This window comes from Apium graveolens, chromosome 1 (assembly GCF_009905375.1).
Source record: "Apium graveolens cultivar Ventura chromosome 1, ASM990537v1, whole genome shotgun sequence".
Lineage (NCBI taxonomy): Eukaryota > Viridiplantae > Streptophyta > Magnoliopsida > Apiales > Apiaceae > Apium > Apium graveolens.
Genome location: NC_133647.1, coordinates 107,956,469 through 108,028,557, shown reverse-complemented (window position 1 = coordinate 108,028,557; position 72,089 = coordinate 107,956,469). Strand labels below are relative to the sequence as shown.

Below are 72,089 nucleotides of genomic sequence, written 5' to 3'. Positions count from 1 at the left end.
TTGGGTGATTGCAAAGCAAGATGAACTCAATCAGTCAGCAAGAAGATTGTAGGGAAGCTGGTATCCAAACCAAATGACAACTTTGTAACTGGTACAAGGATAACCAGAAGTCAAACTGGATGACAATGGCATTGTTACGAGGGACAAGGACAAACTGGATGCTAGGTTATTATCAGGAAGCAGTATCTAACATATAGCACCAGTGACGAGACTTGAGGATATTACGAGATATCAGGCACCTGATGCACATTACACTTGAAATTGGACTCTAATAGATGTGTATAAGTGCACTCCTGGTTGGTGAGTCAAAAGAGGAAGTCAATGCACCACAGTTCATGGACTTTGCAGTTGCAGATCTATTGGACTATGCATATCTCTTCTTCACAATCTCACTTTAGGTTGATATGAACTAGTATACTACTCAAGCAAACGTCAAGGACATGGTAGGGCACTCTAACTGAAGTTACAGTTTAATATGAACTAGTAGAGTCGTCATATTAACAACTCTCTTATCACTAGGCACAAACATAATTTTTTATATGTGCAGTGATATAATGATAATATTATATGTTGGTCTACTAACAAAGACTTTTGCAAGATTATTTGCTAAGTAATTACAGAGTAGGTATGGAGGAGCGTGTTGGAAAGGTTGCAATTCTTTTTGGGATTACTTTAAGAAAGCCATTAGAATAACTCTTTTAGGAGCTCAATCAAGCCAAAAGAATAAGGGGAGAAGCTGTTTTCCAAAAGGGGAGTACCATTGATTTTTATCTGCAGATCCAATTGTACGGTACAGGTGGTAAACAAAGGTGATATCCTTTAAGAAGTTGATTCTCATGGGGGGGAGAAGCAAGAAAGATATGTGCTTCTCAATAAGAAATATGGTTGTACAAAAGAAGCTGTTGATGATTACTTTAAGACTGAGAAGTGTTACCTGGCAGAGATTTGAATAACCAGTGAAATGAACATGCGACTACTTGAAGATTAGTTCAGTGTTAGAGGAACAATCATCTTTCATTTCAGTTACTCAAGAAATCTGGAAATGCATAATTTGATCCAGAAAACCAGTAGCATTATTTACAAGTCCTGGTACTTTAATTTTTCTAGTTGTTAGTTGAGTTATCCTCTCTATTTAATGTGTTTGTTAGGTTTAACAATCAAATAGGGAGAGATTATTAGTGAGACTACGTAGATGTATGAACAGTTACGTGATAACTCAACATGAGAGCAACACTAGAACAGGACGGGTTAATAATACTACGATTACACAAGAAATCAGAAGAAATGAAGACAAGCCAAATACAAAGAATCAAAATACTAGAAGAAAGATTGAAGTCGGTTTACTAGGTCACTGAAAGAACTTCATTAATATGTTCATGCCTCAGTGAAGAATAAAGGTTAAAGACTTTCAGGGTTTCAGAAATGTTGAAGATTCAGTGAATAAATGCTACCAGAAGATTTTAGTGTATCAGCATTGATTGAAGATAGACAGTGTTCAAAGCATAAGAATCTAAAGAATTGAAGACATGGTAAAAGATAGAGGTTAAAGAAGACAGCTGCAGTCTTGAAGTTATACTCACTGATAGGATTTCATTTATATGTTCAAGCGTCGGTGAAGAATAGTGAATGAAGTATTCAAGATTGTAGTAGCAATGAAGTCGTCGTCTAAAGTACCAGAATGGATTCTAGTGAAAGTACATTTGTTTATTGACAATGAGTGTTCGAAGCGATGAAGTTGTTGCAAGCTTAATGTTAGGGCAAAAACAAGCGCTAAAATTACTCGCAAGTATACGCGTTCGCAAGTAGTATAAGATATAAATCAAATTCGTACCCACAAAGACTCTTTTTGGTTAACTTAAGATTATGCACCTATGCTACAATGGTATGGCTATCGCTCAATGCTAAGATAATAACAAGTTGAAATATTTATAACTAAGATTAAACTAACATGCAATTAACTAAGAGTAAAAGTGATTGAATTAACTATATGAGACAAACATGGGATTCTAACTTCATTAAATACTTCATTCAAAGTCATTTTTCTTAACCTTAGCATGCAATGGTGATGACAACTAATCAGATAACACGAAACTAGTAAATGCCAACTTTCATTGTACGAATACCCTACTACCAGACATCCACAAAAGAGATAGATGCTGAATAGACAACAATTATGTTGAGACCCTATATGTCTATAGAATTTGACAACATAAAGGTTTAATGAACAAGTTATCTATCGTGATTACATAGGGCAAGTAAGATGGTTAAAATTACCTAGAAATCATGCATAATAAATACATGAACCTATGTTAGCATGGAAAGTTCTAAATCTCTATATTCATTGTCGCTTCAATAGAGATTACCACGCTATCTTAAATGTTAGCTACGTATATAAGACGAATAAGCACAACCAATACTAGGATATCAATCAATCACCACACACCAAGATATTTGAAACATATTAACTATAGAAATCCATAAGTAAATCTGTTAAAACCCCATGATAACTACTAGTTCATAATCGAACTCATTGTCACCATGGGTTCTAATGAAAACATGATAATAAACAATATAAGAGTACTAGGGTTCAAAGACAAATCGAAAAAAGCATCTAAAGTACAACTATAATAAAGAAAACAAAAGTCCTTTTCTCCGTAGTCGTCTCGTGCTCTTCTAGGTCTTCGTATGGCTCCCCTGATCTTTTTGTTGTTAAAAACGTCTTTTTATTGGTTTATATAAGCCCCTAGTGGACTTGGATGCTTCAATTCTTCGAATTAGAATAGAATCAGGATTCTGGGAAAATGACACGGCGCGGATGCCCCGCATACCAGCGCGGCTGCCGTTAATTTTTTTCAAATGGGCGCGGCCGCTCTGCATACCAGCGCGGCCGCCCTGACCTTCTGGAATTTCCTGATTTTTCTTGTTTCTTCTGTATCTTGAGTTTCATCTGTCAGAATTTGGCGATCCAATAGTCCACGCAAAGCTATCAAGATTCTCTTCAACATGAGAATGGCCTAAGCTTCTAATTCTTAGCTCTTTTCAGCATAGTTTCTTGAAAAACTTATTTCTACATTTAACTGATGCCTGAAATACAATAACACAAAAACATATAAAAAAATCCAACAAGTTGAGTCCTAAACACCAACTTAAGCTTGTAATGAAGCGTTCCAAGTAGATATCAAAATCCACTTATCACTTAAAAATGTAGTTAAGGATATAATACGATGACCTGAATCGAAGTTAATCGTCTGTTAACTAGACCAGTTGGACTAGGCGTCAACATTTCGTGAAAGGAATCTGAGTATTATCATTAGAAGAATTGTTAAGTGAGGATTCGTATATGAAGATGAAGGTTATATGGTTTATACGAAGACTCGGAGAGAAGACTTGAAGATATGACAGTTTAAGGGTTTAAGCGATCTACTAGAATAAAGTCAAAAGTGATCAATACTTTGTAGTAGGAGTCTCCATGATCAGTATATTGGATGTCAGAAGCAATATCCTGGTAATACAGCTCAATATTTAATTACAGGAACTTATCTTGACCTGGTACGAGTCTAGGGGAATAAACAGGAGCAAAAATAAAATTCTAAGTGCATGTTTATACACCTTGGTCATCAGTAATGCTTGTTGCTAATTTCTCTAAGAAAAATTGACTTCCCTAACTATACTGGGGAGTCTTGGTCGCAAGTAACTCTCCTCCTTTGTTAAAGAGGTCACAACTAACTCTCTACAAGGAGTAGAGGACGCAACTAACTCCCTACAAGGAAGCTATGATTGCTAGTAAGTAGAGTTGGTGAAGAAACTAACGCAACTAACTCCCTACAAGGAAGCTATGGTCGCTAGTAAGTAGAGTTGGTAAAGAAACTAAGGCAAATTCCCTCCCTATGCTATTATGGGTCGAAACTAACTCTTTACAAGGTGAGGAAGGTCGCAAGTAACTTGTTGGGTTGAAAATGGCTAAGGAAAATCTCTCCCTCTAGTCACAAGTAACTTGTTGGGTTGAAAATGGCTAAGGAAAACCTCCTCCTCTAGTCGCAAGTAACAAAGATGAAGTTCCTGGAACAAGTTTTCTCAGCCACAACATTATTGATTCATTCATTTAATTTGTGTGGTAAACAAATGACCACATATTTCTATTTTTGAATATAAAGTCTACATTACAGTAGCAGATCAAAGTAACAATGAAGTTTGTAATTGTTCAGTTCATCATCTTCTCTCCACGAGAGCTGGTAAAAACAAGCAGTAAAGAAAATATAGAGAAGCTCAGGCAAATCGTATATCCATTAATCTTCTCACCGGAGTAACGTTATAATGCCCAATTTAACTCTTGTATATTCATAGGGGCATTAAAATCGTTACCCAGTAATTAGATCTTTAGAGAAACAAAAAGATAGATCATTGTATATGATTTAATTTGTATATCTATGTAGAAACAAGAACATTGTTGTTCTTGGATTGTAGCCGGTAAATTTATTTACCGGACTGTAGCAACACCCCCGAGGATTTATATATGAATATATACTTCCCCAAATATCTTGTGTTCCTCGTTTTGATGTTTCAAACACTATTCACCTCAAGAACACGGAACCACTAACCGAACACTAAATTATTTATCCGCAAAAGATTCAAAAGAATTTTTTAATTTAGTGAGTATCCTATTCAACCCCCCTTCTATGATACTTCGGGACCTAACTAATCCTGATCCGACAATTACTGATTCTCAAACAGCCAAAATTGATGAAATTTCTATGGAAGTTGGTCTACAAAATTCTGTTAAGTGAAAAGCAAAGACTTCAACAGTTTATATCAGTAAAAAGACCAAGCTTCAATCACCACAGAAGGGGTACAGTCCATAAGAACCATATTCTCAAAGTGAAGATGCGCCTGTTAATGCCCCAGCTACACAAGAACCACCTGCTCAAAGTGTAGGTGCAAGCACTGAGATTCTTTTGACTATTCCTGACATTGCTCAAGGAAGTTATATTTCTGTGGCTGATGATACTCATAAGACAGTACAGGACATGAAACGTCGTCAGCATCATATTGTTATATTCGATGTTGTTATCAATGATCCTACTTTTGAGGGAATATTAGGGCGAAATCACGCACTAATATTCACGCAAGTATACGCGTTCGCAAGTAATATAGAATACTTTCTAGTTCGTTCCCACAGAGACTCAGACTAAATTATTGTCTAATTAAACTCACTCACCAATGTATGATTACTTCTCAATGTTAAGACACTAACACTTAAGATTGTTAACTAAATATTAACTACAATTAACTACTTAATTAATCACTTAACTAACACTTCAAATTATCAATAATAAAACACTCATGAGATCACAACTTCATTATTACTTCCTTCAATAGCCATTATTATTACCTTTAGCATGTGACAATGATGATATTAATCGAATTACACAAAACTGATAAAAGCCAACTTTCATTGTACTAATACCGTTCTACCAAACATCCACAATCAAGATAGAAGTTGAATAGTCATCAATTATGTTGAGTTCCTATATGTCTACAGAAATTGACAACACAACGATTTAAGCACAAGTTATTCCTTTTGATTACATAGGGCAAATAAAACTGTTAGAGTTACCCACTAATCATGCACAACGTTCATGAACCTATGTTAGCATGGCAAGTTCTAAATCTCAAGATCCACCGTCGCTTCACAAGAGATTAACACCCTATCTTATATGTTCGCGACGCACATAAGACGAATACGCACAACCAATACTAGATATCATACAATCATCACACACTAAAGTATTAAACAATTAACTAAAGAATTCCATAATAAATCTGTTGCAACCCCATGATCACGATTAGCCCATAATAGCACTTATCGTCATCATGGGTTCATATGAAATCATGATAAACAAACACAAGAAAATAATAACTAAACTAATTATATTAAAACAGAGTACGTCACAAGAGTAAATAAGTTCAAAGCAAGAAAACTAGCATCCAACGTTACAACGAAATAAGAATCACAAGAAAATATGCTTCCTTTTCGTTGCGGTGTGCTAAAACGGTCTTCTTCCTTATCTCCTTCGCTCCTTGCGTAAAAACACGATCTTCTTCAATCCACACTTGTGAAAACGTCTCAAATCTACTTATATAATAGTCCCATAAAACTCAGATTACATAGAAGTGGAAACCAAACAGAAGTAGAAGTCCTGAAATAATATATTTGTTTCCCCGACCCTGCGCGACCGCTCAGCATAGCTGAGCGGGCGCTCAGCTTGCTGCGCGGCCGCTCAGCACGCGCAGCTCAGCAATGCTGAGCGGGCGCTCAGACCTCTACTGGAAAAAATCTGATTTTGCTCCGTTTCTTCGCCGTAATCTGCCCGTTTTTTTCCTCTCGTAATGATGAACACATGCCAAGGCTTATTCTTGATGATTCCTCCCCCGAAATGCAACTAATACCCTGAAATGCATAAATACTAGAAAAACGCATCAAATACACAAAATACTTGATTTCAAGACACCAACTTAAGCCATTTTAAGACGTTCTAAGTGGTATAAAATGCCACTTATCACACCCCCAAACTTAAATCGATGCTTGTCCTCAAGCGTCACAGACCCAAAAACAAATAAAAACATGCATTCATGCAAATCTATATGAAAATGCAGCGATCCCCCTTACTACAAATAAACCAACCAAATTGCAACATCTCAACAAATGCAGTTAGACAACTAAAGATCAATAAACTCATGCAAATGGACATACAGCCAGAAACGTGGTGTGTGCAAATGCTTAACAGATATGCTTCGGAACTAGACCAATTATTATGACTCGACTACCCTCAAGGCAATCCCATGATTATACAAAGAATAAAAATTCTAGGCACAAAGTGATATACAACACTACAAGAATTCTGGAGCTTATTACGGAATCGTACTTTTTATTCACAACACAAATGCTTATTTGACCGTGCAATGAGTGAGGTCCACAAAAGACTTATACAATGGTATCCATGTAACGAGCGTTAGGTTAGCGGATCCCAGACTCTACAAGCCTTAGGTCACTAGGCACAAAGTCCCCTAAGAACTTAATAACTCGAATACCAAAGAGCCCACTGTTGATCAATTATGCATAAACTAAATTTTTTTTTTTAATAACTTCTGAGCAAGTGCGTTTCGCTCCATTTTGCTCAACCCTAGACTACTCGCACCATATGCGAGCCAGCTACTAGCCATTTGACGCGTAGCCATAACTAGCAACAAATTCCATTTTTTTTTCTCCAAATTTTTTTTCTTTTTCATGCCTTTATCACTAAGAACCTATTATCGAATTCTAAGCATAATAAATAGATTGACCTCGAAAACAACCAAATCATAACAACAATCTAGCCCTTACGCATTCTCTAAGACTTAGTGGAATTACAAGTATTTCTAGCATGCATATCAACTTACACGACTTAATATCACTTTAATGCTATCACTACACTCGCATCAATATCACAATTCAGTCGATAAATCATTGCAAAAGGGATCATGGTAAATGCATGAGCTACGTGACATGATAAACAATAAAAGCTATATATAAAAAAAAACTATATGGCCTAAATATACAACTATATGAACTAAGCTATCATGAATATGCAGCTATATGACACACACACAATATTCCTTAACTACCTCCCCCAAACTTAAAATCTTCACTGTCCTCAGTGAAGGTAGTAGAAAGGAACACAGGGTATACCTACTCGGAGTCATCATCATCATCACCCTTAGTGGGTGGAGTATCAGGCGGCGGGTATGCAGAGTCCTCACCAAAAACTGGCCACTGGATATCAGCTCCAAGGCCCCGAAAAGCAGACCCTAACGCAAGGGTAAGCTCCTGAGTAAATCTGCTCTTTGTCTCGTACATAGCATCCATCCGCCGTGTAAGCCTCCTATACTGGGCATCAACCATCCCAGCACCCTCCTGAGCTCTCGAAAAACCAGCCTCATCACGCCTTGGCCTAGCCATAGTAGCACCTCGTGCTGGACGCCCTCCTGGAAGACGATAACCCAGCCCATGCTCCTCAGGCTCACCACCGGTCCACTCCTGCATCCCATTCAGCATCCCAAAATCAATCGGAGCTGCCGGTAACTGCAACTGCTCATGAGCCGGCCAGTTCACTCCCACTGCTCGGCATAGCTTCGTAACCGTGGATGCATAAGGGATGTTCATATGCTTCGCTCCCCTCAAAAACTTCAGAATTCCTTGGTAGATAAACTCACCAAGGTCCACATAGTACTCCTCATTCAGAATTCCCCACAACAACTGTGCTCTCTCAACTGTGACCTCGTGTGCATGTGAAGAAGGCAAAATATTAGCACAAATAAATGCATTCCATGCATGGGCATACCTGTTCATGGGGATCGCCGGAAAGTGACGATACTCATTAGTGCCAGTCCTGAAGGTCCAAACTGTGCCCGGTAGACAGAGAGTCACATAAATCAAATCCAAGTCAAAATCCTCAGCAGTCTTTTCATTTCAGTTCTCCTCCTCGGGCTTCCTCTCTCGCTGTCCAATCACACGGCAAATCGCCGCAGGGTGATAATCAACTGTCAGCCCTCGGACCACAGAAAACCTATTCTTTTCGGCCTTCGCGTTCGCGTAGAACTCGCGAACAACGCTCATCGGTACCGCTTCGGGTGAGTCACAAAAAGCTATCCACCCCTTCTCTGCAATCATGAGCAGCAACTCACCATCCCTCCCCGATGGTAAAATCCCTCTCTCCTTCAGAATCGGCTTCCCCAACAGCCTAGTGTACTCCTCCTCCGCGGCTCTGTCAGTTAATCGAGGCCTTGCAGCAGTATCCCTCGATGAATCAGTAATAGGAACTGTGCTGCTGCTGTCAATAGTGCGTGCTCTCTTGGGTGCCATTGATTCGTGAATAAAAGTGTGTAAGAACTGAGTTGTGGTGCTTGGGAGAGAGTTTAAGTGTAGGAAGTTTGTGGGAGATATGTAGAATAGGTGTATGTATATATATAGGGTGTGGAGTAGGTTAAATTAGATTAGGAGTGGGGTTGAGGGATAAAATCATGGGGTAATGGGAAAAGAATTCGTGGGTTTATGGGCTGTGATGGGTTTTTGTGTTTTTGTTTTTTTTTTTCTGAACTGTAAAAAAAATTCTGGTACTTGACCCCTAAGCGGTCGCTCAGCAATGCTGAGCGGGCGCTCAGGGGGTCACTGGAAAAAAAAAATTTCAGCCCCTGTTTTCTGATTTTTTTTGTGTTTTTGGATAGGTTATTAACTTCTAAGGGTTCCTGTAACAACAATTCATGGGTTGCCTCCCACGCAGCGCTTCTTTTTCGTCATTAGCTTGACGTTTCGTACCCTTCTCAAGTAGTCAACAAAATGGCACTAACCACTTCTCGGTTTGCCATGTCCCCATAGTAATGCTTCAAACGCTGACCGTTAACCATGAATGCTTGGTCCGGATCATTCTCAAAATTTTCCACCGCTCCATGTGGAAACACAGTTTTGACAATAAAAGGCCCAGACCACCTCGATTTCAACTTCCCTGGAAAAAGTCGGAGCCGAGAGTTGAACAAGAGAACTTGTTGCCCCGGCACAAATAACTTAGGATGTAGCTTCCTATCGTGCCACCTCTTCACCTTTTCCTTATACATTTTGTTATTCTCGTACGCTTGAAGTAGAAATTCCTCAAGTTCATTAAGCTGAAGCATTCTTTTCTTACCAGCTGCATTTAAATCCAGGTTCAACTTTTTCAATGCCCAGTAGGCCTTATGCTCAAGCTCCGCAGGTAGATGACATCCCTTACCGTACACTAACTAAAACGGGGACATACCAAGTGGAGTTTTGTATGCTGTTCTGTAAGCCCAAACAGCTTCATCGAGCTTTAAAGACCAATCCTTCCTTGACGGACAAACAACCTTCTCTAGAATGCGCTTTATCTCTCTATTAGACACTTCCGCTTGACCATTTGTTTGCGGATGATAGGCAGTAGCTACTCGATGATTCACATTATAACGCTGCATCCTAGAAGTGAACTTACGGTTGTAGAAATGCGATCCTTCATCACTTATGATTACCCAAGGTGTTCCAAACCTTGTGAAAATTTGCTTATGAAGAAAATTTAGCACTGCCTTTGCATCATTTGTCGATAAAGCTTTAACTTTGACCCATTTTGAGACATAATCGACTGCCAGCAAGATGTACTGATTATTGCAAGACGAGATAAAAGGCCCCATGAAATCGATTCCCCAAACATCAAAGACCTCGACTTCAAGCATCACATTTAATGGCATCTCATCCTTTCTCGTCAAATTTCCCACTCTTTGGCAATGATCACACCTTAAAACAAACTGATGAGCATCATTGAACAAAGTAGGCCAAAAAAAACCTGTTTGCAGAATACGAGCTGCCGTCTTCTCACCACCATAGTGTCCACCATAAACCGTGGAATGGCAGTCTCGTAATATCCCCTCCGTCTCACAGAACGGGATACATCTCCTGATGATCTGGTCAGCTCCCTGTCTAAACAAATATGGTTCATCCCACATATACCACTTCACCTCATGCAGAAACTTCTTCTTTTGAGTGGATGTCAAATTAGGAGGCATTACATTGCTGACGAGATAGTTTACAATATCTGCAAACCATGGTTCTTCCTCCTGAACTGCAAACAACTGCTCATCCGAAAAAGATTCATTGATTAACGTCCTATCTTGTGAAGTAGAATCGGGATTCTCCAACCTAGAGAGATGGTCAGCTACTTGATTCTCAGTACCTTTTCTATCCTTGATCTCTAACTCAAATTCCTGAAGTAAAAGCTCCCAACGAATGAGTCTCGGCTTCGAATCCTTCTTGGAAACCGGATAGCGAATAGCCGCATGATCAGTGAATACTGTTACTTTCGTACCAAGTAAATAAGATCGAAATTTCTCGAAACCAAAGACTATAGCCAAAAGCTCCTTCTCAGTAGTGGTGTAGTTCAATTGGGCCCCATTTAAAGTCTTACTCGCATAGTAGACCACATGGAAGAGATTTTTCTTGCGTTGTCCCAGAACTGCACCTACCGCATAATCACTCGCATCACACATCATCTCAAACGGTTCTGTCCAATCTGGTACTGTAATAACTGGTGCAGTGATCAAACTCTTCTTGAGAGTCTCGAATGCCGCCAAACATTCATCATCAAATTTGAAAAGCACATCTTTCTCAAGCAAATTGCACAACGGCTTAGATATCTTTGAAAAGTCCTTGATGAATCGCCGATAAAAACCCGCATGACCAAGAAAACTACGGATTCCTTTCACAGAATTAGGTGGTGGAAGATTTTCAATGACTCCCACCTTGGCCTTGTCCACCTCCAGACCCTTGCTAGAAACCTTATGCCCAAGAATAATGCCTTCACGCACCATAAAATGACATTTCTCCCAATTGAGCACCAAATTAGTTTCCACACACCTTTTGAGTGCGGCGCGCAGATTATTCAAACATTCATCATAAGAATGTCCAAAGACGGAGAAGTCGTCCATGAACACTTCGACATTATTTCCAATCATGTCAGAGAATATAGCCATCATACATCTCTGAAAAGTGGTCGGGGCGCCACATAACCCAAACGAAACTCTGCGAAAAGCAAACATGCCAAATGGACAAGTGAAGGTAGTCTTTTCCTGATCCTCTAGTGCAATACAAATCTAATTATACCCTGAATAACCATCCAGAAGACAAAAATACTCATGACCCGCCAACCTGTCAAGCATCTGATCAATAAACGGAAGAGGGAAGTGATCCTTCCTTGTGGCTTTGTTCAATTTTCTATAATCCATGCATACTCTCCATCCTGTAACTGTTCGAGTGGGGATGAGCTCATTCTTTTCATTTGCTACCACAGTGATACCTCCTTTCTTAGGTACACACTGTACGGGGCTTACCCACGAGCTGTCAAAAATAGGATAAATGATGCCTGCATCCAGCCATTTCAGAATTTCTTTCTTCACCACCTCCTTCATGATGGGATTCAGTCTTCGCTGTTGTTCCACAATCGGCTTACTACCGTCCTCTAGCAGAATTTTATGCATACAATATGAAGGACTTATCCCCTTGATGTCTGTTATGGTCCATCCAATAGCCGATTTGAATTCTCTCAAAATCCTTAAGAGCTTGTCTTCCTCACTACCTGAAAGGTCAGATGAAATAATAACAGATAACGTAGATGCATCACCTAAAAAAGCATACCTCAAGTGTTCAGGTAATGGCTTGAGCTCCAAGGTAGGTGCTTCCTCTATTGATGGTTTGAGCTTTCCTTCAGCATTCTTGAGGTCAGCAGTACCAAGAGATTCAAACGGCATGTCCAGCTTTCGCTTCCAGGGAGAAGCATTTAGATATTGTAATTGCTTGTTGCCATCTTCATCATCGCTGTCAAAATCCCCCACTAAGGCCTTTTCCAATGCATCAGACATTAGCATGCGATCGAGTTCCGAAGTAACTGCAGAATCAATCACATCCACTTTTAAGCACTCCTCATCTTCTGTAGGGAATTTCATTGCCTTGAATACGTTGAAGGTCACATCCTGATCTTGTACCCGCATAGTAAGTTCACCTTTTTGCACATCTATCAAGGATTATAAACCTCAAGTCACACAAGAACCAACAGTTCAAAGATCTGTTGCAGACTTCTTTACAAATCCTGTTATATGGGGTCAATTCCTGATTCAAGGATAATTGTTGATAAAGCTGTTCCTGACACTACACATTCTGATGTACTGGTTAAAGAAAAAACTGAAGCCATTTTGGTACAACTACTTAAGGCCAAACCAATGGTTTCTACTGCTCAAGGTATAAATTCTTTACACTCTGATTTAGCTGATAGAATGATTATAAATAGATTTATTCATAGTGAACCTCTATTTACATGACTATAGACCACTCATCTTTGCCACCTCTTATTTCTTCTTTTTCTAGAGAGTTGAGCCTTTCTAGTGAGTTTGTGCGAAAAGATTTAGAGAAAAAAAAGAATTAAAGAGAGGTATGATCCTTACCTGGAAAAAGGAGAGGTAATTGAGTGTCTATATTTTGTTAATCCTTGTGAGGAAACTATGACTATTAAAAGTCATGAGATGAGTGGTGTGAGAAGTGATGAGATCACTTTAAAAGAACAGAGAGATTTAGGTACTTATGGTTCTTTTCTTTCAGGATCTTTACAGGTAACTAATCCTTCTAAGTCAAGTACTGATTTAAAGCTCAAAGACATAGTTCTTGATACTGATTATGATGATCCTGAAAAATCTTCTGGTGATGATAATGAGTCTGATGATTCTAATGATGATAATCTTGATGTTGCTGCTCTAAAAGCTGGAATGGAAGCATTTAAAATATCTAATTTTGGTTCATCATCTGGTTACGTTCCTACTCTTACTCCTCATATGACTCATGAACAGAATCACTCCTGGAGATTACCAACTGAAAAGATCTCTCTGGAATCTGCTCAGACTTTAGCTGATCATGCTGTTCAATTAGTTTCTAATTCTGATATGAAATTATCTATCAAGGACACAACAGTTTTAGTCAAAGGATTGCATTCTTCTGTCTCTGCACTTAAACAAGATAATGTTGATCTTAGAGAAGAAATTGTTGATCTTTTTGTGACTATTAGAGGAACAAACAAACATAATGGCTTGATAAAGAGGATGTTCAGCATGGAAGCTAAGAAAAATCACATGTCTGAGAATCTGACTGCTCTAGAAGCTAGTCAGATAGCAACAAATTCTAAGTTAACTGTTATTCTCTCTCTTATATAGACTCTAGATACCAAAAAGGGGGAGATAGTACCAAAGATAAAGTGTCAACCTGAATCAATTTTGAGGAGAAATACCAATTTTGATGATAATGGTGATAAGCAACCAAAGAATACCTCTGATGCTGTGATAGTTCAAACTGGAACTGGAATTCAAAAGTAAACTACACAGTCAACTCAAGTCTCTAAGGGTGGATCACATGGATCTAATCTAGAAGCTGCTCTTGTTACTCCAAGTTTAATTCTTGAAAACAAAGATACAAGTTCAGAATCTTTTCCTAACACTGACGGAGTGATAATAATTCTTGATTCTGTTAAAACTGAAGAAGAAATTCTATTTCGGGTGGATTTATAGATTCTTTCTGCTTATATTTAATTTTTTAATGCGAAATATTTCAAGGAAGAAGAAATGGCTTTGACAGAGAAGAAAGGGCACAAGGATAAATCAGAATTACTGTTGATAAAGCAAATCAAGCATACAAAAATATGCTTAGAAGATCTAAAAGAAATAGATGGAGGAGTATAGATATGAAGATGTTACATAAAAGAGCACAGAGGAAAGCTCAAGTATTTCCAAAGATCAAGAATAAGTACAAATGGAGAAATATTGTTGATCTTATTTGTAATGATAAACTCAGCTTTACTTCTGGAGGAATAAGGATGGATGGTTTACCTGGTTCTAATACTATGGGAGATAAGAAGTCTTGGTTAGTACAAGCCAAAAATCTCAAGTTGATCGAACCATTCACAAGAGGTGGAATAGGACATCATGAAACTAAATTATCAACTTAAAGTTGTTGAACTTTACTCTTACTGATAGTCCTGGTCAGGAAGTAACTGCCGATCATCTGGATAGACTTGAAGCTGTGAAGATTATTCTTGATAAGCATGATGTTTCTGAACCTAAACAGAAGATCTTACTCTTATTGCAAAATGATCAAGTTCAAGTTCTTTCACTGGATGAATTGTTGATCATGTCTATAAAGGAACTGAAATACATTCACTATTTGCTAAGAGTTGAAGATGAAATTTCAAGGTTATTGTCAAAAATGATTCTTGCCAATATCAGAATGAGGATACTGGATGATGGTCAATATTACTTTGGATCATACATTCTTACATACATAAATTTCAAAGGGTAAGAAGTCAACATGAAGAAATGAGAAGCTGTGATTGAAATTGTTCTTACACAGAGACACATAACTATGAACCCTGATGGTTCTAAAGCTTGTTACGTGACACTGGAGGAGTTGATGATTGAAAGAACTCATATAAGAAACTTAAGGGCTACTATCTATCAACTGTAAAATAAATCTGGATATGAGAAGACCTTGAAGATCAGATTAGAAGAGATATTGTTGAAGAAGATTGATGACATAGTTAAAGCTTTTGTTCAGAGATACTGCAGAGCTTATCAAGGAATATGAAGATTCAAGTCTGAAACAAGTATGCTTTGTACTCTGCAATTTGTCTCTTTGGTTTTTGGCACTAGACGTTAATGTAGAATTTATTCTTATTCTGCAAAGTATAAATTGGGGGAGATTGTTAGGAACTGTCTATGTCAGGAATCAGGATTTATCACGGCGTCAAGATCTGACAAAGGAATCATGATATGATCAACTATTAGGATATGATTATCCGTTAAAAGCTTCATTATCATCCGTTGATAATCTATTCAGTCATCTGTTGATATCTGCATATGAATACCCGTTGAAGCTATAACATATATCCGTTGATCAGGTTATTCATTGAAAATGACTTGGATGACAAGTCAGAACTGCGAGATAAATTAGAAGGTGCTGATTTATTAGATCATAGTTGATTTAAATATGTATAGAAAATGGTAGAATAATACTGTAACATATCTTGTGATTGATAGTGACTAATTGTAGTTGTGTAGTATATAAACACATAATAGGTTAACACTTTAAGGAGTGGTGCTTAACTCAAGTATTCGCATAACCCTAGCAGCTCTTAAGAATATTGTTCTTGACAGGGTTTTGTAACAGTTTATTAAAGATCAATATAAACTGTTATTTGATTCATCTTTTCTTACTTTACTTTCATAATACATCGATTTGTTTAGTAATTGTATCCAACCCCCCTTAAACATTTACTTTACTAGGCAACATTGACAGACTAGCTTTTCAGTAAAACTTTGAATATTTAGACTTCTGGAAATCAAAGTACAATTTCTAGTTTTTGCTAAGTCTGGGCATAGCTCCATGTAAATATTGCATATCTTTCATTGATGAACTGAGATGGATGTTGTAAGCTACTACTTCTTTTCTTGTGTTCAGACACTGATATAGAATCAGTTCTGAGGTGAAATGTAACTTCTCAACTTCCTGGATCTTGTTTGGATGAAGTTTGTCTTGGAAAAGCACTCATCTGTATTGGAAAAATACATGATTAAGTTATTTTCCTCAGTCTTCTTCTCTAAAATAGAAAATTTATAATTTTGAAGACTGACTTATGTAAAACTTTCTTATTCATGATGACCTTCATGTCCCTTTTAGAAGATAAGATTGAAATACCTTTTTCTCAGGATTGACAGGCCATACATTGGACATAATTGGATCCTCATTAAATTTAGTAGTTAATAAAATCTAATAACTGAACTTTTTTTCTTCCTTGCAGTTGTGCTTGTTCTTTCCCTTGGATTTTGTGACTTCTTATTTGCTTGCAGTTGTTATGCTGACTTTGTGGCCAGTTTTAACTAAACACTGAATTATTGATAATTCAATGTTTTTACATATCTTCAGCCTAAGCCAGATCTTAGCTTCCAAGTGATGGAAATATCTTCTCTTGAGCCATTGCTCCACCTTTGTTGATGCACTGTTATCATTCTAGTGAATTCTCGATGTCCTTTACTTCTTCTTGTCTGAAGAGATTTTCAGAAAATACTTACAGAGTTGTTTTCAGCTCCCCCTCAGCTAGAGACTTCTATCTTCCCTTAGTTGAACAAGTCTACAGAATTTTATTCTTTGTTTATTGCTCCTTTTTAGCTAGAGTTACTCCCCTTCATCTAGAGTTGTGACTTATGTAGATTATTCCCTTAGAGTTGCTCTCCCTCAGCTTGAGCTGTGACTTCTGTCTTCTGTAAGCTTAAACTACTCAAATTACTTCTCCCCCTTTTCGTTGGCATCACAGGTTTCAAATAATAGTAGTTTCAAGAGTCTTTGATTCACTTTGAAAATTTGAGAAGATTGACTTTCTCAAATAGAAAATTGGTTTTGTGCAGCTAGAGTGTGACATCTTGGCTTGTACTTTGCATATGCCTTCTGATGTAATCAAGAAGGAACTTCATGTAGCATCAAGCTATACCTGTAATTCACTCATGTTCTCTATTTTCTTGCATCAGGGGCTCTCCCCGGCTCACACATCTCACACCTCACCATCACCTTCTAAGGTGGAGCACTCATCTTTTACTTGTAGGGCTGAAATAATTACTCTGCCTTTTATTCACTCCTCTTCTTTTGCCTACTTTAAAAAGTAATCTCTCACTCTTAGTGTTTTCACTCCCTTCCCTCAAACCTAGGGGTGTTAAAATGACTGTGTTTAGTAAATTGGACAAGATTTGTATAATAAACTATTATCAATTATTATAAGATAGGTGTTAATACAAAATTTAACTTCTAAATGGCTATGCCAGAAGACTAGCCATTAATGAACTAACACTTATCAACAATTGAACGATATTCATTGATGAAGAGAAGAGAATAGAAGTTGAGAGTGTTACAGCAGTTGAAAGCTGTGAGAACTGATTAGCATTTGAAAAACACAGTTTTAACTGATTATGACTGAAATGAGAGACTGATGTTCCAATATATCATTCAGAGGATAATGAACACCAGTTTTAGAATATATCTTTACCATGAATTCAAGATTTGTATCATTAATTTGAGGACTTGGTAAATAACCAACATTCAGGAGAAGACTGGATGAGCTGTTTGGGTGTACTTGAGGAGATATTTTTAGATTTGATGAGTTTGGGCTATGATTCTTTATTAACAAGCATCACATCAATCTGAATTTGTGAAAGCATTATTTTAAGAAATGAGATGCCTCATGTTAGAGAATGAACAGTTGTACTCACAGGAGGAATGATTCAGAATCAAGGCATTCATGTGGTTATGTGGATGTGTTCTTCATTTTCATGAAACTTAGTAAACTAGAGGAAATTTGAATGTATCTTCCACTTAGATAACATTCTCAAACCCTGGTTCCCTTTGGGAAGGACCACCAGAAATGTGAATTTCCCAACTTGATAAATCAAGTTAATTAAACTTATTATCTTTGTATTTTAGTGAAGTATATCATAGACAATAGTTATGAGGGTTGTTCAGTTAATCTGAACTTCCATTTTAATATGAGTGGATTTGAATGATTTCCCCTTTGAAATATCATTCTCAAACCATGTAGTCATTAAAGGTCTACTTGCACCTAAAATGTGCTAGATATCCAAGGTATTCACTACAGAGTGATGAAACCCTTGGTTTTGATGTGTCTACCTCAACATGTAGCCTCTAGCTAAATGATGGGGGTCTGAGTTAGAAAGCACAATGCAGGCATTGTGTTTCATGAATTCTTGGCTTATCAATGAACCTGATTTATTGCTAATTTTAATGCAAGAAACTCAAACAAGTTGAGCTTCTTGATTACAAAGAAAGTATTGATCTTTAAAGAAAGTTTTAGTCAGAGCTGAGTTTTGGCAACATTTTCTGAAGGAAAGAAAATATTTCAAGTGATGAGCTTCTCAATTGCAAATAACTGCTTCACATTGAACTCCACTGGTTTATGAGGTGATTCTTTGAGGAAAGTAAAAATATTTATTCAAGACAATAGTATCTTTGAGGAAGATAACTAGACAATACACTCGAGAATTACAGGGCAATTATTTTATCTCAGAGAGGCTTCTGTATCACTCAGCTCACAAGATTTGTTTCTCTGACTATTTTCTTTGTAATACGATAACTTATGTTTTGAAAATTAAAATCAGAAGGTGGTTAATAACTTGTGGGATCTCTTAAATTTACTCATTTAAGGTCAAGTTATTTACTTCCAGGCAACATAAGTGATAGTTGTACTATTTTAGTTTCAACAGTCTTTCAACATAGTTAAATAGTTGCAGATCGTTAAGTGCTTTTGATTAATACTAATCATCAGTCCAAAAAGCTTCAAAAGTCAACTCATAAAAATATTCATAGAGAACATGAGTTAAATAATTGGATAATTCAGTAACCATGCATGGAATAACGATCTGTTAACATTTAATATATAATTTAAGAAAGAGCATTTTGCATAACAACTGTTCTTAAATAGTGAGAATTGAACAGTGAGAAACATTAAATTTCCTTCTCAACTCAACTCTAGTATCTAGTGAACTAGATCTTAGCAATGGATGAGGATGAAGCATCATTTGAGCCTCCACCATCAGTGCCATTCTTTTAGAGATAGCGCGGAAGGCAACAATAGTAGCAGCCATAACAGCTGCCTCTCTGGCTCTTTTCTCCTCAAGTGTTGTGACCCTCTAAAGGATGTATGAATGTGAAGATGCCTAGCTGACCCTCTAAAGACAACTTATAAATTAAAATTCGATAGATTGCTTCCTCTAGAGACTAGGAAAAGTAGATAAATATGGAGATGCACTACTTCACATTATTCAAGCAAGTCATTACCCCTATCATGATACGGTAGGATGTGTAAAGAGAACTTACTTGAGCAGGACTTTATTCTTAATCATCCCCTTTTTGAAAAAAAAGATCTCCTTTTGATAAGACTTTTCAACTTTTCTTTCCTTGAGCTTGTTGATTTCCCTGGTCCCGTAAAACTCATTTATACAATCTTGTACCCATATATTAGTTATGATTATTGAAACATCCTAATAGGAGTGTTATGACTGATTGAGTTGTGTATCCTCTGAGACTTGAGCTAGTACTATGAACATCATTGTTAGTATAAATTATTAAGCATTTTCTCAGTATAAAGCATTATGAAATTTCATTATATTGAATTCTCAATAATACATCCTATCAAGATGACTATTGTACGAAATCAAAGATATTTTAGAATCAATTAATCAGTTGATCCTTGATTATCAGCGATAAATTGTGTGATCACATAATCACTGCTGAATAAGGATATTAAGACACATTGTAAGAGAATTATTAAATAAATCTAGTCAGCTTCAAACAATTTTCATTGTTAGCCTTATCATAAATATAAGAATATATTATGATTTTCCAGTGGTTAACAGATGCTACAAGTATTGCTACACTAATTTTTAAGTTGTAGTCTCATTCAACCATTGACTTGGCATTGAAACATCACAACAAAGAAATTCTTAAACTTGTTCTAGATATGTGACCATGATTCTTAGAAAACAAAACGGTCACAAACAAGTTCAGTAAGATTCTCACTTCTAGAATGTGAGCAAATTCATGAGTGAGATCTTTACTGTTACAGACAAACTTTTCTGAAAAATAAGGTTAAGTTATATGTGAAGATTTTGAGTAACAGCTCTATCTTTCTTGAATCATCCAGATCCTGAGATTGAGGTACATAAGCTTCTACCTTAAGATCTTCAGTTAGGAAAGCACTTCATGTTCCGGTTCTGATAGATTTTGTGGCTGATATGAGATGATCAAACACGAAAGAGATTGATTGCTTCTGTATTTGTCATTAGTAAGAATCTCACTGTCAATCTTCACTTTCTGCAGATAGTCTTGAGCTTTAGTGAATTTATTCCTTTAAGTCATGCCATTTCCATCTACATTGATTCTGAGTGCCCAAATTATTCTTCTGTCTGAATTATCTTCTGATTCATGTACCAGCTCCTTGACTTTGTTTGTTTCAAATTGGTTTTACGTTTGTTGGTTAAATGTAAACCAAGTTGATTCCATATGAGCTTTTATCACTTTCATGGGTTCTTTCTTGAGTAGAAAGTTGATGTTCAAGCATTCATCTGAAGTGATTCTTCTGGCTCCTTTTCTGATAGATATCTCTCAAGAAGATAAGATGATAAAGTGACTGATTGTCTCTTTTCTTTGATAAGACAATTTTGCTGTTGACAAAGAACCAGTGAGTTGTAGATAGTCATATTTTCTTAAAGTTCTTCTGAGTTGTATCAACCGTTGATGACATCCCAGTTTTTATTGACTAAAATCCCATAAATGGCTAGCTCTTTTGATCAATGATCGTCTTGATTAATTGCTCAGTGGCCACTTCATTTAATTTTTTAACTGCTATTTCCACATGTCTTGGATTAGCCATTGAAAAAATTAAGCTTTCTGAATACATCATAGCCTACAACTTGTCAGTCAATTTTCTTATCTTCTCATTAAGAAAATCTTCAAGATCGTTATCTACCAATTCTTGAGTCTTCTTGTTGTCAGATGCATCATGAATTGATTCCATAATAATTCTTCTTCTAATTGTTAGACTGCAAATTGTATAGATTTTTCTTGATAAGCAGGACATTGAAGTTCTTTCTTCTGCATAAACTTCAAGATTGACAAGAATCACTCCTTTGATTCAAGCTGAAGCAGATGCATCCAAAGTCATGAAGAAGTCTCTAGATTATTTTCCTTTTTATGTCTTGATTGATTAAAGACATATTCTGAGTTGAGCTTGTAAAGAAAATGGCTTCATTCCAGTTATTCTTGATTTTCTTTGATACATCAAGTATTTCTCTTCCTACATTTCTAAGTAGTTCTCTGTTCCTTCCAGTTGCTCCATTCTGTTGTGAAGTCCTTGAAATAGAAAACTCAGGAGTTATTCCTTTTCTTGAGTAGAGCTCCTTCGTATCACTAATGTTAATCTCAATAGCCCTTAGTTTCAAGAGTTCCAAAAATATCCAAGTAAGTATTAAAATGACATAAGTTATCATAGAGTGGGATTTCTCTAGGTACAAGACATGAACTGATCCCATTGAATTCACATGTAGACATTGCAGGTGATTGTCAAATAATGACTCTGTCGTCTTTTAATGTAGGGTCTTCTTCTTATCAGATTGACAAGCTGTTGGATTTTAATCGCAGCGGGGGCATGGTAAAACACTTTTACACACATAAAATCCAAATAAAAGCATATAAATCGTGGTAAAAACGTAGGGAACGATTACTAACCTTTAATATGCGATCCAAGAGCATCGATCGGAGATCCTTAGCAGCTGCTCCTCAAACGTGAAGCACTCCACCGGTATCCACCAAGAAAATGACGTTAAGGAGGAGGAGGAGGTGGAGAGAATTAGGTTTTTATAAAAATTGGGGTTAGAATAAAAATAGGGTTTATAATAGTATATTTATAGGCAAAATTTTCAGCTGAAATTTTCCCATAATTATTATTATTATTATCTCATTTATTATTTTCATTAATAATTAAAACACATTTTAATTACTAATCCTTTTTCTAAACACTTTAGAAATAATTCTCTCTCTTGATTTAATTTCCAAAAATTAAATCCTTTAATTAATAATATTAAGAACTTTTCTTAATTAATTTATAATCAATTAAATCTCATTTAATCAATTATTAAATTTGCCAATTAATTATTTATTTCATAAATAAATAATTATTAGCCATTATTAATTAATTCCTCCACCATTAAATCATTCTCTTTTTATGGTGTGACCCTGTAGGTTCAATATTAAGCCGGTAGTAGAAATAAATAATAATAAAACTATTTTATCATTATTTATATAAATTCTCTAATTTATTGAATATGATTAATTAATTAATCACATTTATTCTACATCGTGAGAGATACTTCTCAGCATATCGCGACTATCCGGATAATATGAATTCACTGCTTAGAATACCAAGAACCTATTCAGTGAATAGTTACCGTACAATAAACTCCTTCTACCCTACAATGTCCCGATTAAATACAAGGCATGGATCTCGTGTCAAGCCTATCTAATTTAATTACTTGCTTACCATTTACTATGCTTAGTTCTATGCAAATTAGAAACTCCTTTCTAATTTTATTTACTCTGGCCAGAGATTCCTGAACTAGCATAAGTGGATCAGCCTTGAACATTCGCTTCCTTCACTGGAAGGGGTAGATCCTTTATTGATCATATACTATCTTCGTGTACAAATTCCTATACCCAGTAGAGCCCTAATAATTGTCCCTGGAGACTAAGAACTAAACCAAAGCATAGTTCAGTGTACACAAGATGACTATGATGACCTCAAGTCTAAGGATACTTGTACAACTATCACTATGTGAACAACTGCTGACACGTGAGTGAACTCCATCAGTTGTTCAGCTGGGCGAGTCATGTTCAGTGAACTTATTCTATAATAAGCACCTACATACTAGCTATAGTGTCACCACACAAATGTCTATGAGAACAGACATCCTTCATAATGAAGCAAGCATAGTATGTACCGATCTCTGCGGATTATTAATTACCAGTTAGTAATCCTACGACCAGAAACTATTTATGTTTAGAGTTATCATCTTTTAGGTCTCACTATTATGATCTCATCATAATCCATAAAAAACTTTACTCTAAACTATGGTATATCTTATTTAAACACTTAAATAGATAGAGCCCGTAATAAAAATAAAACAAGTCTTTTGTTAATATCAATGAAATCAAAACAGATTACACAGGAAGTTATTCCTAAATCCTAATACATGATTGGACTTAGGACATATTCCTTTCAATCTCCCACTTGTACTAAAGCCAATCACTCTGGTATCTAATACCCATCTAGTCTTTATGACGATCAAAGTGACTTTCAGAAAGTAGCTTTGTGAGAGGGTCTGCTATGTTGTTATGTGTGTCAAATCTATTTTAATACAATACAAGAAATGTTACCGCGCTCCCACTAACCCTTTTGTAGACGCATGGTTCATCTACGTTTTTGATAAAATCAAACTCTTTGATTGTCTCATCAAAACGAATGTTCCATCATCTTTTGAGAAGCTTGCTTTAAACCACATATAGTTCGCAGCAGCTTACACACTATGTTTTCATTTCTCTTGGAAAGAAAACCATTTGGCTATTTGCCAGATCTCATAGTCGTAGTAAGCAGCATTCGCAAGCAAAATCCGAACTGATTATAACAGGGCTACAGGTAAAAGGTTTCATCAAAGTCAATCCATTGCCTTTGTTTGAATCCTTTTCCCAAAAGCCTGGCCTTAAAGGTCTCCACCTGGCCATCTGCTCTATCATTCTTTTGTATCCCGTATACATAGATTTCATTCCGGATTTCATGGCACTATGTCATTTCTCTGAGTCAACACTACTCATAGCCTCATTATAGGTCACAGGGTCGTCATCATCAATGATCGACAAATCATTGTCATTCTCAATGACAAGGCCATATTACCTCTCAGGTTGGCGAGACACTCTCCCTGACCTACGAATGGGCTGTTCCACAGAAGGTTGTTCAGTCAGAACAGGTGTTTCCACTTGATCCGTAGTAGTTTGTGCTTCTTGAACTTCATCAAGTTCAATTTTGCTCCCACTGTTTCCTTCAAGGATAAACTCCTTTTCCAAGAAGGTAGCATGTCTGGAGACAAACACCCGATGATCGGTGTAAAAGTAATACCCTAAAGTCTCTTTAGGATATCCCACAAAACTACATTTTACGGATCGATATTCCAGCTTATCTGTGTCAACTTATTTGACATAAGTTGGACATCCCCAAATCTTAACGTGTTTAAGACTCGGTTTCCTTTCTTTCCATATCTCATATGGAGTTTGAGGAACAGATTTGGAAGGCACCTTATTCAGTAAATATGCTGAGGTTTCCAATGCATAACCCCATAGGTATACTGGAAGATTTGCATAGCTCATCATGGACCGAACTATGTCTAACAAAGTTCGATTTCTCCTTTCAGATACCAATCTGGAGGAGTCCACTGGGAGACTATACCATTTACTTTGAGATAATCCAGAAACTCTCCATTCAAGTATTCACCACCTCGATCTAATCGAAGAATTATAATACTATATTTGGTTTGTTTCTCCACTTCATACTTATACTCTTTGAACTTTTCAAAGGCTTCAGACTTGTGTTTCATCAAACACATATCCGAATCTAGATCTATCATCTATAAAAGTAATGAAGTATAAAAATCCACCCATGGCTTGCTTAGACATTGGTCCACATACATCTGTGTGTACCATTCCTAGCAAATTTGCAGTCCTCTCTCCATGTCTTCTAAATGGAGACTGCAGTGCCACTATAAAGTGAGATTTTCATCATCATTTTTCTTTTATTAGTTTGTTCAATCTGAAGTAAATTATGTCACATATATATAGACCATTATTTAAAGCACCACATCCATAAAGAATATTATCTCTAAGAATAGAACATTCATTATTCTCAATAATAAATGAAAATCCAGCCAAGTCTAACATGGGAATAATATTCCTCACAATCGAGGGAACAAAATAACAATTATTTAAAAAACAATAGTCTTGCCCGTAGACATATGTAAATGAAATGATTCTACATCTACAGCAGCAACTCTTGCTCCATTTCCCATCAGTAGAATCACCTCCTCTTCCTCAAGAGTCCTACTTCTCCTTAGTCCCTGCAACAAATTGCAGATATGAGAACCACAGGCGGTATCTAATACCCAAGTAGAAATTTGATTTAATGACATATTCACTTCTGTCATGAACATACCTGAATCAGAAGTGGTAGTCTCACTACCCTTCTTCTTCTTCAATTCTGCAAGGTAAACCTTGTAGTTCCGCTTCCAGTGCCCCACCTTATTACAGTGAAAGCAAACAACTTTGCTCTTGGGGTCTTCAGCTTTTGGTGGAACCGGCTTTTCTTCACCTACTTTCTTCTTCTTGGAAGAGTTCCTCTTCCTTTTCTTAGGATTGGAACCTTCACCAATTAGAAGAACATAACTCTTCTTAGGGGGGAAATTCGATTCCGCAGTCTTCAACATGTTGTGGAGTTCAGGCAGGCTGACATCCAACTTATTCATGTGAAAGTTCACAACAAACTGCGAGAACGAACTCGGAAGTGATTGCAAGACCAAGTCTTGGCTCAGCTCCCCATCCATGGCACAACCAAGTTGTCCAAGACGTTCAATCAAATTGATCATCTTAAGTACATGGTCATTCACAGATGATCCCTCAGACATCCTACAGCCGAACAGCTCCTTCGATATCTCATATCGAGCTGTCCTCCCTGCCACATCATACAGCTCTTGTAGATGCATGAAGATAGTGTGAGCATCCATATGCTCATGTTGCTTCTGTAGCTCAATGTTCATGGAAGCTAGCATGATGCATTGAGCAACATTTGCATTATCTATCCACCTACGATACACAACATGTTCATCTTTATGTGTATCACTAGCAGGTTCAGTAGGCTTAGGTGAGTCAATCACGTATTCCAGCTTCTCAATCCTGAGAACAATTCTCAAGTTTCGAAGCCAGTCAGCATAATTAGGACCAGTCAACTTTTGAGCATCTAGTATGCTCCTGAGTGATAGTGCAGAAGACATGACGTACAAAGTAAATCTGTAAATGATAAACACATAACAACACTTAGCAAATATTCGATTTCATTTTAAAACACTATATGAATCGGGTCTTCATTCATAAGTGGCTCCCACTAGTTTATCTAATTTATTCAACCCCCTACGTGAAAAATTAAGCATTCATAATGCTAGTGGGAATAGGGATCCTACATTCCATTACACAACCCCGGCTGTGGCACGAACCGCCATGTAATGTTCAATAGGCAGACAACTCTTGTCAATTACATCTAATGTTATTCCCTAATCAAACTTTAGCCTCTTGAATAATTGAGTCACGGCTGTGGCACGACAAACTCAATATTCTAAGTCAAGTCTAACCCAACATTCCGTACAATTGAATCAGTCCCCAAAGGCCCACGGTTGTGGCACGTAACGACCTTTAGATTCTTATTCAATGTACACATCTCTATGTAATAGACAAGTATTTCTTATTTTGAAATCAAAGCCCTCGGCTGTGGCACGAAACGACAATGATTTAAAAATAAGAACTATTTTCTATCATGTTGGAAGGCTATGACCGACACAAGCCCGTTGTGTCATTGGCCAATTACTACTTGATATTATTTAATTTTAGAGGGATTATATTACGTTACAATCATAATCATATTATAAAGAGATTCTTCCTTTTAAATTAAATATTTCAAATCAATAATCAATAATCAGATGATTCCCAGATCGGGTGGAGCATTGTCAAGAGGCGTCACTTAATAACCCTTTCTTACAGATAAAAATCTGTTGTTGACAGAATCATCCTTTCTCTCATATTGAAAAATTCATATTCAATTACGTGTTTCATAAACATAAGAATCTCATGATTGTATTCATAATATTATTCTTAAGGTTATGAAACAATTTCACTATACTAGGTTGTCTAACAAACGCCTTATGTTCATTTAAGTTCAACTAAATCTATCATCGCATGATAAACTAAGCATATATCACATATATAAACATGAATAAACATCAAGGTAGGCATGTTATATCATCTAGTATATTAGTCTAAGCATTATACATCTCTATGTATCACATGAAGCATTTAAAAGCAATTAAAATAGTTAAAAACAGCTTTAAAACACTTTCGGAAATATAAACAGTTCAAAACTTTTATATAAACTAAAATTTGATCACTCCATTAGATCCGTCTCGGAAAAACGAATCCAACGATATATTGCACGCCCAAAACGGAGTTACGAAACTCCCATAAATCAAATTTTAAAAATAACAGACGGGCTATAACGCATTACAGGAAAGCATTACAAGCCCTGTAACGCATTCCGGTGATGCGTTACAACCCTTTTAAGCCATTAAAAGGTGTAACGCATTTCGTGAATGCGCCACAGGGTGTAACGCATTCCCGGAATGCGCGACACCCCCCTGCGCGCGCGTGCGCCACACGCGCCTGACAGCTTCTGCCGTACCTGTTCTTTCCCTGTACCTTTTCCGTGCAACACAGACAACAGCAGATGTACTCTTTACTGTAAACCTTTTACAGCACCAATACAAACAAATATATATATACATACTTACAGTTTATATATATATATGATTATTTAATTACGAATTTAATTGTAAGAACTTCAAAAATTCATAATAAAAAATCTATACATCATAAAATTATGAAAAAAATACCCAGACGATCTACAACACTTGTAGAACCCAGATCAACATTCAAAATTATTCTGAGAAACGATTTCTCATCAGACAAAATTAATCCATGATATAACTTGTAAAAATCATAATTAATTCATACAAGCACATAAAATTCTGAAATTTTTACCACAGATCTATATGCATACTACCTAAGCTCTGATACCATTGTTGGATTTTAATCGCAGCGGGGGCATGGTAAAACACTTTTACACACATAAAATCCAAATAAAAGCATATAAATTGTGGTAAAAACGTAGGGATCGATTACTAACCTTTAATATGCGATCCAAGAGCATCGATCGGAGATCCTTAGCAGCTGCTCCTCAAACGTGAAGCACTCCACCGGTATCCACCAAGAAAACGACGTTAAGGAGGAGGAGGAGGTGGAGAGAATTAGGTTTTTATAAAAATTGGGGTTAGAATAAAAATAGGGTTTATAATAGTATATTTTGTTATGGATAAAAAGCTAAGGTTATTATTTGCTGTATTTATTACTAAGATTCGGGTGCTCAAGGCCTTTAATGGCTGCTCTCGTGTATCGTAGCTTAATTCTGCCTTTACGAGATGCCTACGTATCTCTGTGAATTAGAGAATCAAGCCAAAAAATGTAGTTCTGATTTGTGGGGTGAGGCCCCTTATATAGATGTGGGAGTCCTTGAATTGGACTTGGTATAGGAGACTTGGTGGACAAGCCTCTGAATTAGGATAGACTTAGGAGTCCTAGGAAGTAGGAAGCTGATTCCTTATCCTTTTAGGTCCCCTTGAGGCTAATCTATAAGGATTTATATCCTTATCGGGACTCTTCTCAATAGCTGATTTTTCCCTTATTAATTAATTACGAAATTAATTAATAATCAGGGCTTTTGGGCCTTTTTTATTCCACCAGGCCTGATCTGGTCCATCAGGCTTAACCTTTATGGTCTGAATATTATACATCTTATTATTGGGCCTAGCAGCCCATTAATTATAAAATCAGGACTTATTTATCCCTATCATTTGCCCCCCAACTTTTGGGAAACATTGATTAGGTTTCGCGAAAGTTAAATCTATTTGTCCCCTTATAGGGTTTCGTTTTGCGTAAAGTGTGGAGCGACCTACACATTTACAATTCATCTTCCTTTTATTCAGAAATTATCTTAATTTCCAGGAATTTTTCCCTAATTTTCTGGGATTTTCCCTAATTTTCCTGGGATTTTTCCCTAATTTTCTGGGATTTATCCTTAATTTCTGGATTTTTCCCTTAATTTTCTGGGATTTATCCTTAATTTCTGGATTTTTCCCTTAATTTCTGGAATTTATCCTTTATTTCTGAAAATATTAACATTTTTCAGAAAATATTTAAGGAATTTTTCCTATTTTCCTGGATTTTTTCCCTAATTTCTGGGATTTATCCTTTAATTTTATGGATTTATTCCTTATTTCTGAAAATATTAACATTTTTCAGAAATTATTTAAGGAATTTCCTTATTTTCCTGGATTTTTTCCCTAATTTCTGGGATTTATCCTTTAATTTTTCTGGATTTATTCCTTATTTCTGAAAATATTAACATTTTTCAGAAATTATTTAAGGAATTTCCTTATTTTTCTTGATTTTTTCCCTAATTTCTGGGATTTATCCTTTAATTTTCTGGATTTATTCCTTATTTCTGAAAATATTAACATTTTTCAGAAATTATTTAAGGAATTTCCTTATTTTTTTGTAATTTTCTAGGATTTTTTCTTCCCTTTTTCTTCCTTTTTTCTTCCTTCTTTTTTTTATACAATTTTCGACCAGGAATCCATTCGACCAGGATCCTGGTCGAATTAACCTCCATACTGCCCTGGTCGACAGCCTTTCGAGCAGGAGTATTTCGAGCAGAAGTCCTGGTCGAATTTCGGCCAGGATTTTTCCCTTTTTTTTTTTTGTCGACTAGGAAGTTTTCGACTAGGATTTTCGTCCCTTTCGGTCAGGATCTCCATTTTTGACCGAATTAACCATTATCTTGTGCCTTGATCGAAGCTTTTTAGAGCAGGATTGATTCGACCAGGAATGTATATTGTCTCCTGGTCGACAGGGTCAAGGAACTAATTCTATTCTGGTATTTTGGTCGAAGGAATATCATTTTCGACCAAGAATTTTGGTCAGAATTCCTTTCTTGACCGAATTAGCTTCTTTTATCAGCCCTAGTCGAGGGAAATTCGAACTCAGAACATTTGACCAGGATTTCTCTGTGCTTTCTGGTCGACAGGGCCAAGAACATATGCATGTATATAAATTTTTGTACACACTTGGATTTAGGCCCCTTATGCTGGGCTAAAACTTGGGCCCATTTTAACTGGGCTTATTCTCTTGCTGGGCTTCACAGGCCTTTCAATTGGGCCTCTAATTCTGGGCTTTCAATTTGGGCCAACATTTTGGGTTCAGGCCAAAAATTTATTTTTTTTTATCTTAGTGGGACTTCTTTTCCACCCCTAAAATCATTTGGGCCTCTTTCAACACTTGGGCCCTTAACTGGGCTTTTGTTTTCTAAACCCAAACTCCAAATTACTCTAGGATTGTTTCTGGATTCTTCCAGAATTTTCAAAAAAAACTCAAGTTTTCTTTCTTGAATTTTCCAAGGATTTCATGATGCTTCCAGAACCTTCCTTTTTTGGGCCTGAATGGGCTTTTCTAGGCCCAATTTCCTCCTTTTCCTCCTATATAAAGGTGGGGGGGGGAGTGTGCTCTCACTCACACTCTTCACCCTTTACTTCATTCATTTTTAAAACTCTCAAATCTTTCTCCTCTTTCAACTTTCCTTCCTTAGCTTCCAGCCTTCTTTTCCAGTCTTTACTAAATGGCTGACAAGAGTTCCGAGAGGGCGGCCAAGATAGCCTCGGCTTCAAAACGAGGTAAGGATATCGAGATCCGCTCTTCATATATGTCTTTAATTGATATGATTAACACTAGGGGGGATGAATATCCCTCCACTGCACATCTCGACTCTTTTAATCATTGTAATACTTGGCACAACATAGATTTCAATAAACTAAATGCTCGCTATAACGTCCTTCCTCCTCTTAGATTAGTTCCAGTCTCTGGTGGTGACCGTACTTGCCACTGGAGACCCGACACTCTCTTCATTTACACAGATGCCCTTAATGCTGGGCTTAGGTTTCCTTTTCACCCTTTTATTCCTCATCTTTTGGCTGATTTACAAATCAACCCGTGTCAGCTTCCTCCAAACGCCTGGAGGAACATTCTATGTTTTATGGTCTGTTGTCTTAGGGAGGGCTTTCCTCTTTCTGTAGCTGTTTTTAGGAAGGTCTTTCAGTGTTATAATAGTTCTTCCAGTATCTGTGGCTGGGTCTATGTCAAGCAAAGGCCCAAAAGCAAACATATCTTTAACAGCGCCTCTATTCCTGATAATAATCAAAATTGGAGGAATAGTTTCGTTGGGTTACGTTGGGAGAATGGTGACTGGGGCACACTTTTTCGATCTTCCTTCGGGAAGGTCAGTGATGGTAGCCTCAAATTCATTCACCTAACTCCTGAAGAAACTATTATCTATAATGGGCTTACTCAGGATGATGGCACTACCACCAGCTGGACTCTCTTAGAGGAGTTTTCCCTGATTCACGTGGGACTATCCTCTGTTTCTCAACAGGGTATTTTTCTTCCCTTCTTTAATTTATTTTATTTCATGCATTATTAACATCACTCATTTTATCTTTTGCTTTGTTTTGCAGCTGCCAAAGAGATTAACGAGGACAATGTTCCTCTGGTTGAAGAGATTGCTAGGATGAAGAAAGCTCGGCTCGCAGGCCTTGACACCCGGGGAAAGGCGACAGAGCCTATCTTCTTGAGAAAGCAGAAAGAGCCTATGGGGGAGGCTTCAACTGAAGGAGTTGGGGGCCATAGTGCTCCTATCACTGCTGCTGCCCCTACTGCTACTGCCACAGGCGCCTTCTAGCCTCTCTGGGGATTCCGCCGAGGGGACACCGTGGTTGGTTCAACGAAACATGCTTGGGATTGGTCCTACCATAGCGTGACTCCAAAGGACTTTACTGATGTGGTGGCCACCCCTGACCTTGAGAGGATTAAGCTCATGGGAGCCCAATCTCTGGCTTCGGTATGCCTTCTCTCTTTTAAATTTATCTTTCATTCTTGTAGCATTTTCTTGCCTTATACCTCGTTGATTGCTTTGTTTCAGTCTAACGCCTATTTTCAAGGCGCCGTGAGGCAAGCCGAGTCATGGAAGCGGGCTTCTGATAAGGCCGACAATGCCCTCAGGAGGCAACAGAAGAAGTATGCTACCCTGGAGAAGAAACTCAAGCGCAAGGAAGAAGAACTCGGAGAGTCCAACGTCGAGCTAGTGGTACTTCGGGCGGAGAAGGATAAAGCTATAGACAACTATCTGGACTCGGAGGAGTTTGCCCAATCCATGAGGATTAGGGATGATTTAGTCTTTCCCGGGTTTTTTAGGACTGGTTGGGACACGGCCCTTGGGACCGTGAACGAGGCTTGTCCTGATATTAACCCGACGGACTATGTCTGCCCTGATGACGAGGCTTTGCTACAGAGGTTTCGTACCCGAGTAGTTGTCTCGGATCATGTTTCTCAGGATCCACTTCTTCCCCCTCCCGAGTCTTCTTCCAGACCAGCTGAGGACGATAGCTCTTCCTCCTCCTCCGAGACGACAGAGACATCCAGCGAGAGCGGAGAGGACGATGATATGGATGCCGAGGGGACTTCAGCTCCTTAGAGCTTTTTCAGCCCTGCGTGGCTTTCTGTTTTTTATCCTATTTTCGAGACTTTATTTATCGAATTTTTGTAATATCTATCAGATCTATTTCATTTATCACCTTCTATGCTTGCATCCATGCATTTGATTTTTATTTGTTAGGCCACAAACATACTTTGAAGAACTCATGAATTTTGTAAAATTGTCTGGGATTCGTCCCTTACACAAGTAATAATAAACTTCGTAATAAAACTAAAACATATAAATCCTAAGCAAGCAAAGCTTCAAGGTTCTTTTCAACCTACTCGCCATCCTGACGAGTGAGAATCGTATCCGGCTGCCCTACACGTAGTAAACCTTCAGGTTTTGTGCATGCCAAGTTCTCGGGACTTCAAATCCATCCATAGTCTCTAGCTTGTAGGTTCCTCTACCTTGAACACTCTTGACTCTGTACGGCCCTTCCCAATTCGGGGCAAGCTTCCCTTTTTGTCCTACACCAGATGCTTCTATCTTCCTCAAGACTAGATCGCCTTGTTTAAAAAACCTTTCTTTAACCCTTAGGTTGTAGTAAAATGAAGCCTTTTTCTGATATTCTACTATCTTTGCATGTGCCTTATCTCGCACTTCATCGATCAGATCCAGGGCTAACCTCTGCCCTTCCTCATTTTCTTCTGCGTTGAAAGCCTGAATCCTTGGAGAGGAATGTGATATCTCCACGGGAACTACTGCTTCTGCCCCATATGCCAACATGAAAGGAGTTGCTCCTGTCGTGACTCTACAGGTAGTCCTATAGGCCCATAATATGGGAAGTATCTCATCCACCCAATTATTTCTTGACTTCTCGATCCTCTTCTTTAGTCCATCCAGGATTATCCGATTTGCTACCTCTGCTTGCCCATTGGCTTGCGGGTGAGCCACAGAGGTGAATCGTAATTCAATTTCATTTTCTTCACAATACTTCTTGAATTCCTCATTGTTGAATTGTGCTCCATTGTCAGTGATGAGGATACGGGGAATTCCATATCGGCGCATAATGTTTTCCCACAGGAATTGTGCAACCTGCTTAGTAGTGATTTTGGCCAAGGGTTTGGCTTCGATCCACTTGGTGAAATAATCAATGGCTACAATCAGAAATTTCCTTTGTGCCGTGGCCATAGGAAAAGGCCCTAGAATATCCATCCCCCACATGGCAAAGGGAATAGGCGAGTTGATAGAGGTCAGCATCTCGGGGGGTTGTCTAACAACTGGTGCATGCTTTTGACAGCGATCACACTTCTTCACATATTCTTTGGCATCAGCCATCATTTCTGGCCAATAGAAGCCTAAACGGGTTATCTTGTGAGCCAAGGCCCTGCCCCCCAAGTGCTGCCCACAAATACCTTCATGTACTTCCTCAAGAGCCAAGCGTGCCTCGTCGGGCCTGAGACACCTCAAGTAAGGAACCACGAAAGATCTCTTATACAGAATTCCATCTATCAAGGAGTACCTTAGTGCTCGAATAGTTAACTTCCGTGCCTCAGTTGTATCACTTGGCAACCAACCGGTCTGAATGTGAGCCTTGATGGGATCAATCCATGACGTCCCCAAGCCTATGGGAGCCACAAGCTTAACATCTATGCTCCGTGTCTTCAAAACACGGAAGTACACACTTCCTGAACTTTCTTCAATCTCAGACGAAGCGAACTTTGATAGCGCATCTGCTTTAGCATTTTCTTCCCTTGGAATGTGTTCAACATGGCATTCATTAAATTGGGTCATCACAGCCCTTACTAGGCGAACATACTTAGCCATCGTATCATCCCTTGCCTCAAATTCTCCCTTTACTTAGGATATGATCAGCTTCGAGTCTCCACGGACCTTTAAGTTTTTGACTCTAAGTGTCCCAGCTAGACCAAGGCCAGCAATCAGGGCTTCATACTCTGCTTCATTGTTTGTGGTTGGGAAGTCTAGCTTCATAGCATACTCAATTAGGAATCCATCAGGGCTTTGCAAAACCAACCCTGCTCCACTGGAATTTGTTTTTGATGCTCCATCAAAATAGAGAACCCAATATTCTTTCTCCTTGTCCCCATTGTCGACTCCCTTGTCTTGAGGTATGGTATCTTCCTGCCCCCCGACTTCTTGGTTGGGTATGGTACATTCCACCACGAAGTCAGCTAGTGCCTGGGCTTTTATGGCCGTACGTGGCTTATACTTGAGATCGAACTCTCCCAACTCTATTGCCCACTTAATCAGTCTCCCACTTGCCTTAGGACTGTGAATGATGTTTCTCAGCGGCTGATTTGTTAGCACTTCAATCTGGTGAGCTTGAAAATAAGGACGCAGCTTTCTTGAAGCCATTACCAAGGCTAAAGCGAATTTCTCAATAGTTGAATAATTCAACTCTGCACCATGCAAGATTTTGCTGACATAGTATACGGGTTTCTGGACTTTCAGTTCCTCCTTAACCAACACCGCGCTCAAGGCGCTTTCTGAAACAGCCAAGTACAAGAATAAAACTTCACTCAGAACTGGCTTGGCCAACAACGGGGCCTGGCCCATATACTTCTTTAACTCTTCAAATGCCTTCTGATTTTCCTCACTCCATACAAAGTCTTTAATGTTCTTTAATGACTTGAAGAATGACAAGCACTTGTCTCCTGACTTGGAGATGAATCGTCCTAGCGCCGCAACCCTTCCTGTGAGCTTCTGTACATCCTTGACAGTTTTTGGTGGTTCCATATCCAGGATTGCCTTTATTTTATCGGGGTTGGCCTCAATTCCCCTCTTTGAGACCATCAATCCCAAGAATTTTCCCGATCCTACTCCGAAAGCACACTTCGTTGGATTCAACATCATCTTGTGGTACCTTAGGACCTCAAAAGCTTCCCTCAAATGGGTTATATGATCAGTCTTTACTAGACTCTTGACTAGCATGTCATCAACATAGACTTCCATAGTCTTCCCAATAAGATCCCTAAAAATTTTATTCACCAACCTCTGATAGGTGGCTCCTGCATTCTTGAGACCAAACGTCATAACAAGATAACAATAAACACCAAAGTCAGTGATAAATGATACCTTTGGAATGTCATTCTTATGCATTTTGATCTGATTGTATCCGCTAAATCCATCCATGAAACTCAGCATCTCATGTCCAGGAGTGGCATCAATCAAAGTATCAATTCTAGGCAGCGGGAAACAGTCTTTGGGGCATACATCATTCAGATCAGTGAAGTCTATACACATCCTCCACTTTCCATTAGCCTTCTTCACCATTACAGGGTTTGCTAACCACTCCGGAAATTGAATCTCCTCAATGAAACCAGCCTCTAAGAGCTTTTCTACTTCCTATTTTATAGCCTCCTGTCTTTCCGGGGCAAAATTTCTTTTCTTTTGTTTCACTGTCTTCCGGCTTGGATCCACGTTTAGCTTGTGAGTAATTAACTCCGGGTCTATTCCTGGCATATCAGCTGCTGACCATGCAAACACATCACTATTTTCTTGTAAAAATTTCACTAACTTCCCTCTAAGAGGCTCCTCTAATGTGGCTCTAATGAAAGTCATCCTCTCAGGATTCTCGGGGTCTAAAGGAACCGAAGCCAATTCTTCTGCTGGCCTTCCTCTATTCTCATCATTTTCTCGAACATCCATATCTTCAATAGGAAGAACCTGCCCCTCGACTCCATCTGCCCTCAAAGAGGCCACATAACAGCTTCTAGCCATTTTTTGATCTCCTCTCTCTTCTCCAATCCCGTTTCGGGTGGGAAACTTCATGACTGAATGGTAGGAAGAGGGGACTGCCTTAAAGGCATGTATCCCTGTTCTCCCCATGATAGCATTATAAGTTGAACTAGCCTTTACCACCACAAAATCCAGCATCTGCGTTGCTTGCCTTGGTTCCGTACCTATGGTGGTTGGCAATTTGATTATCCCTTCCACAGGACATTCTACTCCAGCAAATCCATATATCGGCATGTCGGTTGGTGTCAACTGGGAGTCATTATACCCCATTCTTAGAAAGGTGTCATGGAGCAAGATATCCACAGAAGCACCATTATCCACAAGGACCCTCTTAACCGGGCTATTTCCTATTATCGGTGTTATGACCAGCGGGTCGTCATGGGGAAACTTCACACCCTCTAGGTCGGAATCATCAAAAGCCAATGTTACTTCTGTCCTGGCCCTCTTCGGGGCTTCTCCAACAATATGCATAACCTCCCTAGTATATGCCTTTCTGGAATTTTTGGACAATCCAGCAGCAGTTGGACCTCCAAAGATCGTGTTTATCACTGGCCCTCGAGGGCGTCGCGGTCCTCCAAAAATTGCATTTATAACCGGCCCTCTAGGTTGGGGATTCCGCCCCTGATCGTCTTGGTCTCTCCTACGATCTTCAAAGTTCTTCCTTCCATTATTATTTCTGTCCCCTCCATCTCCAGTATACTTGTTCAATCTTCCTTTTCGAATCAAAAACTCAATTTCATCTTTCAATTGCCTACACTCATCGGTGTCATGGCCAACATCTTTGTAAAACCTGCAATACTTGCCCTTATCTAGCTTGGCGGGATCAGCCTTCAAGGGCTTAGGCCAGCGAATATCTCTGTCTTTCTCAATCTCCATCAAAATCTGACTTCTGGGAGCATTCAGCTTAGCGTATTCAGTGAACTTTTGCCCAGGTCCTCCCTTCTTGGGGGTTGAATCAGGGTTTTGTTCGGTTCTAGGATATTTGTCCTTAGCGATATACTCCAAATCAGTTTTTCATTTCTTGCCTCCAGTGGGCTCATTACTTACTACGGTCTTCCTCATGCTTTCTTCAACCTTAATATACTTCCCTGCCCTCTCTTGGAGTTGCAACATGTTTTCTGGGGGACGTTTGGCCAATGACATCTTGAAAAACTCATCCCTAGTTCCTTGTTGCAGTGCTATCATGGCTACCTTATCATCAAGGTCTGGGACTTTTAAAGCCTCCTTTGTAAAACGATTCAGGTAATCCCTCAAGGATTCCTTAGCTCCCTGCACAAGACTCATAAGAGATGCTGAACTTTTCTCATGGACTCTTCCACTGATGAATTGCTTAATAAAAGCCTGACTTAATTCTCTGAACGATCCAATAGAATTTGGGGGTAGGCGACTGTACCATCTTTGAGCCATACCCGACAGGGTTTGAGGGAAGGCCCGACATTTTATAGCATCATTCATGGGTTGCAGCAGCAGTGCATTAGAGAATGTCCTAACATGATTAGCGGGGTCTCCCGTGCCATCATAGGCTTTGATAGTGGGCATCTTGAATTTCCTTGAGATATGTGCATTCATTATCTCTTCTGTGAAGGGTGGAGTTGGATCGTCAGGATCTCCAAGGGGAAGGAGATTGCTTGGATCAGTTCTTGGGACAGCAGCCCTTCTTCTTACCGGACCATCCAGGTCTATGATAGGAGGAGGATTTTTCCCCCTAGGAGGTATGTGGGGTCTGGTGGCCTGGTGAGCCTCCAAATCACGCCTCAACCTTTGGATTTCAGCCTCATGAGCCCTGATCCTTTCCTGCACTACTTGGGGATTCGCCCCTGGGGTGCTTTGGGGGCGTTGCCTTCCATCGGCCATTGGCTCTTTTCCAGGACGCCTCCTTCTCGGGGCCACTTCATCATCCGAAGATTCGGAGTCTTTCTCAGTGTATGGACCAGAAAATTCCCGATCCTCAGGGATAGGACCCAAACCTCGTATATAGGGGGGCGACCGCCCTCGTGCTTCGCTTCGCCCAGCATATCCGCTTCCTCCAACCTCAGGGTGAAGGGGCATCCCATAAGGGGGGTTAGTAGTAACAATAGTTGAATATTCATACCCGACGGGTCGAGAATTCACAGGTATATGTATTTGTTGAACTTGAGGATTCGTACCTTGAATCGGGGGAGTTGTCCCTTGTAGCTGGGGTTGAGTTGCCCCTGTCTGGGCTTCCTCCTGAGTAGATGCATAAGTTGAATGGGGAGGAACCTCCACGGTTGATGAAATCACCTGGGTTGTCTCTGATGGTGTTCCTTCCTCTATAGCTCCAATTGTTCTCTGTGTTCTCGCCATGGTTGTTGTTGTCTTCCCACAGACGGCGCCAAATGTTATGGATAAAAAGCTAAGGTTATTATTTGCTGTATTTATTACTAAGATTCGGGAGCTCAAGGCCTTTAATGGCTGCTCTCGTGTATCGTAGCTTAATTCTGCCTTTACGAGATGCCTACGTATCACTGTGAATTAGAGAATCAAGCCAAAAAACGTAGTTCTGATTTGTGGGGTGAGGCCCCTTATATAGATGTGGGAGTCCTTGAATTGGACTTGGTATAGGAGACTTGGTGGACAAGCCTCTGAATTAGGATAGACTTAGGAGTCCTAGGAAGTAGGAAGCTGATTCCTTATCCTTTTAGGTCCCCTTGAGGCTAATCTATAAGGATTTATATCCTTATCGGGACTCTTCTCAATAGCTGATTTTTCCCTTATTAATTAATTACGAAATTAATTAATAATCAGGGCTTTTGGGCCTTTTTTATTCCACCAGGCCTGATCTGGTCCATCAGGCTTAACCTTTATGGTCTGAATATTATACATCTTATTATTGGGCCTAGCAGCCCATTAATTATAAAATCAGGACTTATTTATCCCTATCATATTTATAGGCAAAATTTTCAGCTGAAATTTTCCCATAAATATTATTATTATTATCCCATTTATTATTCTCATTAATAATTAAAACACCTTTTAATTACTAATCCTTTTTCTAAACACTTTAGAAATAATTCTCTCTCTTGATTTAATTTCCAAAAATTAAATCCTTTAATTAATAATATTAAGAACTTTTCTTAATTAATTTATAATCAATTAAATCTCATTTAATCAATTATTAAATTTGCCAATTAATTATTTATTTCATAAATAAATAATTATTAGCCATTATTAATTAATTCCTCCACCATTAAATCATTCTCTTTTTATGGTGTGACCCTGTAGGTTCAATATTAAGCCGGTAGTAGAAATAAATAATAATAAAACTATTTTATCATTATTTATATAAATTCTCTAATTTATTAAATATGATTAATTAATTAATCACATTTATTCTACATCGTGAGGGATACTTCTCAGCATATCGCGACTATCCAGATAATATGAATTCACTGCTTAGAATATCAAGAACCTATTCAGTGAATAGTTACCGTACAATAAACTCCTTCTACCCTACAATGTCCCGATTAAATACAAGGCATGGATCTCGTGTCAAACCTATCTAATTTAATCACTTGCTTACCATTTACTATGTTTAGTTCTATGCAAATTAGAAACTTCTTTCTAATTTCATTTACTCTGGCCAGAGATTCCTGAACTAGCATAAGTGGATCAGCCTTGAACATTCGCTTCCTTCACTGGAAGGGGTAGATCCTTTATTGATCATACACTATCTTCGTGTACAAATTCCTATACCCAGTAGAGCCCTAATAATTGTCCCTGGAGACTAAGAACTAAACCAAAGCATAGTTCAGTGTACACAAGATGACTATGATGACCTCAAGTCTAAGGATACTTGTACAACTATCACTATGTGAACAACTGCTGACACGTGAGTGAACTCCATCAGTTGTTCAGCTGGGCGAGTCATGTTCAGTGAACTTATTCTATAATAAGCACCTACATACTAGCTATAGTGTCACCACACAAATGTCTATGAGAACAGACATCCTTCATAATGAAGCAAGCATAGTATGTACCGATCTCTGCGGATTATTAATTACCAGTTAGTAATCCTACGACCATGAACTATTTAAGTTCAGAGTTATCATCTTTTAGGTCTCACTATTATGATCTCATCATAATCCATAAAAAGCTTTACTCTAAACTATGGTATATCTTATTTAAACACTTAAATAGATAGAGCCCGTAATAAAAACAAAAAAAGTCTTTTATTAATATCAATGAAATCAAAACAGATTACACAGGAAGTTATTCCTAAATCCTAATACATGATTGGACTTAGGACATATTCCTTTCACAAGCTTCATTGAGACCCTTCTTAGATACTCTCAATTCCGATAATTCTTCAGTAGAATTTCTTTTGATTGAGATATCCAATTGAGACAACTCCTTGTGTTCTAGCCGTTCTTCATCATTGTTTGTCTTGTTGAGTAGACAAACCATTGATTCAACATCAGTTGAGGTAAGATCGACTATATACACATTTCCTTATCTTTTTCTAAATAAAAGGACCTTGTTGTCATTCTGGTTGATGACAACATAGGCTTCTTTATCACAAATGACATTAGAGTCATTATCTTATAGTTGGCTAACACTTAGCAAATTATGTTTGAGTCCCTTAACTAGTGCTACATCATCAATGATAATATTTCTAAGTGAGATTAAGCCATACCCCACAGTGTGACCTTTGCTGTTATCTCCACAGGTGATGCTTGGGCCGACTTTTTCTTCAAACTTGGTGAGCAGAGATGGATCCACAGTTATATGACATGAACATTCATTGTCTATGTACTGGACATTCTTTCCTTTTCTCTGCTCCCATCCAAAACCAATTCATTTTGATATGGGTAACCAAATTTTCTCAGGATCTTTCTTGTCATGTGTTTTTCTTGATCTACGACCAACTGATACCCTCGACTTGTTAATATTGAGATCCACTTTAACTTTGGGTATTGATCTATGAGTGAGAAATTTGGAGCTTAAGTCAGATTTAAACAATTTGGCATGCATCTTACTTGATGAGGATGCAAACATGCTGTTGACATCTTGTTTATTCCTTGGCATACTGAAGGCAGAGTGATAAGAATTTATAAGATTGACATGTTACGAATGTTCTGACTGAATTCTCTTGGCATATTTGACATAGCCAAACACTATACTAAAAGAATAATGACCATTCAGTCCCATATAAGTCTAAACGGTGTGCATCCAAACATGCACAATGTTCTATTAAAAATGGTGCTTTTTGAAGATTTTTGAGTCAAATCGGGTCACAACATAATAATCTTACACAAAAGGCTACAGTATTTCAGTACTAATTTATTATGTTTTAGCTTTGTTATGTTCTAGAAAATATTTCGATTATGTTATGTTTTAGTCGGTTGTTTCTTTCTATTAAGCGCCTAGTAATAATAGTAACAATAATATTGTGATTGCTTATGTACTTCTCCCGATAATTTTATATCCAAATTTATACGGGGCTTTTTATGTAATTTAAATCATAATTTTGTAAATCTTTTAATCAATGCATCATTTTAATATTGAGAAAATATATATACATTTCACTTGACTAACAAAAAACATAATAATAATATAATTAAAAAGTCATTTGATTTTATACTGACATATTTTACATGTTGATACCGACATATTTTGACATGATATATGTAGTAATATATCTTTGTTTATTCGTTCAGTAAAATCTCCTGAAAGACCGGTTTATATTACCAATATATTTATTTCATTTGTATATCAAAATCAATTAGTTAGAGTATTTTTTTCGTTCCTACGCGTCAATTTTTTTCCGCTAATCGAGTTGTAATTAATTAGTTAGAGTATTTTCTTCGTTCCTGCGCGCTAATTTTCCTTCGCGCCAATTGATAACTGATATTTAAATCAAATATAATGAATTTAAAATTAGTTTGAATCTTTATCCATTATATTCTAACATAAAAAATATTAAAATTTTAAGAAAATAAAATGCGAAATATATTTATAAAATGACATAACAACCCCCAGGAACCCTCCTCCAAAAACACACACAACACACACAAACAGCAAAGTACTATGTACTTCAAAACGCTCGAATAATCAAATCATTCACACCCTTCTACACATACATACACATACATACACACATACATATATCTACATACAAATTCCTGAGGATACCTATTGCCAGTCAAAATCAAAATCAAAATCAAGACTTTCTCTATGTTCTTGCCGGGTTTGATCTTTACATAAATTTTTAACAATTCAATTATATTAAATTTTAAATTTTGAATTCTGTTGGCTTGCATTGTGATTCTTGTTGATGAATTGTGTAATTGATGTTAAAGGGTTTATCTTTTAGGGTTTTCTTGAACTGGGCTATTCCAAATTTTTTATTTTTTTCGAAATTTCAAGAATCATTTGGTAAAGAACCGTTTATGAAGGCTTATATGAATTGGGTTGTGGTGATTAGTAAATTATATCATTCTTTTATTAGATTATCAGAATTTGAATTTCGGGCATTATGAATTCGGGGTTCCATTAGAATTGAGACAATAATTTGGCAAGAGACAGTGTTTTCAAATTATTTAAGACTTAGAAAGTGCAAGAAACTATTAGTACTTAAAATTGTAATAATTGAGCTAATGTATAGGACTGAGTCGAAATTGGGTTACTCTGCAAGAAATTATTGGTCAGTAGTGATTTTTGTTCGGTTTCTTCGAAGGATACTTTTTTTTTCTGCAGTCTCGGTTTTGGAGTTCGGGGTACAAATTTAATTTTTCTTCCGGGATTGAATTTTTTGTTCTGAACTTAGTAGGAAATTTAATTTAAGATTTTTTTTGTTATGCTAAAGCTGGGATTGTGTTTCTTTATGTCACCAATTCTGCGGCATATATAGTATTTCAGATCATTACTATGAGACACAACACAAGTAAGAATGCTGAAAATGTTATTTGCTGATTAGACGTCATTTTACTTGGTAGTTGTATGTATCATTCACTTAGTTTGTAGCACCTATTAATTGGTTTCCGTGATGCATGAAAATATATTATTAATATCATTCAAGTCTGTTAGAAACTCGGTGATGCGATTCACCTATCCATAGAACTGATACTATCATATATTACATCAGAATATTGCGTGGGAATCAAGAAAGATCTAAAAATAGTTATTCCGGTGTAAAAGCTTTATTCTGTTTCTAGTATATGAAAAGATATTTTCTGCCTTCAGTGTATATCGGCTTCGGTCTTTATATTTAAAGCTTTAGAAGTACCTTTCAAATTATTATAGGCTCAGCAGTGTCAGTTGTGCATTAATTTTCATGTACCCTTTTCTGAGTTGTGCATCACTATGTCTTTTTGTGAATTTATGGAGTTTCCTTTATGTTGCTTATTTCGCCACATCTACTTCTTGATTCATCTAATGTTGAAGTGCTATTTTGCAGTTCAACAAACAAGACAGTCTTTGAATATTGGATTTAGCTAAATCTTATAAGAGGTGCAGTATTATCCCTTCTTATCGAACCTGTTCTTTTGTCTTGCTTCATTGGTCTATGATTGATGTTTTGTTTGGCACAATATGTTGATTTTGGTATCAAGCTGATCACCAAGGAATAGGTGTATGTACTGCGGCTTTCTTTATTCTTGGTGGTACTACTAGACATCTAACAGTCTTTCTCTAACATGCTACTTGTTTTTCTTATTTATCTTATTTCAGAGTGTTTCCTCATTGTTTGGATGGCTAATAATTCACAATTTAATGGGATTCAGGTATTTTATAAGAACTGATCTTCTGATTTGTCTAGTATATGAATAAATGTAACCTCATGTAAAAATAGTGATGCATGGATCCTTGATGTGTAATTTTGTTACAGTCTTGTAATACACAGCTCTAAAAATAAATAATAATCAATTTTGAATTACTCAATGGTTATGAATTTGAATTTATAGTTGAGTTTATTTCAGAGACCTTAACTTCAAATGTCAGAGTTTCTGTTGGCACTTTTTCAGATAGTCCTAATGCTATTGTAACTGATGATTTTGCTTTTGATGTTAAATTTAGGTCCTTTATCCACAATACCATAGATTATAAATTTTTGCTTATTTTTTAATTTCTTTTTTGCTGTTGCTCCGGAAAGCCTATTCGGCCTCATGCTGCTGGCCCCCAAGGTCCACCACAAATTTCTCTCCCACCCATGTCAATGCAAGTAAGTGTTTGTTTTCTCTATGTAAAATTATTCTTTTGGACAATATATTTTGAAGCCTATAACTATTTACATATATTCATATGTGTCATCAATTGTATGTGACAGTTCCGACCTACAGTTCCACCACCGCAGCCACCTCCATATATTCCTGTGCCTTCCCAGCAGTTTCTTCCTGTAGGGGGAACAAACATTGGAGTGCCTTCTGTGGCACAGCCAGTCCAGTTTCCGCAACCTATTATGCAGCAGTCAAGACCTGGCCAAGGAGGGCATATCATGCCGCTGCCACTTCCTCTTCCAATTCCAATGCCTGATGCTCAACCAAATAGGCCTGTTACATCTGTTTCACCACAGCCTCAGCAGAATGCTCAGACTTCTAACGGTTACATGCCTGGTTTAGCAGGTCCAAGAATGCCTATATCATCTACATACTCTGTAAGTTATTTACTAATAAGCTTCATATTCCCCGATTTTGCTTGTCGAGTATCTGCAGCTTTGACTGTATTGATTTATCTGTTTTAGATATCTGTTCCATCCACGGGCCAGCCACAAATAAATGGGCACACCACGGGCCAGTACCAGCCAGTACTCCAGACAAGTGTGCCATGTTATCCTGCAGGGGGACAACCGTGGTTGCCGGGTAGCCACAACATACAACCTGCAGCGCCTGTGCTTCAGTCTGTGGAACAAATCTCACATTCTGCAGAAGTTCCCGTAAGAATTTTACGGTTTTATACACGATAAACTTTTTCACAGTACTGACTACCAATAATTTTGGGGATTATATTTAGTCAAATCCTCTTGTCAAATCATATCTGTTATCTGCTTCATCTATGATTAATCTCTATTCACTGTTCAGGCAACTACGGAAAATCACAGTTCTGCTGAAAATACACCATCAGATTGGATTGAGCATGTTCGTAGAGGAAGAAGGTAAGTAATCCTGTAATGTTTAACATTTGCTTAATTAATCTATCCAAAATGACTGAACCAGACTGGAGTATTCTTCGTTAGTTTTTAAATATGATTGTATTTTAAAATACTAGTTCAATTATATGTGTTTATCCTTAGCTTCTATAAGCTCCTTTGACTATTATGAAGAGTTTGTGATTCTGTACTTGCTAATGGAAATACGGAAATCAGGACAGTAAACATCTGATTCAGTTATAATACATCTATGATATAGATGATTTTGAAGTGATTGTTCAGGTTCTAGATTTGGAGCACGTTAAAGATAGGTCTTTTCCTTTATTAGTCAATTCCGATGAGTTGTATATAGTTAAGATTTTTCTTATCTATGTCTTTTAGATTTTATTTCAACAAAAGGACAAGGGTGTCTACTTGGGAAAAACCACTGGAATTGATGATGGGAACTGAGGTGAGTCATAACAATGTTTGGGTATCAAATGTCTTCCATATTTGAATTTTGGTAGTTCTATATGTTCCTTCAACCGAGTAATTGAAGTTCATTTGATACACGTCCCATCAAACACATTTAAACGTGTATGTACACACTCCTTTGTACCTAAATTTGTTGCCTGCTAATACTTGTTTCCTGTTTGGTTTAAGTATTGAATTGTTGATTGTTGGCCTGAAGGCACATCTGATATTGCTTATTTGCAGAATATCTTCTTTCTTATTTTCCTCTAATCTAGTCTTTGTCGTGAAACAGAGGGCAGATGCATCAACCGACTGGAGGGAGATTATGAGTCCTGATGGATTCAAGTCTGTAACATAGTACATCTTGTGTTTTAGATATTTGTTTAGGCTGAATGTTATTAATTTAAAAGCAGCTCTGACATTAAAATGAATAAAATTTACCATTTGCAGGTATTATTACAACAGAGTCACTAAAAAATCAACTTGGACTATTCCTGATGAAGTCAAGGTTTTGTGGCTTTTCTTTGTTATATTTATGACACCTTTTCATATGCTCCGTCTTTCTGTTTTCATCCTGTTCTGCTAAAATTAAGTTAGTGCAAAGTTGGTTGAAAATATATGAATGCATATTTTTTTGTCTATTTGACCCCTTCCTCGTTTTACAGCTGGCTCGTGAAAAGATGGAAAGGGAATCTACATACAGAAAACAAGATTACGATCCTGCTTCCGTCTCTGATTTAGAAGCGTCTTCCCCTATTGTAGATAACACTCATGAGGTAGTGTCAAGCCCAATTCTTGTGGCACCTGCTGTTGCAGTTACCTCAGTATCCGTATGCATAGAATCTGCTACAACAAATGCAACTGGAGTTCAGATACCTTTAATTGTGGCTGGACCTACACTTGATACTAAATCAGGAAGCTCTGAAGTTCCTCTCGCCATGGCTAATATTGATACAACCGCAATGTATTATATTTACCAATCATGCTTGCTTGCCGTATATTTTCAACTAATTGCTGGTAAACTTTTTTAATTTGGAATTTGCAGGAGCAACTCAGATGAAATATCTGCTGGGGTGTTAACTAGTGCAAGTGGAATTTCTGTAGGGGATCTAGAGGTATATACATATACCTTGTCTAGTAGGTTAATAGTACCAAGTATTTAGTTGATTAGGATGTAACTCATGGAAAATCATAATATCATAGGCTGCCATATTTATCTGGTTTATGTTGTGCAGGAATTGAAGAATGGGACTAGCACTGAGAGTAAGACTAGTATTACTGCAGTGGAGGAGAGAACGATTGATCAGGAGACAGTAGTATATGAAAATAAATTGGTATATGATTAATGTTGAAATTTGCGTCCTGAGATTTCTTAACACTTGGCAAAACAGAGAGAGAGAGAGAGAGAGAAATCATTTGTTAACAAGAATTGTTGACTTGTTGTTCTAGGAGGGGAAAAAAGCATTTATAGCACTACTAGAAACTGCAAATATAGGGTCAGACTCGACATGGGACCAGGTAAATTTTTGTAGTACATGGAAGTTGTATTTAACTAGTCAGGTTGTTGACATCTGTACTTACCATCTTAGGCCATGAGGGTCATTATTAATGACACTAGATATGCTGCTTTAAAAACACTTGTGGAGCGAAAGCAAGCTTTTAAAGAGGTAAGTTTAACATGGACAGACTTTTTGCAACTTTTTTTTTGTTCATTGCATGGTCAGATTATGTTTATTTGTAAATATTTCTTATATAGTCTGGTCTAATTCTCATATCTTGGTGCATTAAATAATAATAATTTAAGTATCTCTGACTATGTTTCAGTTCCTGGAGCAAAAGAAGAAGCAAGAAGCAGAAGAGAGGCATGCTAAACAGAAAAAAGTAGTAGAAGATTTCAGAAAGATGTTGGAAGTAAGTTGGTTGTTGATTTTTTGTGAAATCCTGTGGAAGTTTGCTACCTAAGTATTCTGTAATTATATGTAATTATAAAGCTTCAGGCTTGCAGTATTACTTGTAATTTTTCCTAAGTCTTCGTTAATTTATCTTCTCCAGGAGTCCCAAGAGCTGACAGCATCCACTAGATGGAGGTATGCGCCTTATTTTCTATGTCTGTTTTTTTCAATGACTACTAGATTTTTTAGTTTTTTGATCAATTTGATTTTGGTTAATATTTTATGGAAACAATTTTATTATAGCAAAGCGATAACTCTATTTGAGGAAGATGAGCGTTTTAAAGCTGTTGAACGAGCCAAAGACCGTGAGAATTTTTATGAGGATTATCTTGTGGAACTGGGTAATAAGGTGGGGATTTTTAACTCCTACAATGTTTGACATTTAGTGTATATAAAGATATTTTGCTCTTGATATTGGCCTCTTTCGTGGCATTAAACTTATCTGCTTACATACGAGTGCATTGTAAAGGAGGGCATCAAATGCTTCCATTTTTCAGATGCAGTCTTTATGCAGGTTTCCTTCATACAAATATCAAAGAGAATGAATATATATCACTAAATTATCTGGTGAAATAGGGTTATCAATTTTCAAAGTGAACACAATATGTGCAAAGTTCTTATGCTCTTTGTGTGGAGCGGGCGTGTGGTTGTGGATTGGCACTTATGTAATCTCTGGTTGTCGGTGTTAAAATGATGGTCTATTATTTACTTGATAACCAGTGTTTAAAATCTTGTGAAAATGAGAAAAATGAATTCATTAGTAGCTATAAACCGGGAAAAACTTGCAAGTGACTGCTCTTGCTTTGATATTATTTAGGAACGAGCAAAAGCATTGGAGGAACAGAAGCGTAACAGAATGGAATACATTGAATACTTAAGATCCTGTGACTTTATAAAGGTATTTTACAAGTGTGAATCTGAATTATACTTTTGGGAGTTCCTTTCTGTTTTAAATGCATTAGTCGTAATTTGTTGAATGCCTTTATGATATCTTTAGGCAAGCAGCCAGTGGAGGAAAGTGCAGGACCGTCTGGAGGCTGATGAGAGGTGCTCGCGTCTTGAAAAAATTGATCGTTTAGAAATCTTTCAGGTGCTATTATCTCCCATAATTTTATATAAAATGTCAAGGAAAACGTGTCTGTCAAATGGTATCCTCTGATAATGTAGTCTTAGTCTCAATAGTTGTAATTTTCAGGAATATTTACGTGATTTAGAGAAGGAGGAGGAAGAGCAGATAAAATTGCGGATGGTAGTTATGAGCACATCTTTATTTAAGCATCAAGTTTTCAGATATGGTTGACGTTCATTCTTATCTTTTTCCGTCTCTTATATAGGAAGAAGCAAGAAAAGCTGAACGTAGAAACCGTGATGAGTTTCGCAAGTTGATGGATGATCATATCGCTGCAGGATTGCTTGGTGTAAAAACTCACTGGCGAGACTATTGTATGAAGGTTAGTAATCTGATTTATTAAACCAATTTTTGACGTTTTTGTAGTTCAGAAATGTTTTGTTCTCTAACTGTACAGCACTCTATATAATTTATGTTATGACCCTCGTAGGTTAAAGAATTGCCTGCATATTTGGCTGTTTCATCAAACACCTCTGGTGCAACACCAAAAGATTTGTTTGAAGATGTCTCTGAGGAGTTGGAAAAAAAGGTGAGAATCAAATTGCTGTTTCTTAAAGTAGATGTAGGTTCTTTAAAAGAAGAGGTTTCCGTCAGTAGCTGAGGAATAATATGGGAATTTTCTTTATTCCCAACCTATAGCATGGATAATACAGTATAAATTATGGGGAACACTTAGGTTGTGTTGACTTGGATGAAATGAATTAGGAAAGAATGGTATAAGGTTTGTACTATTTTATTAGGGGAATGTTTGTAAATTGCATTCCTTCTTCTGTTATTTTCCTGAAAATCTAAGCTGGAACTTCTGACCCACCAATTCTGGAAGCAATAATTTATTCTCCTTTCTCTTCAATTTTCCTACAAATTTTATCTACCTCATGTTTGTCACTATTCTCATTTGCATCCTTTCTTCTCCTTAGATTCCGTTTATAATTTTTCATTCTTATGTCTCCAAGTAAACACAGCTTTACTATATGCCTTAATCCATGATGTACTCAGTTACATAATGGTTTCTTATACATGATCCACTTCTGGAGTTAAGTAAACATGGTGGTTGTTTTCGAATTTTCTTGTAGAGCTCATAAAGTAACCTCAAATTTTGAATTTATCTGTGGATCTTTATAATTACACAACATTCTTGTCTCTTCTATGTAAGGAAAAACATTTAAAAATACTGCAATTGCTGTTTTGTCTATATATTTCTATCATTTACTACCCTTGTTTTGGATAGAATTTTTTTTACTATCCTACTTGCATGATGCCTGCAGTATTGAGTTTTGTTTTACGTATTATATGGACTATTCAGTTCACATACAACATCTCTCATTGCAGTATCTTGATGACAAGGCTCGCATAAAGGATGCAGTAAAGTTAGGGAAGGTATGGTCTTCACATTATGATCTTATCAAAATTACTAGATTTTATTCTTATGTTGTCCAACTTCATATGTTTTTTAAGGTAAACCTCACATCGACATGGACAATTGAGAATTTGAAGGAAGCGGTTTTAGAAACTATTGGCTCACATCTGGTGTCAGATGCTAACTGGAAGGTATTTTTTTTATTGCTAGTCCTTGGTTTCCTGGAAGTATATTCTTGTACTTCATTCTCTATAGAACACATGCATTAACATCTTACCTGTTCAACTCACTATTAAATGGAATATTTTTCCAGACTTAATCTCTTTAGCACTTTAAACATGAAGTTTTTAGCTTTTTTTGAAATCAGCATTGTCAATCTTTCTTAAAAATGGAATCAGATGGATCCATAATTAATTTCTAACATACACGCGAATGACCAATATAAGTAATATGTGTTCTTCAAAAATTCTAAAAAAGCTGGACTTAGATCCCTTTTAAAGGGCATACTCTTACCTTTGGCAGAGTTGATAATCTGTCCAGAGGTGACTCACATTGATAGGACATAAACTTTGTACTATTCAAGCATTTGATATAAGTGAAGCGTATGGGCTAAATGTTTAGAAATAATAATTTTATTTGCTTCTTCTATGTCTGTTCATCATGTATATTGCACTATGATTGTTTATGGGATGAACTTTTCGATATACTTTACAACTGGTAACCTTTTTATGATTTTCTATCAGTAAAACACTAGGATACAAGTTGTTGACACTAATCTTGATCTGAACAAGCAGTAAAATAAATAATTTAATAAAGGGACACTAGTAGATTTGTTAGAAATCAGATGAAGATGAAACCCAATATGAAAAGATGAGATGTGCGTCAAATGCTCTACAAAATCTACCCAATACTGATGTATGTATATAGATGTATATCACGTCTAGGAATATCACATTGACATTCTATGATTACTGAACAAGTGGTACCTATTGGGCCATGCCACCAGGACTTGGCTTTGATAAATGAGTCACTAGCCACTAGAGTCAGAAGTGTGAAAATTTAGGGATATCTGAAAATATGCTTGAAGCCACCTATACTATCCAATGAAACCTGGAGTCGAAGCTTCATATTTTAGCATGTGATGAGGATCTCAAGTCCTGAGCTGGGATATATATAGCATCTCAGATAAGCTAAGTTAGTTGTATGTCACAACTAATGTATACTTCAACCCTCGGGACTTTTACATTTGATGAACTTTTGATGGATCAACAATTTGGTACAACTCAGACCTGTGGAACTTGGATATAAGAGGTGCTACCATAAAGCTAAAGAAACAAGAGATCATGTATTGTTTAATATACTTTGTTTTGCATTGTTGACTTAAGTGCGTTTTCATCTGTCTTGTCTGATTAGCTAAGAGTCTTTTTTCCTTTAAAATTTTTGAATGCTGGTGGAAACTTTAACTTGTAAAGCTTTCATTTTGAAAATTTGTAGACTATCTAGTCGCTTGGATTCTCTTTGACCTTTTAAACTATGACATCATATGTTTCCTTTCTCAGCTCGTGTTTGATGAATTACAAGAAAGAGTAAGGGAGAGAGAGGAAAAAGAAGCTAAAAGGCGCAAACGTGTTGCTGATGATTTTTATGTTTTTTTGTGTAGCTTAAAGGTGCAGAATACTTCTCTCACATTACCCACATCTTCTTTGTTTCATGGTGTTTGTTACTTGATTTGCTAAAGTTTCTGTGATAATTTTGTTTGAAATTGCGTCTTCACAGGAAGTTAACGCATCTTCAAGATGGGAAGATTGCAGTTCAGCATTTGAAGATAGGTAAGAGACCCGTGGTCGTAAAAGTTAGTAGTGAAGTACATGAATCAATGTTGAAGTATGTGATCCTTAAGATGTCATTGTTTATTATGCTGGTACTATGTCTTTAAAGTTCAAGATTAAGTTCAAATATGAGGTTGGCTGCCAGTGTTTGCTACTATGCACGTCCTTTGTTTTATTTATTTGTAAATTAATAAGTTGTTAATTATCCTTGTGTAGGTTCAAGAGGGAGGAAAGCTTTTTACGGGACACCTTTGAGAATTACTTATCAGAACTTAAAGAAAAGGCTAGAGAGAAAGAGCGGAAAAGAAAAGAGGAAAAGGTATTTTTTTTCAAATAGAGTGCTTTTATACTCTTTCCCTGATGTATGTTGTCTATAAAGGACATGATATTCAGATTCTTACGGTGGGGCTTATATAATGAAATGATATAGATGTCCCATTCATGACTAACTTTTCTTCTAGTTTTGTGTGATGTTAGCCTGTAGTAGCTACAAATTTTGATTCCCAGTCTGCTAATTTTCATTTATTAAGTATTTTTTCTTGACTTACATTAATCAAAATATCTTCGTATCTTTTAGTAATGTAAATGAAGGTGAATGATATGGATTTATGAATCATAATAGGGGAGTGTTGTATTTTTGCAGGAAAGAAAGGATAAAGAAACAAAAGACAGAGAGAAAAGAAAGGCTAAAGAGAGAAGGGACAAGGATAGAGGAAAAGGAAAAGACAGAGATAAGAATGAGGGGTCAGACAGTGAAAATGCTGATCGAGAAGGTTCCCACAGTTTAGAAGAAAATAGAAGGTCAGGAAGAGACAGAGACAGAAAACATAGAAAGCGGCATTCAAATTCTGCAGATGATTTGAGTTATGATGAAAAAGATAGAGATCGGTCGAAAAGTTCTCATAGACATAGCAGCAAAAAGTCGAAGCAGGTATTCTAATTTGTAAAGCTATGAAATTATGATGCCTGCCACTGAACCAGGTATAATGTACTTAAAAAGTTCATATTTATAAATTTACTTTTTTTATAGACTGAGCAGCATCCAGCAGAACATGATAGCCGGCATAAGAGACACAAGAGAGAACATTACAGTGGTTCTCATTGGAGCGGTGATTACAATGAACAAAGAGAAAGGGAAACTGGAGAGGATGGCGAAGTTTGGTAATTAAGTTTCTTTAGCATAGTTATGATCATCATAGTCATCTATTATAAATCTTTCATTTGGTTAGTATTTAAATTTACATTGTCTCAGTCCTGGCATCTTTTTTTAGGTTGCAAAGATGTACCTGCTTGTCTAATTGAATGACAATTGACAAGTTTTGTAACAGTAGTATCTTAACTATATACTATCTTCGTCCTTGTAAAATTGTATGTTTTAAATACTAATACTAACAGAAGAGATTCTTGATACCAATACTATTACATGGAGTTGACATACAATCCAGGCTGTTATAAACTTAGTCATCTATTATTTGACGATGCAACTTATTTTTTCCTTGAAGAATTTCAGTCTTAGCAGAGGAACATATTTGTAAATTATTATTTTTGAAATATTTTTCTTTATCTAGACGTAATAGACAACGCCTGACATATATATTTATATATATATATATATATATGGCAAATTATCCCCAACCAACCAGTTGGTTGGGATACACCATCCGCAATATTTCATTGCAAGCTTCCGCAATGTTTCATTGCGTCAGGTGAGTGCTACCATACATATATATATATATATATATATATATATATATATATATAAAGAAAAAGAGTATTAGCTCAATGTTTTGCTCATACATGACAAGATGTTCCTTAATAATTCTGAGTTCTTGCTACTTGACTTGAGTAGAGGTCTAGTTAAACAAATTTTAATAGTCCATTATTTTAGGCTTTACTATTATGACTATAACAAGTATCGGAAATTTCTGTTAATCTTATCGTTAGGCATGGATTCAAGATGATTCCGGAGATAAGAATTTGACCTGTTCTTTGCTAAATGTTATTAGTGGATTAACTAGTTATATTCTTGTGTTGAGCATTTCCGGTGCTTCTGGAATTCATTGAATCTTAAGTTTCAAGTCGATGTAGACTTGAATGCATGTACATCATAATGCATTAAACATCAGTGCTGAGGTAGTTTCAACTCATCTAGAAAACAAGTTACATATTATGTAGTGGATTAGGTTCATATCATATTGTACGGTCACTCATCCCCCCCAGTTCCTCCTTTATCTGGTGGTTCTTAAAATTAAAATACAAACTGTTTTAGTATACAAAATTACATACCAAAGTGCATTGTGTTCTGTTCTCGACTTCTCGTAGTGGATTTTTTTATGTGCGTCTTAATTTATCAGTAAATCTGTGTACTCCACTTTTTAAAAAATATACATGACATTCTGATTTTACGTATTTGAATGTATTTTGATCGTGTAGTTAAAATTATATATATTTTTTTAATTTACTTTTGTCAAGTATAATAATGATTTTAACAGCACAAACAATTTACTTTAAAGTGCCCGCAAAATTGAAGCCTTTATATTTTTAAGGACTTAAAAGTCCTTTTACGTACTAGGACTTGCACAAATATATCAAAAATGTTTTTTTTTGTCCTTGAAAGGTAGAATATGTATTTTTTTCTCTTTGACTGTTGGTTTATATCGATTTTTTCTGACCTGATAAAAAAATACATTTTCAATATTTCAAAAATAAAAAAAAATCATTTTTAATCGCGAAGACAGACGAGTATATCGTGCAAATCTAAGTTTAGAAAGGTCAGTAATGGTATTTTAAAACGAAAAGAATAGTTTAACATGACTAGCAATAAAATCTGTTATATATATTTTCTATTTACCGTCCTAGCAACTGCTGGTTGACTTTGTAATGTAATTACACACACTAAATCTTCAGGGTGCGTGTCACAATTTGCCGCTGTTGTAGTCCATTTACGATTTAAAAATACAATTACTTATATTGTTATTGTTTTTTTTTAAGTTTTTAAACGTGTAAAGTGGTTAGAAATTATAATCCACAGAGTAGGTTTTAAGTAACTTTTAACCATTGCTTATGTTATAGGATAAATTATATAATACTTAATTATTATTCAGTTATATTAGTACCAGCGCTATGGATCACCTAACTTATAGAATATATAAATTAATTTATAAATCTTAATTTTGGCTTAATAAACATTTGGTCAAATTAAGAGGAAATGAATTTTTTATTTACAACTTGCTTTGTCAATATACTTGTTGTCTGTTTTTCTCTTTTAATTTAAGTTATGCTGTTTGTTTGATTATTTTATTAATTCGTATATAGAATTGAAGAGAATCTTTGGGAGTTCACATGCTTGTACAAATTATTTATATAAAGTCATGCATTCCACAATTATTGAAAAAAATTTGCAGACTATATGATATTGTATACTAAATTAATACTTATGATTTGGAAAAAGAATTCAAAATATAAATTGAACACACAAAAAAAGTTCTGAAGTCAGATTTTCTTCTTATTGTGTATTTTAGATTTTATTTGAAGCCATCAAATCCTTAAAAATAATTATTGTTAAATATTTTAAGGCCTAAAGCATAATGAACGTGGTTTGAGTACGTATACAAAATTATCTGTGCAGACAGAGATGTGCATAAGGAAGAAGAACAAAGAAAAGACTCTTACGTATCCCAGTTATTGTGATACGCATTTTTGTATATCGGAGTCGCAAAGATAGGTATCTGTACGTCGCATGTCAACTACGAAATGTTTGATTGAAGTTGCAAATATCTTGACCTCTTTTTTGTTGTATTTTTCTTTTCTTCCAGGCTAATTATTTTGTATAGAGACTTGCGATGGAAGATGAAAACCAAAAAAAATCATAAATATTATTTTCCAAATATCACGCTCAAAAGTAGAATACATAAACAATTGAATTAGATGATAAGCAATAGCACGTAATTCGGGCTCAATTTAATCGAGTTTAGCCTAATCGACTCATTTAACTCATTAAATTTAAATCTCTGTCTTCACTCGTCTGGTTTAATTCCACAAATCGAGTCGATCCGGCTTATTTAGCTACACGATTGGGCAAGCCGGCTTATTTAATTTTAACATTAATCGAGTCTAAATTTTTTCATGAACTCGACTCGTTTATTTTTTCGAGTCGAATCGAGCAAGTTCCTTTAAGTAAACGAGCCGGAAATTCTAGAAGTTAGCTAAGTCCACTTCAACGAGTTCGAATCAAGCGGCCGAACCACCCAACCCGAATTACAGCTCTAATACGCATCATTCTTTGCTATTATATGTGAAATGAAACTTTTAATAAATCGGATCTGAATAATATTATCACTTATTTCTAACGGATGAGCGGATTTGAATTATATATAACCAAATAAACGTTGTCCAAAATCATTTTCAAGAATTTACACGTCAAATGCTATGATGTGATTGGAAACAAAACAAGATATTCCTAATTCGATAAAAATTATATAAATGGCTATCTACTAAGACCTGTATCACGGGTAATACTAGCATCTTAAATAGCTAGTTGTGACACACAACCAACTTCTAACTTGGTGTTATGAGATAGAACCAATAGCCAATTTTTGTGTACCAAATAGTTTTGCCACACGAAAATTATAAAGATACAATAAATAGCGCCTAGGTCATCGAACTGTAGCCATGTCTTTACTTGACCTTACCCCATTACTAGAACATCAAACTAACGGTGGCCAAACAAGCTTCTTTCATTTTTTTTTCTTTAACATCTTCATCAAAATGCCTGGTCATACTAGCATTATATTGATTAGCTTACATTCTTTCTTTCTTATTTTTCAAACTAGTCCCACCACACATTACTATTTGATATCCAAAGATTATTTCAAACAATGGCGGAATCAGTATGAGCTGAAATTGAAATAAATTCTTAATCAAAAGTAAAAAAAATGGTTTTTGAGTAATTAATATAGTAATTTCAGAATTGTGAACAATTTTTGTAACAATTTTTTTTTGAAATTAATTCCTTAGGAGCGAGGATCGGTCCGATCCGATCAGGTTCACTCTCGTGATCATGAAATTTTTTGATATGGTCCGGTCCCGCATTTTCGAAGTGAAGAACCTATGTAACGGTGGCCGGGAGTGCCTTTCCGTCGAAGATCGTGTACTCGGATATATGCAAATATAGTCAAACAAGCTTTTGGTAACTTTCATTTATCATAATGGTGTTCATGCATAGGTAGAGTTGAGCCTTGGTGAGTTTTCAACTATATTTCTTTAAATATCGTCCCAACAGCATGCTTTAATAGATTTCCTCTTTATTTGGATCCTCTATTTCTTCTGCATTCATACGTGTGTTTTCAAAAAATTAAAAGTGACATTTAATGTATTTTGTTCACTGTTTGAAAAAGGGCTCAGTTCGGTTTCCAAATTTCATCATCCTTATCCTAATAGTATGTCATATGCGCAACCACATACTAAGACGAGTTGTTGCTAAAGTTTATTGAAATAAATGTTATCGGATTAAATCTTGATCTTGAGCGAAGGAGACAAAATCTTAACCATTATTTCACCGACTTTTTGTTGGGCAAATGAACCATTCTTATTAACAAAATTGAGGGTTAAAAATTGTAAATTGTAAATAAAAATTCTTGCCTAACAGGGGATTAGTATTGTAAGATAAACCAAGTTTGGTGCATCTTACTCTTATAAGATTCTCAGGCACATTAATCAAGATTTCCAGATGCATTTGTCATTTGTCAACCCCAGCCTCAATGAGAAAAGCTTTACCTCATTTGTAGGACTGGTCATAGCTACCCATTTTTTCAGCATTATTTTTATTCCCAAGTCAATACCATTTTCTTTATTAAATTTCCACATTTGCCCTTCCAATCTTCAAGGGTCTATAAAATCATTCCTCGGCTATCCTTTCTCTTCATAGAAACTCATTTCCCTTGTAAACAAAAACTATCATAATGTCTAAGCTTACCAACCTGTGCATGATCTCTTTATTCCTGCTAATCATATCTCAGGCCAGTGCCCGGTCTGGTGCCGCATTCACCGATGTTACACCGATGAAATCGAATACTAAGGTACGTGTATATGCATTAGCATTTTTTATCATTGCATTCTGTTTTAAACCATGTTCAATTTCTTGATATGCATGATAGATTCTAATCAAATTGTTCTTTGTACAGGTTGTTGATGAGGTTTCAAAGGTGTCATCGACAGACGAAAATTGTTCGGGACTTGGAGAAGAAGAATGCTTGATGAGAAGAACCCTTGCAGCCCATATTGATTATATCTACACTCAGAATAAACATAATTGATGAAGATGACATTTTCCTTAAGTTTCATGTAGTTAATTAATGTATTATGTATACTTATGTATATGGTATGTTTACATAGTTTTAAATATCTTTTTCTTACTGAAGATTTGCACTTCAGTAGGCTAAAAAAATCTGGAGGTCGCCATGAAACTGGCCTTGTTCTGCTTTATATTTAGGGTTGATCATCTCTTGTCAGAGGTACCTTTTTCGTGTCTCCTAATTTTGATTGGGACATACAAAATATATTTGGTTTGGTTTGGATATATTTGTTTTTTGGTAGCGAGGGACTTATCATTTTAATTAAGACAAAATATAAGTACCAGATCCAGAGGGGGTAAGAATAAGAACCTGCTACTAGTAAAGTACGTAGTAATATCCTTCCTTAACAAATTTTTGTGTTCATGAGGGGTCAAGTAATTTTGTTGCAACAGAACTGCAGAAGCATGTTCATATACATACATGCACATGTTCATTTATGATCCAGCTATAATATTGTTATTGTCCTGTACCTCTCATGTTGTAATAGTTACACACTATCAAGCACGACAATAATTTGTGATGAGAAGTCCGATCAGAAAGCTCACAGAGCAACTTTCTTTGTTAAGCACTTACTAAGCTCCTATGATACTCATACATCACTCACTCCGGCAAACTATACTTCCTACGCTAATCTGTTTAACCTTTTGTACCATAGAACATCATTCTATTTAAAAAAATGCTACCATTCTATTCTTTAGCACATGGAACCTTGGTTACATATATGGTCAGCCCTTTTAGACATATTTAGGAATCAAAATCCTAAGAGGGAGACCTTACCTTAGGAATCTCCCATCCATCAGGTTTGACAAACTAAAATATCAGTTGGATTCAAATTGCAGTATATAAATCTGCATCATGAAAGTGTGGAGAGCTATAACTAGTAACAGCATTCTTTCTCAAGAACTCCCTCGAGAAATGCAGACAAGTGCTTTAATCAAATATTAACACTTATAAGCATTGTAGATATAATTTTCATCTAAACCAGCTCTAAACAAAGATACACAAATAGCATCAGAGAAAAAGAAACCATATGCCAATAGGTGGCTCTTGATATTCATAAAGTACAGAATCCGGTAAGATATAAAACCAAATGCAACATTTTCATAACAAGATACTTTTGCTAAATCCACCTTTTTTCCCCACTCAAAAATGAGCCAAGTTTCCGAAATTCTTAAAGGAAAAACTAAAGTTCTAGTCTGATGTGCTAGCGATGACCAAGTCCATTGCTTTATCTAATAAACTTTAGCTTTTTTGTTACTACAAATAGGGCACTCGTAATGCTTAATATGCTTAGCCTTTGCAGGAGTAACTTTTACGCATGTTCCATGGAACCATCTCTCACAGACATCACAGCAAATCCAGAATTTATCAACACCAGTGTCATGATGACAAGCACCGCAAAATGTTGATTTCTGTTTCTCAGCTTCTTCCTCGTCACTGTCCCTCTCTTCTTTGGGTGGAAGAGTAGGGGTCATCCGCACTCGCTTTGACTGCTGCACAGAGGACTGAGACTTTGGCTGTTAATGAAGAAAAAGAAAGGAGAAAAGTTGTAAAAATAAAAAATTAAATATATTTTCATAATAAAATCAGCAATAGGAATGAACTGAAAATATAGCAGGAAGAGTAAAGAATCGAATTGAAATGAAATTTCTACCATCTTTCCACTTGGTTTGGTTTTGTTTCCATTGCTTTGAGTGGTTGACAGTTGCTCTCTTTGCTTTTCAGAAACCTTCATTGATAGTTGGCAGCATATTAATCAACCGGAAAAGCCTCTTCCTGTAATTTGCAATTACATCAAAATAAAAACCAACATAGTAAGTTTTAAAAAAAACCAACATAGTATTTCCTAACTACAAGGTATTTCTGACCCGTAGTACTTAAATTGACTCCACATTCATTTTTCAACCTGCAGTTATTAGTTCACTACATAGCCAGCAAAGAACGCTAGGGAATTTTACCATAAATTTGCAGTATTCTGAACATAATACAGTAAAAAGATGGGCTAAAAAAAGCAAAACAATAGAAATTCATGTGAAATAAAAACTAGGGTTTCGTTTAATGCTGGGATTGTTTAACTTCGAGCTTTTAATGTATGCGCTTATATTCGAAACTACAAGGTCCTCACAAGATGTCTACGTATATCCGTGTTGCAGAAAATTAAGAGAAAAAACGTAGTTTTAATTTGAGGGGTTGAGCCCTTTATATGAAGGTTGAGTCTAGAGTTAGAGTTAGACTTAGGTTGGGAGACTTGGGGGACAAGTCTCCTACTTAGATGGTAAGTAGGACTGCTCAAGACGGTGAATTCCGGATCGTTCCTCGTAGGAGTCCGGTTTCATGTTGGACATCGCTTTGGTGTTATTGTGGGCCTCATTTTCAGGTCACCTCGATGGGCTTATCATGTAGCTGATTTTGGGTCGTGGTCGCCACGATTTATTTTGGTCGTGGTGTTCACGGACTTTGACTAGTCAACTTAGAATATAATAAATCCCACATTAATTATATCTTTATGGATTATTTTTTATCATATCATTCGCCCCCAACTTTCTGGAAAACTTCTTCAATTTTGTGAAAGTTATAACGATGTAATCGTGACTCGGGGATTATTTTATCCCTTCTTGAGTTTGGTCATATTATGAAGTGTGGAGCAACCTACACATTTACAGTGACTATTTGGTACACAAAAAAATCATTAATAAAGGTAAAAATCATTATTTTATCCCTTTCTAAGGCTAATTGGATAGCGTTCAAAGGTAATATGCCCTAATCAGGGCTGGTAAATGAGCGTTAGTCACCTTTTAACCTTAATAAAGGTTAATTATAGGGCGACAACTAGCAATCGACCATAATCGGGGCTAATCGGCCTTAATCCAAGCTAATTATTTAGCGTAAAATGGCAATTAACCTTACAAAGGTTAATTATAAACCTTGTTACGCTAATTGACCTTAATCCGGGTTAATTGGCCCTAATCGTGGCTGAATTTTGACTAGTTTTCACTAATCGACCCTAATTTGGGCTAATTGGCAAATATGAAATTTTTTATTTTTCGGCGAAAACTCATTAATTTTTTTTTGTCTACGTACGCCTCCAGGAGCCAAAAATTTTGTTCGTGGTCAGGAGGAAGGGCCAACAATTTCCACCCGCGATCGCGACGGAGGGTCGGAGGCTCCCCTAGAGCCTACTCGGCCTGAGGGCTACTCCAAGGCAACCTACTCATCCGGAAGGTGCCTGGAGCCTGCGTACTTGGCTGTGAGCTCCCTTGGTGGAAGCCTACTCGCCTGAGAGCCTCCCTTGGACCTACTCGGCTGAGGCTACTCGGTCGGGCTCCTTGGGGGCTTCTCGGCTAGGGTTGCTTACCTGGATCTATCCCGCTTGAGGGCCCTTGGTCCTATATATTTTTTGTAAGGTTCTTGGTTGGGTTTATCTTTTGGGAGTTCATGGCGTCAACGCTCTACTCTTTCGGGAGCCCGAGGCATATATGCTATAGTTGGCTGAAGAGCCTTCAAAATAAGTCTACTATTCCTAGTTTATTCTTCCGAGACTAAGCGAGGTGATGTCCAAGGTGGCTGAAAAGCCTTCAAACAATCCTACTCTTCTGAGAGTAAGCGAGGTGATGTCCTAGAAGGCTGAAAAGCCTTCAAAATAGTCCTGCTCTTATGAGTCTTCTCTTCCGAGAGTAAGCGATATGACGTCCTAGGCGGCTGAAAAGCCTTCAAAATAATCATTTTCTTCTGAGTCTACTCTTCCGAGAGTAAGCGAGCTGACGTCCTAGGGGGCTGAAAAGCCTTCAAAATAATCCTACTCTTATGAGTCTACTCTTCCGAGAGTAAGCGCGCGAGGTGACGTCCTCGTCGTACTGAAAAGCCTTCAAAATAAGCCTACTCTTCCTAGAGCCTCCCTTGGATAGTTCTCAATTTCAAACGAGACAAACTTAGATAGGGCATCAGCCGTGATGTTTTCCTCTCTCGGAACATGCTCTGCATACCATTCATCAAACTGAGTCAGTATTTCTTTCATGACTCTTGAATACTTGGCCATTATGTCATCTTTGGACTCAAACTCTCCATTGACTTGGGCAACAACAAGTCTTGAATCTCCACGAATTTTATGATTCTTGTCCCTCATGGCTCTAGCCAAGCCTAAGACGGCTATCAGTTCCTCGTACTCTGCTTCGTTGTTTGTTGTCAGAAAATCCAACTTCAAAGCATACTCAATTATGAACCCGTCAAGGCTTTGCAAGACTAGGCCTGCACCACTAAATTTTGTTTTGGATGTTCTGTCAAAATAGAGAACCCAATATTCCTTCAGAGTCAAGTCTTCATCGTCTTTCCTTTTCCTTCCGGGGTTACTACTTCTTTCCCCGACTTCTTGGTTGTTAATGGTGCATTCGACCACGAAGTCTACTAACGCCTGAGCCTTGATGGATGTCTGAGGCTTGTACTTAATGTCAAATTCATCCAACTCTATTTTCCATTTAATAAGCCTTCCACTGTCTTTTGAACCGTGAAATTTTCTCCTCAAAGGTTGTGTGTCAGGACTTCAATTTTGTGGGCGTGGAAGTATGGTCACAACTTTCTCGAGGCTATTATCAGGGCAAGTGAAAACTTCTCAGTATTTGAGTAGTTCAACTCTACTTTATGGAAAACTTTTCTCATATAATAGATAGAATTTTGAATCTTATGTTCTTCTTTTACTAAGACGACGCTCATCGCTTGCTCTAAAATAGCAAGATAAAAGTAAAGGGTGACCTCTGGACTTGGTTTGGACAAAAACTGGGCTTTAATCATGTACTTCTTCAGCTGTTAAAAGGCCTCTTGGCTTTCAGCAGTCCACTTTATTTTTTTTACCTTTTTCAGGGCTTTGAAGAAGGGCATACACTTGTCTCTCGACTTGGAGATGAATCTTCCTAAAGCTTCAACTCTCCCCGTCAGCTTTTGAACGTCCTTTATAGAGTGTGGTAGCTCCATGTCCAGTATGTCTTTTATTTTGTCGGGGTTGGCTTCGATTCCTCTTTACGAGACCGTGTGACCCAAAAATCTTCCGCTGAAGGCGCACTTGACAGGGTTTAACCTCATCTTGTGGTGCCTCAACACTTCAAATGCCTCTCTGAGGTGATCAATCTTATCAGACTTAGCTAGGATTTTGACTAACATGTAGTCAACATAGACCTCCGTGGTTTTTTCGATCGGATGAACGAATATCTTATTCACCAATCTTTGGCAAGTGGTTCCTGCATTCTTTAGTCCGAAAGCCATAACAAGATAGAAAAACACACCAAAGTCAATTATGAAAAATGCCTTGCTGGTGTCATTTTTGTGCATTTTAATCTGATAATAACCGCTGAAGCCTTCCATAAAGCTTAGCACCTTATGCCCAGCAGTGGCATCGATCAGGGTGTCAATCCTTGGTAGCGGGTAACAGTCCTTAAGGCATGCATCATTGAGGTTGGTGAAGTAGATGTATATCCTCCACTTCCCATTAGCTTTCTTGACCATCACGGAGTTATCCAACTGTTCGCGAAATTGAACTTCCTCGATGATACCGGCTTCTAGGAACTTCTCAACATCCTGTTTAATGGCTTCCAGCCTATCAGGGGCATATGTTCCCTTCTTCTGTTTGACTGCCTTTCGAGATGGATCGACATTCAACCTATAAGTTATAAGGTTGAGGTCAATATCAGACATTTCAGCTGCAGTCAAAGCAAACACATCGTTATTGTCTTGTAAGAAATTTGTCAATTTGCCCTTTAGGAGCTGTTCCAAAGATGTTCCGATATATGTGACCAAGTCCTTAGCCGGCTTCCCTCGATATTCTTCATCCTTGCGGACATCCATGTATTCTATTGGGAGGACCTACCCCATCCCAGTTCCATCGGGCCTGAGTGTAGCCTCATAAAAACTTTAAGCCATTTTCTGATCTCCTCTTTCTTCTCCAACACTATTCCTGGTGGGGAATTTGAGCACCGTTTGATAGGTCGATGGGACGGCCTTAATTGCAATTCATGTCCTTCCCGTGATCGTATTGTAGGTGAAGGCTTCCTTGATCACCTGAAATTTTAATATCTGTGTGGTCTCTCTTGGCTCTTCCCCAGTAGTCACAGGAAGTTGAATTACTCCTTATACTTGGCATTTCACTCTGTTGAACCCGTAGATGGGTGCATCCGAAGGGGTCAGTTGGGAGTCATTGTATTTTATCTCCAAAAATGTGCCATAGAACAAAATATCCACGGAAGCTCCACTATCGATGAATACTCTCTTAACATGACAATTTTCAATTATCGGGGTGATAACTAAGGGATCATCCTGAGGAAACTTCACACCTTCTAGGTCGGGACCACCAGATTCAAGTTTCATCTCAGTCTTAATATGCTTAGGTTTATCTCCACTATGTTCATCACCCTCTTGCATAGGCCTTTCAAGAGTTCCTTGTTATCCCAGCGGTTGTTGGCCCTCCTGAGATCATGTTAATTACTGGCCTTCAAGGCTGCGGGTTTCGACCTCGGTTGTTCCTTTGATCATCATCTCTGTTCTGGCCTCCTTCATCATCACCATTAATGAATATTCCATATATTTCTCTCTAGATTATATGATTAATCTCGTCATTCAGTTGTTTTCAGTCGTTGGTATAATTTCCAGCATCCTTATGGAACTTACAAAATTGGTTCTTGTCTCTCTTCTCGGGGTCTCCCCTTAGTGGCTTCGGCCATCTAAAGTCCTTATCCTTCTCAATTTCCAACATGTTTTGCCTTCTTCGAGCGTTCAACCTTGTATACTCAGTGAATCTCTGTCCTCGGCTCTTCTTGGGGTGGAATCAGAATTCTTGGTAGTTCGAGGATATTTGTCCTTCGCATCATACTATTGTTCTGCCTTTCGCTTCTTGTTTTCTGTGGGGTCATTTTTCACAAATGTATTCTTCATACTTTGTTCGAGTTTAATAAACTTTCTGGCCCTATCTTGAAGATGTAGCATACTTTCATGAGGGTGCTTAGCTCGGGACATCTTGAAGAATTCATCCTTAGTTCCTTGCTGCAGGTCTATCATGGCCACTTTATCATCAAGATTTGGGACCTTCAAGGCCTTTTTTGTGAATCAATTTAGGTAGTCTCCGAGGGACTTCTTCACTCCTTGTACAATGCCCATGAAAGAAACCAATTTTTTTCCTGGAATCTGTCACTGATTAATTTCTTAATGAAATCTTGTCTTATATCTTTGAAGGATCCAATCGAGTTGGGGGTAGGTGGATATACTATATTTGAGCCATGCCAGATTGAGTTTGAGGGAAGGCCCGACACTTGATAGCATCATTCACGGGCTATAACAACAGGGCATTGGAGAATTTCCTCACATGATTCATCGGGTCACCAATACCATTATATGCCTTGATGGTGGGCATCTTGAACTTTCTTGAGATGCAGACGTTCATAATCTCCTCAGTTATTGGGGGTTAGGATCATCAGGGTTTCTTAGGGGCATTAGGTCAGTTGGGTTGGCCCTTGGGGTTGCAACCCTTTGCCTCAGCGTTGCACGTTCCAGATCTATGACAGTAAAAAAATACCATGATCTTGCTACCGGGGGGAGGGGGCTCTACGGCTTATGCATCTCCATATAACACTTCAACCTTTGGATCTCGGCTTCATGAGCCTTAATCCTTTCTTGGATATCTTGGGGAATCGTCCCTTGGGTGCTTCGGGCCTGTTGATAGCCTCTTGGTTGAGGCTCCTTGCTAGCACGTCTCCTTCTTGGAGCGGTCTCCTTTTCTGATGGATCTGATTCTATTTCAGAGTATGGCCCAAAAAAGTCTTGTCCTTTAGGGATAGGGGCCAAACCACGGATATATTGGGGCATCCTCCCTTGTCCTTCTTCTTAGCGTAAAAGTTCACTTCCTCCTACCTCAGGATATAAGGGCATCTCATAAGGGGGGTTGGTGGTCCCTAAGATCACGACCGTCGAAAACTCAAACCCAATAGGTCGGGAACTCAGAGGTACATGCAGTGGCTGAAACTGGGGATTCGTCTCTAGATTTGAGGGACTCGTCCCTAGTAGAGTATCTTGGAATGGGGAATCTGTCCTTTGGGTCTAAGTTTCAGTTGCTCCAACGTGAGCTCTATCTCCGAGGGTGGCATATATCGAGTGTGGAGGGATCTCCACCGTGGATGAGAGTATCTGCGATGGAATTGGATCATCGTTTCCATTGTTATTTCTACTTCGTGTGCTCACCAAGGTTGATGTTGACTTTCCACATATGGCACCAAATATTGTGAAATAAAAACTATGGTTTCGTTTGTATTTAATGCTAAGGTTGTTGAGTTTCAAGTTTTAATGTCTATGCTTGTATTCGAGGCTACACGGTCCTTACAAGATGCCTACGTATCTCTGTGTTGCAGAGAATCAAGGTAAAAAATGTAGTTCTAATTTGAGAGGTAGAGCCCTTTATATAGAGGTTGAGTCTAGGGTTAGACTTAGGTTGGGAGACTTAGTGGAAAAGTCTCTTACTTAGATGGTAAGTAGGACTGATCAAGACGGTGGATTCTTGATCCTTCCTTGTAGAAGTCCGTTTCCATGTTGGACATCGCTTTGGTGTCACTGTGGGCCTCATTTTCAGGTCACCTCGGTGGGCCTATCATGTAGCTGATTTTAGGCCGTGGACGTCGTGACCCATCTTGAGTCATGGTTGACATGACTTACTTGGGTAACCAGGACTTATCCTAGGCCACAGTCACCAAGACCCATCATGAGCCGTGGTCTCCATGTACTAATGCATGGTCTCCATGACCTTTTTTGGTCGTGGTATTCATAGGATTTGACTAGTCAACTTAAAACATAACTAATCCCACATTAATTATATCTTTACTGATTAATTTTCATCCATATCAGAAATGGAGGCGGAAATTTGGTATGTATTTACAATTATAAAAAAAACAATCAAATTAATTGTTACCTTTCATTCTTATTGAAGTTGAGACGAGAACCAAAAAAGAATGTAACAGAAATCAACCATGCATCACTATTAATCGCAACAAGTGATAGCCAATGACTTTTTTGCATCCCATCTCTTGCAAAGTTAATGCCTAATGGCGGGTCAGGAATTACCGCAGGCACATTCTCAATGGGCTCATTAACTTCCCATTGTCCATTTGGAAGTCCATACAGACACAAGTTCTCCCTATCTGTAAATATATATTCGTAATTTTAGAAACAACAAGTTCTTACCAAAATATCTACAAAGTTCTAATTAGGAAAAGTTAAAGACTGTAATCAATAGTGGACTCACAGTAGCAACATTGATCCCTAAATTGGTAGAACTATGTTATAGTTTAATTTTTTTTAAATGGAATGAACAAAAGAAGTCCAATTCCCTGTACATTCTTCCTAACAGAAAATTTCAGTAGTGTTGTAGATGCAAAATTTAGATCATAAGACTAATTCTGATTTTAGAATCTATACTATAACATTAAAGACGAAATATTGAAAGTTTGGTTATTGGTCCTCTATTCACTCAATCCATGGTCGTCAGATCAAATGGATGAGAATCATTTAGTCTCAAAAATATTAATCAGGAGGTATAAGGTTTGAAATCCACCACCAACATATTAAAATTATAATTTATAATATATAATAATAAAAATAATCGTACATCACACGAATTATATGGTAGTATGATCAATAAGCAAAACATAATTTATATTTAGATTTCATGTAAAATATAAAGAGTAATTAATGATAAATACAACATCTTGGTATTTATTAATGATAAATACAAAGAACTTAGTTAAAAATTTGAGCAATACAATACAGTTAAAAACTTATAAAGAGAATATCAATTCAAAATAAGTATAAAAATAATGTGACAATTAAAATACACGAGGATCTTGATATTGCTGATCTGAAAGATATAGACTTTTTTTAAAAAAAAATTGACAATGACCATCATAAGTAATCTAAAGAATGTCAAGTGTCTAAAGAAGGAAGATGCGCATTCTAGCCCTTAATCAGTTAAGTGGATGTTCAACAAGACATATTTTTATATTAAAGTTCCATGATATTTACTACATACTGATTTATTTCATTTAAAGTTTTTGTAATTAATTAGTATTTTAATATAATTCTTTTAATTATTTTGATTTCTAGAAAGCACATTCAAATCCCGCCCTTCGCAAATAGGGATATACTTAAATCGGCCATTAAGGGTTGATGGACTCAATGTTTAGCATATGGGGCTTAATAGACTTAATTTTCCTTTAAATAATTATTGGGCCGGTTATGATTTAAGTAATTATTGGGCCGAATACGATTCTGTAACACCAACTACTCTCGTGTTACCCTAAATTATCATCTATTTAATTACCAGCCGCTCTCATATCAAACCTGAATTCTTTCATGTCCTGCGATAATCAACGGCCACAAAATCTAGTTTATACTGACCACTCTTGTATAAACCCTAAATTTTTTTATGTACTCTGACAATTAGCGATGAAAAACTTAATATATGCAATAATTATAATCACTAAAAGGAAACTTTATCAGAATAAAAAGAAAGGGAGAGTGCAAATGTAAACAAAATCAGAGGTCCGATAACAGCAGGGTCATGATTCTACCGCAAATTAGAATTATAAATTCTCTGGCCACTCACATAACGGGATGACATAAGACAACGAGATATCCTCTAATCATTAAAACAACAAAATGACATTAAAACAAGAAAAACTAAAGAAATTTCTCTCAAGAAAAAAAGGGAATGCAAACGTAAACAAGAAATTAGAGGTTCAGTATATACCAATTCTACTAAATAAAAATCCCAGGGATTAGAACATTCAACAACACACATGCACATACATACACACAAAAAAGCAGGCAATGAATCAAGAAACTGAAAAAGACTAACCAGGATCACATTCTTGATAAAACTTTTCTACATCTGCAAAACCCCGCATCAAAAGTGTAAAATAAGCACTACCATCATCAGAGCTCACCTAAATTCACCAAAATTCACATTTATAACACATAAATTTCTTTACCATCAGTCAGGGCCTTAAGCAAGCCATCCCTTCTTCGTTCAAAATCTCAAAAAACACCGTCCACTGAATTCCTGACTATGACATCTTGTCCAGCACCTTCCATGTCTTCAGATCACACTCCTGCATTGAAAACACAATTGTATATACATACATAACACGTAAACATAAAAATGAACAAAAGCATATGTTAATTCAGCTGAAACACACTTATAGCAGGGGATAAAAAGAGTGCACAAGCTTGTTATTCACTGGCACTATTTTTTATGTAATGTGTGTGTCCGTATATATAAGGATGAGAGTCCGGAGTCTAGAATGGTGATAAAATAGAGGAAGGGAGAACTTAAGAACATGGAATGAATTTTGGGTAGTTTAGTAATTTTAATAGTTTAGATGCTTCATTTTTCTTTACATATCATCATCTTTTTTTCAAAAAATTAACTTTCTCAATATTATCAATCACATATAATATCTTTAAGATTCTCAAATTAAAAGTTGATTCTATTGTTATTTTAATCTTGTCCAAAAACAAATCAATCTATATTATTCATTTTAGAACGTTATATTTTTTTTTATTCTAATGTAGCTCAAAAAATTGACCGGTCAATATGTATAATTATATTTTAATCCAGATAAAAAGTAAACACATAATTGTTATTAAAATATTTTTTACTTATTTAAAATTAATTATTATTCATTTTTAGAAAATTTAATCTCGCTATACGCGTATTTTAAAGGAATATAGTATAATATGCATATATTCATCTTATAATATATAACTGTTAAAATATTAATAACAGATATGAATTAAATATTTTTTTATTATCCTAATTTCTACTAAAACTGTTTTTACTTCATAGAATGGGTCGAATCTCGCCCTGTGATTTGATTTTAGATATTTTCTAATCAAAACTCCAATTTTGTACCATTACATTATTTTATTTAAAATTCATAAAGTAACCATTTATATTTGCCTGAAAATTTCATGAAACTTTAAAATCCATTCTAATAAGGATTAGGTTGGTTGAGCGGTACTTTAAATTTTATGGGACTTTTATGTTTTTAAGTAATATTTAACCCATGTTAGACAAGAAAATCCAGATTAGGTTGGTTAACTGTTCATATTTTAATTAAATTTTGATAAAGTAAATGTTCATATATGCAAATAAAAACTCATTAAAATTTGAAACCTGTTCTAGAAACGCCTAGACCAGGTCGTTTGAGTTGGACTTAAAACTTTCTGGTGGGTTCTAGGTTCGTGCATAAATATCTAGCCCAGTTTGGATAAATCGGTACTTTAGAAAATCCCGATTAGAATTCAATTCACCGATATTGCACATTTATGTGTATATGTTATACTTAATACAATTTAAAATACTTTTTATGTGTAATATTTGCATGTTCATTACTGAAATTAAAAATTATTATAATTATTTTGAGAATTGAATATACATGAAAATATATTATATGGTCTGCGTTAAATTAGAATTTAACATCAATAAATGCGTATAAATTAGCGACTCGTATTCATTCCTTCTAATTTATTTGATTTGGGCACAACACAAAACATTTTTGTGATGCCCTTAAACCCACCATTTCGTGGAATGGGCCACCACGCCTCACAATACAAAAATACCTTATTACATTTACAAGCCATAAATACAAAGTCTTCACAAGTCTCGTCACGCCTCGCCTCACAGATCGAAGGACCTTTCATCTCGATCTTTCGCATGTCGCCATGAACCTTCTTACACACCATTTGCTTACATGTACATTTATATTAATATATTTCGAAGGGTAGCTAGTTGGACTTTATGGCGTATATCTGATAATCAGAATATATATATATATATATATATTGCTAATTGGAAATGGACCTCTACTTTACCCTTTGCCTCATCTTGGTATGCTTATCACTTTCTGTATTTAAATTCTAAAAATATATCTAAAAGCAAGTATGAGCACTTGAATGCAGAACAAGTTATTTACTTAACCACATGGATCGTATATCGAAAGAAACAGTATGCCATGGATGTCTATAGCAACAACACAAATATGTTGTAGCAGACCAAAAAAATATTACTATAGTCAAATAAATCCCTAAGGTGACATAAAATTCAATAAATGACCAAAAAACCAACACGAAAGAGTGTAAGAGTACTGGTCGTCCACCGTGATACTCCATGGTGTGATTAACTACCACGTCGAAAGTATCGTTCTCTTACAGTTCTTGCCCGTATGTGATCAGTTCTCCTAAGAAAGGCCCACATACCTATTTATTACTAGCATAAAAAAATATGGGTTATCCCATTTATCGGCTACAAATTAGCCATAAACAGATCCGATCTATGGAATAAAATAATTACATTGCCATGGCCAACCATCATTAACCATGTAGACGAGTTTAGAATAAGATTCTCCGAGTAATAGCTTTGAAAAGTAGAACAAAAAATATGAACAATAAAAAGATTACCCGTCAGGCCCAACACACAGTAAGCACTCATCAAATAAAACGAAC

General features: G+C 36.8%; 1 protein-coding gene, 1 long non-coding RNA gene and 1 pseudogene across 4 annotated transcripts; 2 read left to right on the top strand and 1 right to left on the bottom strand.

Annotated features, from left to right (window-relative positions):
* Positions 1-42,409: 42,409 nt before the first annotated feature.
* LOC141665629 (pre-mRNA-processing protein 40A-like) lies at positions 42,410-53,649 on the top strand. Of its 3 annotated transcripts, none has more exons than XM_074471616.1 (30): positions 42,410-42,594; positions 43,804-43,856; positions 44,076-44,128; positions 44,497-44,565; positions 44,671-44,997; positions 45,085-45,276; positions 45,422-45,495; positions 45,871-45,940; positions 46,235-46,287; positions 46,393-46,450; positions 46,608-46,906; positions 46,988-47,057; positions 47,178-47,276; positions 47,392-47,460; positions 47,532-47,609; positions 47,767-47,853; positions 47,995-48,029; positions 48,138-48,243; positions 48,712-48,792; positions 48,892-48,984; positions 49,090-49,143; positions 49,229-49,345; positions 49,454-49,552; positions 50,353-50,400; positions 50,479-50,571; positions 51,940-52,047; positions 52,157-52,209; positions 52,426-52,528; positions 52,853-53,140; positions 53,240-53,649. In XM_074471616.1, exons 3-30 carry the CDS (start codon positions 44,096-44,098, stop codon positions 53,372-53,374), a joined length of 2,991 nt encoding a protein of 996 aa, XP_074327717.1. In that variant the 5' UTR covers positions 42,410-42,594; positions 43,804-43,856; positions 44,076-44,095; the 3' UTR covers positions 53,375-53,649. The 3 variants fall into 3 exon arrangements, with proteins under 3 accessions (XP_074327717.1, XP_074327721.1, XP_074327724.1); XM_074471620.1 differs by having other exon boundaries at positions 43,804-43,977; XM_074471623.1 differs by lacking the exons at positions 42,410-42,594; positions 43,804-43,856 and adding an exon at positions 43,957-43,975.
* Positions 53,650-57,119: 3,470 nt separating this feature from the next.
* LOC141665625 (uncharacterized) lies at positions 57,120-58,786 on the top strand. Its single transcript, XR_012552098.1, has 3 exons — positions 57,120-57,134; positions 57,226-58,286; positions 58,392-58,786. It is a non-coding gene; the product is annotated as an uncharacterized LOC141665625 (long non-coding RNA).
* An 855-nt stretch (positions 58,787-59,641) lies between these two features.
* On the bottom strand, positions 59,642-69,677 carry LOC141665618 (PHD finger protein Alfin1-like; annotated as a pseudogene).
* Between the last annotated feature and the right edge of the window lie 2,412 nt (positions 69,678-72,089).

Excerpts from the sequence above, each read along its gene's own strand:
- LOC141665629 (XM_074471616.1), top strand. The coding sequence starts at position 44,096 with ATGGCTAATAATTCACAATTTAATGGGATTCAG. Across the intron at positions 52,048-52,156 it reads TTTTTTTGTGTAGCTTAAAG|GAAGTTAACGCATCTTCAAG; the intron begins GTGCAGAATACT and ends GCGTCTTCACAG. Across the intron at positions 53,141-53,239 it reads GCAGCAAAAAGTCGAAGCAG|ACTGAGCAGCATCCAGCAGA; the intron begins GTATTCTAATTT and ends CTTTTTTTATAG.